This window comes from Bactrocera oleae, chromosome 2, assembly GCF_042242935.1.
Source record: "Bactrocera oleae isolate idBacOlea1 chromosome 2, idBacOlea1, whole genome shotgun sequence".
NCBI classification, from domain to species: domain Eukaryota; kingdom Metazoa; phylum Arthropoda; class Insecta; order Diptera; family Tephritidae; genus Bactrocera; species Bactrocera oleae.
Window position 1 is genome coordinate 61,686,652 of NC_091536.1, and position 72,089 is coordinate 61,758,740.

General features: G+C 33.8%; 2 protein-coding genes across 3 annotated transcripts in view; one reads left to right on the top strand and one right to left on the bottom strand.

Moving 5' to 3' along the window:
* LOC106617322 (alpha-protein kinase 1) overlaps positions 1-7,706 on the top strand; it is a 17,464-nt gene extending 9,758 nt beyond the window's left edge. Inside the window, exons 2-4 of one of the 2 annotated variants that reach the window (XM_014234432.3) lie at positions 997-2,136; positions 2,979-4,098; positions 4,366-7,706. In XM_014234432.3, the coding sequence (XP_014089907.3) occupies positions 997-2,136; positions 2,979-4,098; positions 4,366-4,436 (2,331 nt within the window). In that variant the 3' untranslated portion in view covers positions 4,437-7,706. The remainder of the gene's footprint in view (positions 1-996; positions 2,137-2,978; positions 4,099-4,365) is intronic. The other variant, XM_036368872.2, reaches the window with a different exon arrangement.
* Positions 7,707-10,493: 2,787 nt separating this feature from the next.
* On the bottom strand, positions 10,494-58,507 carry kibra (WW and C2 domain containing protein kibra). The gene is made up of 9 exons (XM_036368869.2): positions 55,674-58,507; positions 16,595-16,896; positions 14,802-16,518; positions 14,558-14,738; positions 14,044-14,488; positions 13,639-13,974; positions 13,439-13,559; positions 13,156-13,365; positions 10,494-12,667 (listed from the first exon to the last, which is right to left on the bottom strand). Exons 1-9 carry the CDS (start codon positions 55,886-55,888, stop codon positions 12,226-12,228), a joined length of 3,969 nt encoding a protein of 1,322 aa, XP_036224762.2. The 5' UTR covers positions 55,889-58,507; the 3' UTR covers positions 10,494-12,225.
* Between the last annotated feature and the right edge of the window lie 13,582 nt (positions 58,508-72,089).

Below are 72,089 nucleotides of genomic sequence, written 5' to 3' on the forward strand. Positions count from 1 at the left end.
AAATGAAAACAAAATCCGTACAAGAATTTGATTTTTATCGATCACTTTGTATGGCTGTAGTTCTCCGATATCGACAGTTTCTACAAATGAACCTGTGCAACATTTCAACTGAATATCTCAAAAACTAAGTCTAAATCGACTGAGATGTCACGTGGATCATTTATACACCATTTGATCAAAACTGACTCGGACTGGACCATATAAACTGTGCGCGCAAACCGTATAAATAAAAAATGTTTCGTATATTGACCGACCCAACAACATGAAACGAGTCCACACTAGACTCGTACCAAAAGACCGGAATCTTTTGAAAAACGGCGTTGGGTAGAAAGCTTAAGAGATGGTTGGCAACGTAGATGAGTACCCTTTGTCAAACGCTATAGTACTGGAAGTCGAAATTGTCCAACAATCTAGCAAAAAATCCAAATTCGCTACAGGCACTAAAGGTCATCCATAACAAGGATATGGAAAATCGAACTAAGAGTTGGCATGCTTATATTGACTCAGAAGCCTATTTTGATAATAAATATTTGCTATAATAAATATTTATTTTGAAATTCGCGAACATGTATTTCTTTTTTGTTAGTCCGGGTCAAATTTGATCAAATGGTATATACTCTATAGAGTCTCCGGTGTTTCCTTCTGGGTGTTATAAACTTCGTGGTAAACTTTATATTCAGGGATTAATGAATGAAGTCGGTCTATATATTGCTCTTATTTCCTTTGGCCGAATATAATGTCCTTTCAGTTTTATATTAAAAATAATAAAAATCCGTTTTTAATTTCCCTTGCCACCTTACTCAATGTACTCATATTCACCCACTGGTTTGGATTAATGCCGTACAAATCGACCAGGGCGCGAGATATCTCAATAAATATGTGTAATAATTTTTACTTATCAACGTTCCACTTAAGACTACCTTTCCCTATTTGTTTACCATATTTCAGTTCTGCTTATTCTAATACTAAATAATACTTCACTATATTTCATTTTAGAAAATTTTAACCTGCCTTGTATTGCTCTCCCTAACCACTCTATTCCACATTGCCACATGTGCAGAGGACGAAAACTCGACTGAGACCAATGAAATAATTCCACGGGAAGCAATTGGGAAATTAGATTACTCCGTAAGACAAGCTCTGTTACGTGCCATAGATAAGTTGGAGAGAGAAGCGGCCTATGAAGACTACGATGAAGAAAATGCAGAAGATCAGAATCCCACTGCCGAAGAATCGCCAACGGTACTACATGCCAGCGGTCTCGACTCGAACAGCAGCAGCAGTGTTTCTACCACTACTTCCAAAGATGAAATACTCGAAGAGAGCACCAATAAGGCCGACGTGCATCCAACTGTACAATTTTACACTGCTATTTTCGATGAGAAACATGCACCCGAACAAACATTGGCCTCGTTCATCGATCGATCGCACTTTTGGAAGAAGTTAAACAAAAAGTCTAACACAGACACAGTGGCGATTGACAATAATGACACCGCAGCGCATGCCTCCAGCACATTCGAAAGTAGCCGGCAGAGTACGCGCAGTGTCGGCAATGGCCAGAACTCAAACACGGCCGTGCGTTTAAATGAAATCTCTGGGGAGAATTTGGATGAAGTGAAATTTGAGATACGTAAGACGCACGGGCTTTCAGCGACGACAGCTTCACCCACAACTACAAGTACATCGACTACGACAACAACAACAGCACGTCCACGAACAACACGCCGTCCACGTCCAACCACCACTACTACAACAACTACAACCACACCACGACCCACACATAATGAAGATGGTGAAAATATCGAAGTGGTAGAGAAAGATGATATACGTATACAGGAGGCGCCACTGGTGACGGCATTCACCGTCGATTTGGATGAACGCGGTGCAGCCAAGAATGTTATACCTATTGTAGATCAGCCCAAAATACAGCGACCACTCAATGCTCATCAGTCATTCCCCGCTGGACCCACTATATCTAAGCTAAATGTTCTGTCCACAAATCCGCTATCTAGTGCGCCACAGAGTGAAGCAGTGTACAGTAATGTTGGCCTTGTAGCACCCACACAAGCAACCAACATTATAGCGGCATCGACAACGCCATTTACTAATATTTTGCCAGTGAACAATTTTATAACGGTAAGTATGATAGGGAGTTTGACCCATCGTCTGGTATGTGAGCTGAGCTTAGGAGATGAAAAATTAAAAAGCTTATGAGTAATAATCCACTACGTGGATACTTATTAGCTATTCATGGTGTAAATTTTAGTAGGGGAATAGTTTTTGCTCTCCTTGAATTGTAGTTGGCTTCTTTCGTTAAACTCCCTAGCGATTTAATACTTATGGTTTTGGGTCAGAATATTCTGCAAATTATTGGTAGGGACTTGTTGATGAATGCTTAGAATCTCTAAGTAATGGAATTCGATGTCATGTTTCGCCTTTATACAACAGCGTTTATTTCACGAATGCGGATAATATTTTTTATGTATCAAGCTCTTGCCTTGCTCATCCCACAGTGGTCATCCGCGTCTGTTTCATGATTAGTTATTATAATTCGATGATTGACTCTTATGGTGTGCGACTATATACTATGCCTATTTTCTTGTGTAGCGAAGAGAAGAAAAAAAGGGTAGCCTTGCCGTACTTCCGAATTTGTGTTCAATGGATTGCTGATGTTTCTTCATAGCTTGTATTATACGGTTTAACTTGTGGGAGACACAACTTTCTACTTCATAACTATAAAAGTTCAGTAGCAGAATCAAGAGTTTAATGGAAACCCCACGCTGACTTTACCCTGTGAAGACTTGGCAAGCTCTCTTGAAATACTAAAAAAGCTACATTAATTAGGAGTCTGGCACTGTGCATTGATGCCTAGATAGTCAACTAGTATATAAAATCAAACTATGCGATTCATCTTCCTTTTCAACTTCCTTTATTAATAAGGAACTCATTCATAACTGTTTTAAATATTTTCTTTGTAGCAGCCAACTTCCCAAACCGCCGTCGGCGTTAACGATAATCCCAACCAAGAAGGCGTAAGCAATTATCTAATCGAGCGACAACGACAACTCGAACAACAAATCTATCAGCTCAAACTACAAGCACAGCAACAACAAGACTTAATATTGCGTCAACTGAAGTTGCTGGAGGAGCAAACGAAACTGAACCCGACCGTGCAATCATTACCGGCGACCACTACACAAACTTTTTTACAACCTATACAACAACAACACCAAGCACAATCGCATCCACAATTAACTGCACAGCCAACTCAATCAGTGCCACTCTCGCCACCCACGGTGCAACAACAACAATCGCAAGTAGTCAGCTTCACCATACGACCCTCCGTGGAATTCATACCGAACGCGGTCACCGAAAGTAGCACATCATTTTTCAACACTTTTCCCGTCGATCAACAATTACCATTACGCGAGCGTATTAATAACTTTGCGCACGGCGAGCAGCGCAACAATTACACGCCGAATATTTTACCAGTGACACAACAACAACTGCCCATAAATGACCCGGTACAAAAAATTTTTAAAAATTTGCAAAACTTACAGAGCCAGAAAGGGAATCCTACGCAGTCGCAAGCGGCAAATGCTGCCACCTCGGTGCAAATACAGGCATCAAATCAATTTAAATATGCACCCACCTTTCCGACGGTGCAAACACCGTTAGAGGTGTCGCTGTTCCAGGCGTTGCCGCAACACAATCCCCAGCAATTCCATCAGCAGCAACAGCAACAGCAAGCGCCATTAGTGCCCAGTTTCTTGAGCCAAACGTTGTTGGAACAACAACAACAACAACAGCAGCAGCAACAACAACATCGCTCACGTTTGTTCCGCCAGGAGGCAGGCACATCTAATTTCGGCCAAAAGCAGTCAATTACACAATTTTCCTCGGTCCAATCGGTCATACCGCCGTCAATACAGAGCCAGCAAGAGCAGCAGCAGCAACAACACCAGCAACAGCAAACGCTAGATAATCAGATTTTCTATCGGCAACATTTGGATCCGCAAATTAGCAATCAACTGCAGCAGAATGCACAATTTTACCAACAACAACAACAGCAGCAGCAGCAACTGCAACAACCACCAGGTAAAATCGCAAGAACAGTGAGTAGTAGCACTAGCACCACTTTTAGCACCATTAATAATAGCCGTAGTAATAATATTATCAATAGTAATAGCCTTAGTAGCAGTAACAAAGGTTCCACGCATTCTAATTTTAGCACCTTAAGTAATTCGCTGAGTAGCTTTAACGGCAATAAGCCGCCGCACATTTCTTCAACACATAGCTTAAGTAATAAAGATAAATTCCACTATACAAATTTTGAAGAATTAAAATTAATTGGTAATGTTTTAGCACTAAACCGTGGCATGAACAACTTTGCACCGCCCACGTCACAAAACCTACCCTTCGCTGGACGCTTCTAAGTGTGGCACGTAGCCATAGCCGTACGTGTGTACGATCCACATACACCATCTAGCTAGTAATGCACTGCGCTTTTAACTTGCGACATCAGTCAACCACATGAGGAAGTCTTCTGATGCAATGGAATTCTTGGCGCAGACGTCATATCACCAAGACGACGTTATAACAACTCAATGGCTTCAATAAAAAAGTAAAATGCACCTGTCAAATGGCAGCAAAATTTCAGCACAACTAACAAAATGTTATTAACAAGCAACACGCACTGCAATGAACTTTTGAAACACCTGTAAATAATTCGGTATATCTATGTACGTACTAAAAATATGTTGTTAATTTTTAATGCTTCACAAGTCAAGACAATTTTAATTGAAAACGAGATAATCGAAGAATTTCAAAATATTTAATAGGAATAATACATTAATGTACCATTATTTGATTTGCTTTAGTTGAGTTTTCATGTGAAGCTTCCAATTCTTCTATTTTTAGTTTGGATGCAAACGAATTTTCACACATTACGGGCTTAGTTTAGAACCATGTTCAAAAACCCTAGCATATCCTAACAAACAATTATTTATTCTCAAACCAGTTCTTGTCTCCTTAAGATTTAGCGTACACATTTTTGAAATACTCAACTAATTCTAAAATAGCTGGCTTATGCCATTATAATGATTAATCTCCAAATAGAAGAGCAATATATTTTTAAATACAGAACTAGAGAAACAGACTAAAGAAAATATGTATAGCTCCGCCATTATAAATCTGCATCTATTACTAAATGCTCCACGTTCTTTTTTTATCACTAAGAAACCCCGATTATATACCCTGTAAACATGAGTGTTGTAATCTATGAACTATTTGAACATAATAAAGAGAGTTATTATTTCCGGAATAATTATCGATTATATCTTTGAACCTTTGTATTAACATTGGAGATTAGTTGATCAATTTACACCTGGACCTGCATAAATATATTTTTCTCGATAAACATTTTCTTGAAAATTTCAACCGAACTTTTGACCATGGCTTTAACAAAAATTTTCTCAGTTCCAATTTTATATACATACCTATGATATATTATAGATCAAATGATTGATTTCTTAAATATTTCAATCCAAATAAAGCAAAAACAAGCCTAACAAATTCATTTACCTCGGTTAAATTTTGGCAATTAAAATTATACAATATACTATACTAAATACCATTATTTAGGTAAAAGCTTTGAAAAGTGAAGCAAAATATTATATAATAATTTTTGCACTTTGCAAATCTCCTAAATATTTGAATTCTATCTTTAACATTATGAATTTTTGAATTGAAAAAATTAACGACTGAGGTAGATTTTTAAGAAAATTTTACACTATACCAAAATCTGCGAAGCAAAATATTTTCTTATAAATGATTTAAAATATATGGTATATTTAAAGAAAATCGCTTTTTAGTGTTATTTATATAGGAAACTTTGGATGCTCTCTAACACGTTTTACAGTGAAGCTAAGCTGAAAATCCTACACCTACATACATATAGGTTAATTTTAACCTATGATTCGATGGTAGTTTTGGCAACCTAAATTATATAACTAAAAACTAATAATTTTAAAATCTTCTATTCTGGTTAGTGTTTATTAACTGGCCGTTCGACTACAGAACAAACTGTACCGAAGACAGTTTTCCATGAGTCCAATCAATCAAATTTGTATAGCATGTTGTTCAACAACCGCACCTCCCCAAATAGTTGTTGGTTCTATATGTCTATAGTAGAAAGGAAAAGTATTAAAAATAATAATTATCTCGTGTTTGAATAAATTTAAATAATGTTACAAGATTTATTAATTGCATGTAATATTTTTATGAAATACACTGGAAAATATTAAAAAATGTGGGCATACTTAATATTTGATTAGACACTTATATAAGTAGAGTATCAAGTGAGAAATTAGCTATTTTTTTTGAATTTTTTTTAAACTTATGGTATCGATAATATATAACGTAAACTTGCCAAACTACTACTAAAATATTTTTTTTATATCTCCTAAAGTTAAATTATTAGCATTAAAAAAATATTTTTAGTTTTAAATTTTACGTCATGAAACAAATTTTACTCTTGGTTTCTGCAGTAGTGTTCAAATACTAGTTTCTTCATGCCTTCATTCATACATAATTCCGTATCTAATCAATTTAGTTGGTTTTGAGAGCAAATTAAGTTCCCTTTCCATATCCCAGTTTTATTGCTTTTAAACTTACTTCAGTATCGGTACATATTTTGGAGTAAATCGTCAAATAACACTTATTAAATGTAATATCAGCAGTAAATAATTTCATTATTTTTAAACAATTTTATGTTATTTGTTGTAACCACAGTGTCGATCCTACAAAATTATTGACAAAATTATAGAATATTATCATCATCATTCTTCTTTCTAAACAACTCATGAGGTAAAGTTACTACAAAATGGTTATAGTCAGAGTTCTGAAGATATGGTGTTGTATCTCGAATTCAATTCTGAAATGTCGTTAGTTGTCACTTCAAACTAGTAGCATTTCAAATAATAAATATTGTGTAAATTTTTTATGAATTGGCATTTGCACAGACAGTTGTAGAGTTGAAAAAATTTGCTACCTCTAGTAGCCAATCAATAATAATAACTAAATTTCACATAACAAATACAAATCAACATACAGTTTTATAAATTTTGTAATTATTTTCGAATTTTAAAATTAATTCTAAATCTATTATTCTTTCTTGTTCATTTAAGGTAGTTTTAAGTTTTGTTTGTAAAATATATTTCTGCTTTATAAGTAATCAACATTGTACAATTATGATTGAAACGAAAGGATTAAAAATTGCAAATGCATTTGTTATTGTTTTGTTGAATAATGAGTACGTCAGATAGAACTCTTCGGCTTTGCGTGAAATTTCTCACCCCACGAGCTTTACCTAAGATGTACGCCACGATGAACGCTAACTAAAATTATCGACTCTTGATAGATATAAATTTGTAATTACTTAACTCACGTTATTTAACTTTTATTCAAATGGCACAATTGTTTCAGAGTATAAAAATGAAAACAAAAAAATACATCAGTCAGCTGATGCTCAACGTGCGTTACTGAGAGACGTTGCAAGTTGATCCACTTTAATACTTTAATAGTTGCCAAAATTTTAAATGTCAAAGCAATGTGTAAAGCGTTCCATCTGACATGGTCATAAGAATCATATCAATTTAAACGAGATATGTGTTTATTTTTATAAATAAATTTTTAGATAATAAAAATGCCTTTTATATTCTTCTTTGCTGAACTATTAAATGAAACCGTGAGTACACCAATTATAACAAGAAAGGAAGGGCTAAGTTCGAATGTAACCGAACACTTTATACTCTCGCAAATTCAAATAGTATACTCGTTTGAGATTTCTTTGTGGATTGACTGATATTTTTGGTAGAAGGTCAACTATACGCACTGGGGTCCACATATTTAGTACTTAGGGGCTTGAACAGGTTTGGTTCGATTTAGACAATTTTTGGTCACAAGGTGGCATACTTTATATTCGCATTATTTACGCAAAGTTTACCCCGATATAATCATTGTTGCTTGATATGCATAGTGGAAAGTGAAAGAATCAGATGGAATTGAAAATGGTGTTACATGGGAAGTAAGCGTGGTTGTAGTCCGATTTCGCCCATTTTCGCACTATGACATAGAAACATGAAAAGAACGTTATGCACCGAATTTGGTTGAAATTGGTTAAGCAGATCCCAAGATATGGGTTTTCATCTAAAAGTGGGCGGTGCCACGCCCACTTGCTAATTTTGAACGCGGTTCCTATAAAATCATCTCATACCATCCCAGTAATAAAATTTAATGTCTCTGGCGTGTTTAGTGCTTGGTTTATCGCGATTTATATGGGGAGTGGGCGGGCTTGTCACCCGATTTCATCCATTTTCACACCGTCGATAGAGATGCTAAAAACATTTGTGAACAGTGAATTTGGTTATTATAGCTTTAGCGATTTAGGAGATATGCACATTAAACTTATTAGGGGCGGGACACTTTTAAAAAAAAATTTTAATTGCAGATGCTCCACGCTAATGTTATCCTGTGTACCAAATAACAGTCTTGTATCTTATTGCGGAGCTTAGTTATGGCAATTTATTTGTTTTTGATTAATGGCGTTTTGTGGGCGTGGCAGTGGTCCGATTACGCCTATCTTCAACATGTGTACCAAGTTTCATGAATATATCTCAATTTTTACTCAAGTTACAGCTTGCGCGGACGGACGGACAGACAGTCACCCGGATTTCAACTCGTCTCTTCATCCTGATCATTTATATATACATCCCTATATCTAACTCGATTAGTTTTAGGTGATACAAGCAACCGTTAGGTGAACAAAACTATTATACTCTGTAGCAAGAAGTTGCGAGAGAACAGCTGATAAAATATCACACTCAAAAAACATACCTCGCCGTGTTGTATTTTTCGTATTTCAATTTTGTATGGGAAACAACAACAGTGTTGATATGAAAGTTTCAAAAAAATAAGACAATATGAGGATATGGCACAATATGATACCTTGTAAATACCCTAAGTATCTTGAAGGGCATAAGATTTTATAGAAAATCTACCTCAGTGAAACTTTTTTTAAATTAAAAAATTCGTATATTTGAAAGTTTTGAAAAGTCTTTTACGTGCTATGTCTAAATCTCTAAATTAGGATAATAAATTTTCCTTGAAGGGGTATTTTTTAACCCATAAATTCACTCTAAGTCGATAAAACCAGTCAATTAAAACTCGCCTCATACTTAACTTTTTGGACCAAAGGCATTCATAAATCTATCGACAAAAAAAATTTTCAAGTTTTATGTTAGAGGAGTATATTTACGTGTAAAAACATTTTGGTAACACCATGCAAATAAACGTCAATCATCTCTTATTACACCTCGTTAGACTTTAGCGATCAAATTCATTTCCGACAGACCATTTTTGCATTCATAAACAAAATCACATCGTCGAACTCAGCCAGCTTAAATATATTTTGACAACATTTGGTACCTCTATGGAACGCATGTTGCGCAAGCACTATACAGGTATATATTTTTTTTAACAAAAAGCGTTCCTAATGATCTTACGGACTCGAATCTAGCTTTAGCAAGGCAAATGGTAAACCTTTTGAGACAGCGTTTTTGATAAAAGGGTATAAAAAATTGTCTTCGAAAATTTAGCTTTATGTTAAAAACGAAACAAGCAGCCAAATTTTAATACTTATTGTAAACAAATTTACTAAATTAACGGCTCGAAACTCATCAAAAATTGTATTTCTTTTACTTCTGTTGCTATATTTCTTCTATCCATACTTTTTGTTTAGAAAGCGAGTAAGAAAAATCAAGAAGCTGGTCGCGAATGGTGGCTACTAACACCGCGTAGAACTCAAATTGGCAAGACACCCGTTAAACTACATTCTCTGCATATATTTAGTTTCACGCATAGTTGATGATCTCACACTGCGTTACGCCGGTTTTAACAAATCTTCCAGATTTACCAAACTTTTATGGTAGAGACCATTTCTTGAGTTATATACTTCGGGGAACACGAAGCTTACTAAATAAATTCGAAGTCCAATTCCAGTAATTTTGCAATTTGTGAGGTGGTGAGTCTGTCGATTATGAGCTCGCGCAGCACCCTTTGTACAGAGTTTTTTATTTTATTCAAACCTGATCGAAATTTTATCGGAATCACCGATATCAGACCACCATAGCATATACCTGGCATATAAACTGAACGATCGGAATCAAGTGCTTGTATAAAAACTTTTTCATTTGACGAGATATATTCACGAAATCTGGCATTGGTTATTATCTCATGCAATAATGCAATATCCGCAAAAATTGTTTAGATCGAGTCACTATGCATAAAGCTGCCAAACAAACAGACTGATCAAAGTTCTTGTAAGGAATATTTTGTATTAGTGGCTATCATAGCTTCGATGCAACCGAATTTAACGTTTTTTCATGTTCTTTTTAAGGGTTTCCACTGGCAAAAAAAATTAAACAAAATGCATATTTATTTTAATTTTTTCAATTTCATTTTGGTTTATTGCACAAATACTCGTACAATGTACATTACTAAATTTGTTTATTTTTATTATTTAATTATTTGAGTAATAATTTGTGGGTAGTTAATCTAATAAATGAGAGAGTTTAATAGAATTAGTTAGAATAACAGTTTACGATTAAACTAAATTTAGTTATGAACGTAAAGTGCCATTAGCACTTTACACTATACAAAGCACTCCCATTATATATATTAGTCACATATTTTTTTTCATTTTTTTATTGTTAATATTACTTTTATTGTTTTTTTTTTAGTTTTTCATTCGCTAAATTACAAACATACATACATTTTCACTTAATATATTAACCCACTTTAGATAAAATAGCTTATGAATCAAACAATATACATACATTGGTAAATATTCTTTAAATCGAAACGATTCAACACACAAGCATAAAGTCCACCAAAAATTAAAAAGATAAACATTACACTTAAACTAGATTTACAATTTCACAAGAGTTCAAAACAAATAAACGCAAATTCAAATCAGGCAAAGAGCAAACCAAACACAACAACTCAGCTGAGCAACAAAACACGATTTGGAAATCATTTTATTTTTGACTAACAGAAAGTTGCAATTTTTCAATATCATATATATATATATTATATGCGTTCCAGCCTATTTTATATTCATTTCACTTGCCTTTTCTACACTTATATTTACAGTTATTATATATGCACACTTTTTTTTTAAATATAATCTAAAACTAAAACAACAAAATATTTGCTCCTCAGCTAGATTGCTTGCAAACTCAAATTGTAACTAATTCTGGCAGACTTAACAAGAATAATATGTTTTTCTCTTCCTTGCACAAATTCTAACCTTTTTGCAGTTTTCAAGTAAAAATATTTATATCTAATTATTTAAATAATTTGCCAAATTGTGTATAAATATTTAAATGTATGTAAATCATGTTTTAATATGTAATATTTTTATAGTAACTACTAATAATAATTATGTGGATTGCCATCATTCAATATAAATTACAACAAAACATTATAAAATCGAGCTCAACAAAAACGCAAGCCTTCCAATATATTAAAATATAATAATGTATAAAAAAATTTAATAAATAAGAAATAATGTAAATATTTTAGCAAAAAATCGCATGTGATAAATTTTTCGCTTGTAGAATTTACACGAGCTTCGGCTTAACTATATTACATTTAGTTGTATAATTAGTTACAACTTAGAACGCTACGACAAGTCGCGGCCAATTTTGGTTTTTTGTTTGTGTTTTAGCTATTTTCGCTGGTCTGCAAAAAAATCTATTATATTATAGCTCAGTTACAATTCAATCAATAAATTCTTGGGTGTGTGATAACCCATTCAGGTCCAAATTCAATTTAAAAAAATATTTTATAAAATTTTAGTACCAACGCCAGCGTGCGCGTGCCAGTTGTAGGCCTTTTCGGCGACTTAAAACTATATTCATAATATAATATATATATTTTCTTTTGCTAATATGCAAATACTAAATTTTGTACAGCAAATTACTTTAGTAACTAATTTAAAAAAGCTAAAAGATATCTTTGCCATTTCCGTGACATCCTTTAAACTTTGAAAAAACTACGAGTAAGGCACAATATTTGTTTCTTCTTGTTATGTGTTATCTCTTAGTTAAAAACAAAAAAATATATACACTTACAACCTATACAGTTAAGCAGCGATGTGTGGTTTTAAACTTCCACACCGTAATTGCGATCGACCACATAGTCATAGCGTTCGTCCGTTTTCTCGCCATTGCTGTTCTTATTACTTACGAGCGCCTTTGCAGCTGAGTCACTTGTGCTCGGCGTTGATACGTTCGCGTTGGCTGCGTTCATTTTTGCAGCTGCCTCCGCTGCTGCTGCGGCCGCAGATGCGGTGCTCTTAGCTGCGTTTAATTCCCGACGACTGACTGTGATGCCCAAATGATTCTCACTGAGATTTTTATTTCGATTATTGCTGGCCACAAGCGCTGTATTGATAGCGATCGCGGTTTCGCGTGCCTTATCCTCCTCGTCGTCCTCCTCTTCGTCTTCCTCTTCGATCAGATCGGCATCGGGCAATACGAAGTCAGCGCGATCTGGTAAGTCTGGCACTGGTAGGCCCTTACGTGTAAAGAAGGTCATTTTCTCTCTGCAAAAGGAGGATATGAACTACAATTTAGTACTTTGTTCAAAAAATCGGCTAATTGAGTAATTAAGTTAAGCAATTTAACACCTAATTGTTCTCAATTCAAGAGATAAGTAACTAATTGCACAATTATTAAATAAAGGACAATAAATTGACGAAATAATATCCTAAAAATTATTTTTCTGGTTTCCATAACAGTAATAATTTTTTTATTTAATAAAAAGTTTAAGTAAAAGTTTACTGACTAATACTCTAATTGTTTAAGCTTAATTTAATATATTTGAACACCAAACACACTGGATCAAATTTCGTCTTAATTACCTCAACTAATTGAACTGAATTCTGTTTCCCAATTTAAAAGTATTTTCACTGAAATAATTTTTCCAAAGAGTTTTTCTCTTTTCTTAATTTATTGCATTGTTTACTCGTAAAAAAAGTTATTTACAACGAATATTGAGATTAAAAAATATAACTAGTTTTTTTTCACTCACTTGAACGACAACAAATCGGGTGATCCTTTCGGCACCTTGGTTTTGCGCAGCTTGTGAATTTCTTTGGCAGTTTTCATCAAAAGCTTATGCAATTGCTTCTCCTCAGGGCATTTGGCCGGATCAGCACGCTCGACCAAGCGTTGGAACTCCTCATTCTCAATCGCCCAGGCGGCAATTAAGGGATCGCGATTATCACGGCCCTTCTCCAGACTAAAGCAGTGAAAGAAAAAAAAACACTTTAAGTACACCTTATCATTCTTTAACATCTTTAATTTTTACTTACACTTGCTTTAAGTTCTGTAATTTGGCAATTTGATCATTTAAGAAATCTAATTTGCTATGCTGCGCTTGCAGATCCAGCTCCAAGTCTAAACTGGTCCTCGGTATATGTGTATGACGAAGTTCTGTATTGGAAATATACCGTTAAAAATATTATTAAGTATACCAAATTGCAATTAGAAGAGCTTTCTATGTTCTACTTACTCGTCACTTGCTTCGGCGCTTTGGTGTGGAAGCGCAGCGAACGTCGCTCGACAGCACCGCGATGGAAAGGATGCGGCGTCACGCCGAAATGCATTGCCGAATCCGAATCGGAGCGGTTAAGTCGGCAGATGTAACGATTTTTATTGACTGCCGCTGAGGGTGTGAATGTCTGCGATCGTTTTACGGGCCTATCGTCGGCCATTTGCTGTTGCTGTTGTGCAGCACGCAATTTTTCGGGTGCAAATGCGCACTCGGTGTTAGTCTCTTTGTCCGCATATTCTTGCTTAATCAGATCGATGCAATTGTAGGCCTCCAGCATTTTCTTTGTAAAGTCAGCTAAAGTGCGAGCCAAAATATATATAAGTACAAGTCTTGAGGTTTTATATTACTTTCGCTTCAACTTACCAGCTGTCAGTTCCTTCAACTCATTGTCGTCATCGTCGTCATCATCATCATCCCCTTCATCTTCATCATCTTCGTCGTTTACACTCAGTTGTTCTATTTCTTCGGTGATTTGTGCCTGCATCTCGAAGGGCGGCACTTGATTGCGTGTCAGCGTTGAGGTTTGTGACGAGGTAATTGTTGATTCATCCGATGACTCTTCTTTGGCGACATTTGGTGCATTTGTGGCGACAGAATTGGATGCGGACACATGTGTTGTTGCAGCCGCAGGAGCAGTGGCTGCAGGAGCAACACCAGCAGCGGCTGCGGCAGCGGCAGCGGCGGCCGCGCTCGTTGAAGGCATATCTAGTGGTTCAAATGTTGGCATAAATTTGGAGCTGAGCACGTTGTACCACTTGAGTGTGGAATCGTCGGCGTTGAATTCGGCCATGCTGATCTGTACTGTGCCCTGTATATGGCAAGAATTGGAAAAAATTATTGAGGAACAGATATTTAAGCGAGCTACTTGTTAACTTACGATGATCTCTTCTTTTTGGCCGGTCATGCTGACCACAGTCACCTGTAAACTCTTCGTCTGCAATTTGCTGAGCGTTATGGGCACGGCAAAGGTGTCACTGAAGACAGGTTTCTGGAAGTCCGACATGGCTTTTGTGCGAATCGAAGTAAGCGAGTTGGGCAACAAAGCGGCGCGTAAATAACTGTTATAGTAAAAGAATATGTGTTAAATAATTTTTACCATAATATTTTTAAAGTTAGTTTACACTTGTGAATTGTCCGCGGTCGCAGTCCACAGCGCTGAGAGATTGTTCGCACGTTCCAGCGATACGACTAGTACACCCTTATCCTTCAAATATTTCAGCCCGATCTGCACTTGCGCCAACTCTTTGCGCGGGAAATGTGCGCGCGAAGCTTCAAAAACGCCAGAGTCGCCAGCGACTGATTCATTGCTTACCGCCGCGGATACGGAACGTGTATTCGAAGATGATGACGAACGGCTGAGCATCTCTTGCGGCAGATCCAGCAAAGATGGCTTTTCGGAAATTGGCGACAACGGCGCAGCGGGCAGGTTAAGTGGTGCGGATAAGTTAAGTTTTTGCAGTTTGGCCTCCAATACCATGCAATCCAGCAGCGTTGAGTCCAGGTCTTGTGCATGTGTACGTGCCATTGCAGCAGCCAATGCTGAATTTGGCTCATACAGCGGCGGCAAAGCGGCGCCTGCAGGTGTGTTGGCATAGGTAGGTTCCTCCTTGAGCCGCTGGCTAGTGATCGCTACTTGATCGGTATTGGCATTGTATTTCATAGGCGAGGCGGGTGGTGTTTCCATAGAGAGACTGCTACGCGGAGACAGCGACAACTCTGATGAGGGTTGCTGTTGTAGCTGTGGATGTGCATGCGCAATTGTATGCACTTGTGACTGGTGTTGTTGTTGCTGGTGCTGTTGTTGTATCTGTAACTGCGCCTGTGCGGCTTGCAGTTGTTGCTGTTGGTAGAAACGCTGTGAGCGACGCTGCAAATCGATTACATCAATTTGCGAATCAACCGCGAAGGGATCGATGTAGATGTCGGTAAAGCTGAGCGCGCTCTTGCTGCTCGCCGTCGACAATGAACCCAGACTAGAACCACTGCTAATAGAGAATGTGCTCTCCGATGAGAATGACTTAAGGCGTTCTTCTAGTTTCTTTGTAGATTTGAGCGCTTCCTGCAACTCGCCAACCAACAGTTGCTTTTCTTCGTGGAAACGCAGACGTTTTGCTATGCATTGATTTGTAGCCTCATACGCCTCTTTTAGATCTTCCTCTAGTTTACGGCGTGTTTGCTGTATGACGTGCACCTCCTCGTGTGGACGCGATTCCATTGAAATGCTATTCAAATCGGTCAGTAGTTTCTCCTTTTCCTGTATTAATAAAATGCGATCCTTATCCGACTCCAACTGGCCGGGGTCGATACGTTCCACATGATCCACCAACTGCTGTTGCAGTTTTTTAATGTGCTTACGCCATTCGGAGTATTGCAACTTCGTCTTGGCCATCTCGGCAAAACGTGCTCCACTATTCATATCGCCGGCACCACACAGATCCGTCTGCGATGCAACACATACACGATCAAACGGTGAGGCAGCATTCATCAGCTCAGCATTCTCATCGTTTATCTGTTGCCGACTTAGCTCATTCTTAATCTCTACCAAACTGCGCATTAGCTCTTCGCGCACCTTCTCACCCGACACCAGCGACTTGTGCACCTTCAGCATCTCCTCGCGTATGGCCTGTACTTCCGCGATGTCATAGCAACCATTCTGTCGTGCATTGATCTTCTCGCCCACTGAATACAGCGTATTCATACCACGCTGGGTATGCGTAATATCATGTGTGATGTGCTTCAGTTCCTGCCGCAACAGACGTACACGCTCCCACGATGAGGCGACTTCGGCGCGCAACAAATCAGGATCGTGTCGACTCATTGAGCTCGAAGAGGAACACACTGCAATGAAACAAGTGGTTGTTAGTAAAGGACTTGGTAAATTGGGTTACACTTGTGCAACACTGAAGATACTTACAACTACTTCTGCTGGTCGCCAATTTATTCAGCTGATTATACTCTTCCTGCGCTATCTGCAAACGCTGCTTCTTAATATCATACAGTTCACGCTTGTTTTCCAATTGATCTTGTGCGGCCGACAGGTAATCGCTCAGCATTTGCTCCTGTACGCTCTTCCATTCTTGGCGCGGATCCTCTAGCTGTGTCGATTGTTCTATGTGATTGATATAGTAGCGCCCTATATGTGGATCGTAGGCTTCTTCCCAGCCATGGGGTAGCTCATCGCCGACACAATCTTCGAACGACTGTGGTTTGGTGTAACTGCAAGTAGCGGAAAACGGAAAGACTTCGTAAATACATATGTATGTGTAAAAGGTGAGGTAAATACAAGTAGTGTTGGTTTGTGAATATGTAAATATTTGCCTGCTTTTCTAATCTATGGCCTAGTATCTATAATAATCAGTGACTTCCTGTTCAAAGCGCGCCACAGTGATGAGTGTGCCTTGCTTTGTTGGTCTTCGGAAATACTCTGTCGCTGTGACAAACTCAACGATACCAGTAATCAAACCGCTAAGTGGATGGTTACTTGTGCTCCAGCATGCTCGATTAGCTATTAGGCGGCGGCGTCAGCGTGTTGTAGTTGCGCGTGGGGAAACAAGTTTCCGTTAAACGCTTACCTCATAATCACCCATTCCCACGCTATTTCAAGTACACATAGCTTTATAAAGGAAAGCATACATATAGCTAAGCGGTATTAAATATTGCGGGAAACTGTTCAATCATGCGAATCAGTGCGAGCCACTGGACTAACAAGTGCATATATATACTATACATATATGTATATGTATGTAAGTATATTTCGCTTTTGGCGGTATGGTAACACCTTTGGCATTTTTAATTCAAACAAATAGTTACTTGATAATAAATAGAATATACAAATACTTTCCTCAAGTGCCATACGAGGTTAGTACATATATACATATATAGGGCCATATATGCCTAAGAAAAAAGCTTACATATGTACCTTTATAAATATTTATAAATGTGTGCAGAACTGAAATAAACCAAAATTGACCATAAACATAGGTCCAAATCTAAATCCATCAATGCTTAGCTAAGCATGAAAACCGTCGACGAAAGTAACTTAAAAAGCGTTAGGGCCGCGCATTGGGTAACAAAAGAACAGGCTTATAGTATGACTTCTTAGTTGTCATATATAACAATTATGATTAATAAGTGCAAATATTATATGGTATACCAGAACAGCTTTGCTCACAGTCAGAACTTAATATCAATATATATATGTATATATGCATGGGTAGACAAAAACCAGAGAAATATTACTACTACCTACTGGAGCAAAATTAAATTGTTCAGAACTATATTTATAATTTTTTAATGCATAATTGCGCAAATTCCACATATGACAAATTCAAAGTTTTTTTATTATTTGTTATATATGAGTTGAATTTTAAGAAAAAAATGCGGAACAGAAAGCAGCAACAAGCTTAGAACTATAACTAATAATTGTTTAATTAACAATTTTGTCCTTTGTATAACAAATTGAAATTCTGATTCGTTGATCGCAAAGTTGATGTAGATGGTCATAAGATTTAATGAAAATTTTAAAATATCAGTTTGATGCTAAAAAGAAATTTTAAGGGATTTTTTTATTTTTATTCTACTTTGTTTTAATTGTTTCTTATTTTGTTTTTTATTTCATTTTTAATAATTTTAGCTTTAATATTATTAATTAAATTTTAAAGTTTTAAATTATTTTTCTAATTTATTTATTTAATTTCTTTTTACTATTATTGTCATATTTTTGTATATAATAATTTAAGTTTTTTTATATTGTTTTCTTATATATATTTCTTTTGAGAATAATTGCAATAGGGAAACTTCGCCAGAAATTCCTTCAAATTTATATTTATTTTTATATTATTGTTCTATTTTGTTTTTAATTACTTTTGGTTTTAATTATTAGTTTATTATATTGCTTTAATATTTTAAAATAAATTTTTATTTTTTTTTACTAATACATTTTTTTATTAATTATTTTTGTAATATTTTTATTTTAGAATTTTTTTTATTTCACCTTGTTTTATTTAAATTTTTTTATAAAACTTTTCTTTAATTATTTTTTTTAAGTAAGAAAATAAGTAAACTTGCCAAAAATGCTTTTCACAATTATATTTATTTCTTTATATTTAATAAATTTTTTTATTTTTGCTTTTATTTCTTTTTCAAATTTATGTAATATTTACTTATACCAGGAATAATGATGTTTATGTAAATGTGTATATAACTATACTAAAAAAATAAATGATAAAATTAAAAAACGGATAATCATTAATGCAGTGCAAACAAAGAAATTAAATTTTTTATAAATAAATTGAAGGGAAAAAGTATTTCTTAAGAACACAAATAACTCCACAAAAAATAAATTACAAAATTATAATTTTCGCTCACATATATTTAAATATTTTAGATTGATTTACATATGTCTATGTATGCTTTAACATTTGTTTTATATGTATGTATGTATACGGATGACTATACCTAAATATGTATGTATGCGTATTCTTCTACGAATTTTTGAGCATAACATATATATCGTCAATGAACTAAAACTTGGCAAGCAGCGAAATACATAAAAATGCAAAAATAAATTTGTCAGCATTTTTTTCGTAAGCTTCGATGGAATTATTCTTTACTGCTGCTTACCTGGAACACACAGTCGTGAATATTGCACATTTCAGCAGTTTTCTTTATTTCATTTCATGTAATGATTACTTAATACTTATTTTCTCGAATTAACAAGCAAATATAAAAGTATTCAAAATTGTGCCAATTGATCTGTATAGTTCTAATAATGCCAAGCTATTAGAATTGTTGTAACCAATGGGATATGAATTAACAATTGCTCAGCGCTATTAGAGCAGAGGCATATACACACATACATAACTGAAGTATTTGCACTTAACTCAAGCGCTAATCTCTGCATACCTCAAACTTTTTTTTTTGCCTTTTTCCCGAACACTTAATAACGTCTCAGCGCGATTAATTTAATTGCTTATTTTTATTGCACTTTATGCATTATTGCTTCTTATTCATTATTCACACTTTGGTGATTTATTTCGCTTTTTTTCGCTTGTCATTTTAAGAAATCAGCGCAATTATTTACGTCACAGCATAGCGCTAACCGCAGCCCGTTGGTGGCTGTCATGTATGCGGGCACGTTCGCACATAGCGGTGCTACGGCAATGCGGTTTGTCGTACGGGCGGGTGGTGGCTGGCGCCGGGGTGTCGAAGCGAAGCGCGGTGGCGGCATGAGGAGATGCGCCACTTATTGCGAACACGCTCAAGATTAATTCATTTCACTGTAGCCATAAAGTCTCCGCCGTCAATAGGCCACGACTGCCTGTGTGTGTAAGTGTGCATATCAAGCAACATTTTTGGCTGCTAGTCGCTTTGGCTAGTCAATCACTTGACAACGCGAACAGCGAACTATCAGCAGTTATATTTATTTATACAGGGTTTTCCAATAAGAGTAATATGATTATTTAAAAAAAAAAAACGAACTCTAGTTGTTAAGGAAATTCAAATATTTTTTATTTAATGTGAAGTACAATCGATACTTAACTCTGAATATAACATCATTCAAATGGCCTCCACGACTTCTTTTGGCAGGAACGAATTCGATTAACCCAATTTTCGAAGTCTTTTTCCTTTAAATCAACTCGTATGCCATGAATAACGCGTTCAATATTACCGAATCACAGATCAACGTCTTTCAATTGCGGCCATAAAAAGTTGGTTATCATCGAGCTATATCGCCCTCCATTGATAGTAACCAGCTGCATTTCGAAAGAAGTACGGAAATTACAGATAATGATATATTGAAAATGGCTGAAGCGACACTTAGAAATCATATCGTTCCTATTGGAAAACCCGATATATGTGTGTGTATGTATGTGAGTATATATGGAGGTGTGTATGTAGCGCTTTGTCGCCGCTTTGACTTAGTGCACCATAATGCGCCCCAACGCCACCTCCGTGCCACTTATTCTGTTTGCTTAATTTTTCTAGCGAAAAATTCTCTGAAGCTGTGGCAGCTGTTAGCAATCAAAACTGTATTTGTATACACATTATATTCGTAGCGCATGTTTATCAACGACATTCCTTATTCATCAGACTTCAATAAAAAACATAAACGTATATATGTGTGTGACATGCATTTGTGTATTTTCGTAGTCTAGAAATAGACAAATAAAATTTGCTAGATAAAGCAATTCTGCGAATCGCTTTAAATACCCACATCGCATTCCTTAAGCTTTTATAACTTGTCTGCCTTTGTTGTTGTATTTAGCTATTATTGTTTTGTATTCTGTATTACTTTTTGTTCTCTTCCTTTGCATATATTCAACGTGCGAGATAAACATGCACAAATAGAAAATGTACGAAAGAAAATAAAACCCCAAAAAGTGAAAAAACAAACACAAAAAACAACAAATATTTAATATTTATTAATAATATTAATTGAAGTATATTTTAATATTATTTATATATTGAAGTTCTGAATAGAAACACTCAGAGTCAATTTAACCTGAGGTTAGACCTACGCAGGTTTCCGAAAATTAGAATTGATTTTTCACAGATAAAACGCAAATATTTGACCATCGAACTATCGAACAAATAAGAGTATTGGTAAAAATGTAATAGATTGTCATAACGAAATAGGGGATTTCTTCGACTTTCCAAGCTTTGGAGAGTATCGAATCGAACGCACTATACCAACTATTCAAGTATACTGGCAGCACTTGCACTAATATGTCCTCTGACGTGGAAAAATGTTTGGTTTCGAGTAGAGTTAAATCCTGACAATTTCTGTAAACAATTATATATTATTGTATTTTAAGTCTTAAGTTTTTTTAAGTTAATAAGAAGCATTTTATTATTTTCGTTTTTGACAATAGTTTGTCATTTGAACAATGTAGAATAGTAAAACTGGTCTTAAATATATGAAACAAAACTTGGAATAAAACTTTAATCAAATAATATAGCGTTAGATCTTGTAGATTTACTCACTAACTTTAATTTAATAGATAACACGCTCGTATATAAAAGGTAGCGAATAGAACGACATAAAGCGAATATGCAGTCTCACTGAAATATATATTGAAAAGGGGAAATAAATATCCCTTTTAAGAGTTATCTACACTCTATCTTTTATTCAATGCAACTGGTCGGTGAATGCATTTTTGTAGGTGAAATGTTGGAAAAGAGAGCATAAAGTAAACTGAAGAAACAACGATTTACCGAGTCGATAAAAACTAAGTACGTAAGATTTCTACCATCTAAATATTCCTATTGTATATTCAGTGACAATACTTCTCAATGAATTTTCAATGTGTCACAATCTAAATCTACAAACGCAGTTCAATTGCCTACCTAGAGGCTTGTACGAGGTTCTGCTTGAACAGGCGCAGTAATTTGATATATTTGTAAGATATTTTTATTCTATTCAGATCTGTATATCAAATAAATAGTTAGTTACTTGTGCATCTACATTGTCATGAGCCACACACTCGGCAGCCACCCGCAATCAACGCCGCCACCCTTTACATTGCCAGCTGCGAGAACTATGGGGCTTCTAGTTAGTCCCAAAGACACCTGAGCTCAAGTCGCTTGCACATGCAAGAAATGCTGAGACAAATAACTCAGAATGTATTAAAGCCGTAAACGCATACACACACTAACTGTATGTGTAAACCGCAAACGCCTAAGTTACGCTGGTTGGCTTTTAAAGTTTTTTTTCCGTTTTTCGTTTTATTTGTTGTCACAGAAGTAATACGGCTTCCTTAAGTTGCAATGCAACACTCAAACTTAAATTAATTCTTATTGATTTTCTTCTTCCTCGTTGCTTGTCAACAAGCACTTGTACTCGTATACTTTGTTATGCTTACAATACAGTACTCTAAATAAATTTGTGAATGTGTGCTTGTGTGGGGCATGTTTGCGCAAATTTCACTTGAATGGCAGTTAATTAGTAGTAATCAGTCAAATTGTCAGTAGACTTCTTACAAATTAAAGTGTCACTTCAACGCTTTTTCTTTTTCAACGAGTGAATTTTTTTTCACAAATTGGCTTGGTTGAATTAGTGCAATGGCTCAAAAGTGACTTTTTGTTTTTTTATTGAATTAATTTAGAGCGCATTCAAATGGAAAATTGGGCTATTGAAAGGCAAGAGCCAACGAAGTCACATTTATTTGAAGAGTTACATATGTATATGCTTGTAGAGAGTTCAAGAGATGACACTTACAGTTCGGAGCTAGCCGATCAAATGCCGAAACATGGCATTGCATTTTTAAAACTTTAAAGTTGCTGAAATTTTTGTTTATTGTTTTGTCCTATCATCATATTTCTGGTAAAATTTATCTTAAATTTGATAAATTGTTTTTACAATCTTAGAAATAAGAAAAATATTTGGTTTTGAATGTAAAAAATATTTCTAATAAAAAAGTGTTTTATTATAACACACCTTTTAATTTTATTACCTTAGGGTCTCTGCCAGAAAACACCAATTAGAATAACACAAATTGACCCAAATTATAATATAAACAAAGTACAATTGAAGAAGAGCATATAATAATAAAAATGCATGTTATCTGTAGCGGCAAAGATGTCTGCGTGTGTTTGTAATTAAATCATTTACAAAATATTTGCAAAGAGGGGCAAGAAGAAAAAAAACGAGTCTTTGCAACAAATTCCGCACAAATACAATGGCGGTTATACCACATGTGTGTGTGTATGTTTTTAACAAACAAGACAAAGAGTTTACACTATTATACATTCCATATGCTCGTCATATAATAAATATATGTATTGTATGTATATGAGCATTTATGTATAAGTTAGTTTGAGCCGTTGACATTTACTTGCGCATATGTGTGAGTGTGTGTGTAAGTAGTCTGACGCGCGGTTTGATAGCAGGGATTATTATTGTAAATGGCTTGTTGTTGTTGTTTTTAACTCATATATGGTCGTATTATTCAACTAATGGCGTTGTTGTTGACGTTGAAGAAAGTCATTATTGGTGTTGTTGTAAATTTTAGTTGGCCATTGCCATTTTGACGCCGCTAACAATTTATGCTAATTTGCGGTCATAAATATTTTTTATAAGTCTACGTTGTTTTTAGAATGTGTTTGTATGTGTGTATGTGTGTATGTTCATATGCAAATTTTTAAGTAAGGCGATTTGTAAGCGTTCCTTTGCGTATGGCGACTTAATTAGCTAGGCAATTTCGAATTAAAATAATATATTGAAAAAAAAATGTTTTTGTTGATTAAAGCTGATTTAAGTCAGAAATTATATAAACAATTTTTTTCATATATTAGATTATTAGTTGAGATTATAGCGAAATAGTTTTCAGTAAATTTAATAAAAGATTTCAATCTATATTAATTGATTAATTAGCTATTAATAATTATACTTTAAAATTTAAAATTTTAAATATTAACATTTTATGTTTTACATTTTTTTATAATAAATTCTAAATCTTTTCATTTCATTTTCATAATTTTGTATATGCGGTAAATATTACTTTTTATAACATTTTAGAAGGAATTTGACAGCTGTAGTCGTTTAGATGTGCTCCGACTCCGACTCCGCTAAATTCTGTCTGAATATAGGCAACATATTTGCTATCTCTTCTGTTTACAACTGTTTGGAGACTATACGAAAATTCCGAGATAATTTCCACACGAAACGTATTTAATAATATTAGAGTCAAACATGTTCCGCCATGTGACTATATAAGATTTATCTATGAGCGTTTCGGAAAAAGCTTAGTTTAGTCAATTACAAATTGCTTCAAGTTCATAGTAGACTGTTTGCCAACTGCCTACACCAAGGAGCAATCCGTAACATGTATTGCAAAACTATTTTAAAAAGTGTTTCAAAACCCCATAGGGTGTAAAATATCTTTTAATTCATTATTTACAAATTACGTCGCTAAAGCTTAAAATGTCATCGATAATTTTAATCAAATATTTTGACCAGCTGGAAACCCTCTAATATATTTTATAAGTGTACGTAAACATTTAACAAAATTAAAAAAAATAAACTCTCAATTCATTGCTGCGTGAAGTTGGCGCTGTCAAGCCACAATATCAGTTGTCTATGTTAATAATACCGATAAGCGTAAAACCGCAAGCAAAATACTCAAAAATCTATACGTAGTAAAAACATAAATTAAGGCGAGTTCAGTAAAAAACTTGCAGCCAGCTTTGTCCAGTTCGTATGGTTCGTCGATTGTAATCACGTCTAAAAATATTATGAACGAATATGTCTACATAGTATTCAAAAGCCGTCAGCGCTAAAAAACACGCCACCACGCGGTAAGAAGAAGAAAAATAATATGAAGAAATAAATAATAAAAAGTAAAAAATCACATTGGCACCTAATGCCATTCAGTATACAAATTCCTGAGCGTTATAGTAGCATACATGTGGGGAAGTAGCATACACCTACTGTTGGTATGTGCTGAGTTATGTGCATTAGGGTGCGGCCATTTGAATGCAAATAAATTCGAAATATTTTGAAAAGAAAAATAATATTATTTAAAAGACCTGAGATAGTTGCTGAGTAGAAATATTATTTCTTATAATAATTGAAATAGTTCTTTTATACTCTCGCATTCTGTTGCTACAGAGTATAAAAGTTTTTTTCACCTAACGGTTGTTTGTATTACCTAAAGCTAATTGAGTTAGATAAAGGGTTATATATATATAAATGATCAGGATGAAGAGACGAGTTGAAATCCGGGTGACTGTCTGTCCGTCCGTCTGTGCAAGCTGTAACTTGAGTAAAAATTGATATATCTTTATGAAACTTGGTAGACATGTTTCTTGGTACCGTGAGATGGTTGGTATTGCAGATGGGCTTCATCGGACCACTGCCACCCCCACAAGACACCATTAATCAAAAACAAATAAATTGTTATAACTAAGCTACACAAGACTGTTATTTGGTACACAGGATCACATTAGGGGGTGGCATCAGCACATACATTTTTATTGGGCCCCGCCCCCTAACAGGTTTAATGTCCGTATCTCCTAAACCGCTAAAGCTATATTAACAAAATTCACGGAGAGCAAATAGTTGTAGCACCTCTACCGGCAGTGTCCCCCCGCCCACTCTCCATATAACGGTACTGTTAAAAACTACTAACTGTATGAGATGATTTTATAGGCACCGACTTCAAAACTAGACTGTGGCAGCATCCACATTTAGGTGAAAACCCATATCTAGATCCCAAGATATGGGTTTTCACCACTCCAACCAAATTCGACAAAATAGCATTCTTTTCATATTTCTATATTATAGAGCGAAAATGGGCGAAATCGGATTACAACCACGCCAATTTCCCATATAACACCATTTTAAATTCCATCTGATTCTTTCACTTTCCACTATGCATATCAAGCAACAATGATTATATTGGGGTAAAACTTTGCGTTTAAAGTGTGTGTTAAAATTTTCTAAATCGAACAAAAACTGTTCAAGTCCCTAGGTCATGAATATGTCGACCCCAGTGCCTATAGTGCTTGCGAGAGCATAAAATGTTCGGTTACACCCGAACTTAGAACTTGATTACCTGTTTTTTTTTAAATTGGTAATTTGTTTTGTTTTTTTTTAACAAATGCTAACTTTGATTTTTATGTTCTTGCCTCATTTGTTTTATACTTTCATAAATTTCACCTCAGTCCACCTTTTTATACCATTCTTTTTACGCTCTCTATATAAATATGTTTGTCGACATATTCTTTGCGGTACTTAGCCATATTCGCGATAATATTTGTGAATGTGTGTGTATGTTGCTGTTTATTTATTTGTTTATTTATCTTGATAATGTGTGTGTGTGAGGGTTGATTTTGACCATATTACCAGCAACTTTTTGGAATTCACTTTTTTTTTAATTCATTTCATATTTATTTTATGTGTGTGTAGGAAAGTGTGATTTCATGGAATTATTTGCAGTGGCCTTTGCGCGTGTGCTCATAAAATCAAAGTTTATTTCGACTAAATGCTTTTGGCTGTTGGATATTTTTTCCAGCATTTAAAATTTGTATAAGTAGCAAGGAAAGAAGTAGTAGCAAGGCATTGAACATAATAAAAATGTTTTTTGCGTCAGAAAAATGTTGGAAATGTGAAAAATAATCTTTACTCCAATTGTTCATTAATAAATAAAAGAAACATGGCCTACCATTAGGCGTATATTTAATTATGTGACTGCCTAGTTCATATTTTCTCAAAATCATGTTGAGAAACCAATGAAATCATACTTTATCAGAGGGATAAAATTAAATAGTCCATAGAGTTATATGTGATAAATTGTTTTTTTTTTTTTGTTTTTTTTATTAATATTAAAACAACAAAAAAGTTTATTTTATTTTTGTCAATCAAATTCAGGTCCTCGCACCCAGTCTGCTTATCTAATCATTTACTAATTTCATACAAAAAATACTTGCTAACTCCTTTTGTAAGCAATTTCCGAGCAGTGCAACAATCAGCATATATTTCAGCAATGTTTCTCATTGTTTGAAAAATGTTTGTTCTTATCAGTTATTCAGATAAGCAGCTAAAGTTTAGCTAGAATTTAATAGTAAACATAAAAAAAATCAAGAAAAAACGTTAACTTCGGTTGCACCGAAACTATAATACCTTTCACAAATACAAATGCTCCTTACAAGAACTTTTGCCGGTGAGTTTGTATGATATAGTATTCTGATATGAATAATTTCTGCGGAGAATACATTGTTGTCTTACTTGATTCCGTTCAGTTTATATGGCAGCTAAGTACTATAGTGGTCCGATATCGGCCGTTCCGACAGAAGTGCAGCTTCTTAGTGAGAAAAGGTGAAAATTTTCAAATCGATAGCTGAGGAATTCGCGTATATATAGACGGCCATGTTTAAATCAACTTAGCTCAACATGCTAGTTATTTATTTATACATTTTATAGGTCCTCGGCGTTTCCTTCTGGGTGTTACAAACTTCGTGACAAAGTTAATATACCCTGTTCAGGGTATAAAAAACTAAAACACACCAATTAGTATATTATCATACGCATTAAGTACATATGACCTTTATACAATTGTTTTCTTGATTTTTTCTAAATTTTATTTATTTACTTTATTTTGGGGCAACAAGTGTTTGTAGTAGCTCATCGTGGGGTTTGAAACTCAAGTGCAAGAGAAAACACTTTTTATTTCAATTTCCATGGATATTTTTTCAGTGGAAAAGCGCTTCCGTTAAATTTTATGCTCTTCAAAAAATTCAAATAAGAAACCTTATTTCGACGTGTTCAGCAAAAAATTACAATTGTTTAGCTCATGAAACCTTGACTACTGAGTGCGTAGAAAAAATATTCATTCGAGCGTTGGTTTCAAAAACAAAGAAATAATGTTGGAAAGTATGGCAGCATGGCTGCTGGATTATTAGCCATTGCAGGAACAATTTTTTCTAAATATACTTCCAAAAATGCAAAAATAATACATTTAGTCACTTATAGATTCCGATTCTGTATATGGTATATCTAATTATCTTTAAGTAGAACCACTAGAACCGTGATAAACAGAATAAGCCCTATTTTTAAGATTATTTATCCACAAAAAATCGCATATACATATGGTAAGTAAATTTAATAATAAAATTAAACTCCGCACATGTCTTGAGTAATGTTGTTGCATGCGGTTGTTTTCGAATTAAAGTGCGTAGCCATAATTTATGGAGCGAGATAGTTTACGCATGTAATCTTATCGCATTTTTTACAGCCTTATAGTTTTAACTAAGACTATCTCTGCTATGAAAATGAACAATACAGTACTAAAACTAAAAAAGTAATGAAGCATTTTGATGAGCGCATAGGAAATAGTAAAATTGTTAAATCACGTTCTTTGCCGTATAATTTCTACACTTGCAGACATACATACATAAAGAGTTTAATACAATTGTGCTTGTAACTTTTTTCCTGAAACTACAATTTACGTGTAAATATTGACATTGAATATGACAATTTAAAGGAAAAATCATAAAAAAGCATAGAGGTGGCAACTACACCTAAACACCTATGTAAATGTTTTGTAAAGCTTAGCATTAGAGGCAAACTGGCAAGAATGCGCAGACACAACACTGCCATATGCATAAAGAAAGCTTTGCGTGCATTTGTTTCTCGAAGATCCAGAAATGATGCGCGCACACACGCTCGCACACACACATAGCTCTATTTATGTAAATTATAGCAGCATTTGCTTGGTTCACATACATACATAGGCGCTTATGTAAATCTGTCGAAACGGAAACGCTTCCTCTGCTGGTCTTCGCATAGACCACGGCGTTGTGGTTCTTGAACTTTCTTAAAGACTTTCTTAAAGACTTTTGAAAGCATATTGATATTTCATTGAGCCCATCTTTGCTAGCTTACATGTATGTGTTTTTATACTCTCGCAACTTGTTGCTACAGAGTATAATAGTTTTGTTTACCTAACGGTTGTTTGTATTACCTAAAGCTAATTGAGTTCGATAAAGGGGTATATATATATAAATGACCAGGATGAAGAGACGAGTTGAAATCCAGGTAACTGCGTGTCCGTCCGTCCGTGCAAGCTATAACTTGAGTAAAAATTGATATATCTTTATGAAACCTGGTGGACATGTTTCTTGGTACCGTGAGATGGTTTGTATTGCAGATGGGCGTAATCGGACCACTGCCACGCCCACAAAACGCCATTAATCAAAAACAAATAACTTGCCATAACTAAGCTCCGCAATAAGATACAAGACTGTTATTTGGTACACAGGATCACATTAGGGGGTGGCATCAGCACATACATTTTTATTGGGCGGGGTCTCGCCCCCTAATAGGTTTAATGTCTGTATCTCCTAAACCGCTAAAGCTGTATTAACAAAATTCACGGAGAGCAAATAGTTGTAGCACCTCTATCGGCAGTGTCCCCCCGCCCACTCTCCATATAACGGTACTGTTAAAAACTACTAACTGTATGAGATGATTTTATAGGCACCGACTTCAAAACTAGACTGTGGCAGCATCCACATTTAGGTGAAAACCCATATCTAGATCTCAAGATATGGGTTTTCACCACTCCAACCAAATTCGACAAAATAGCATTCTTTTCATATTTCTATATTATAGAGCGAAAATGGGCGAAATCGGATTACAACCACGCCTATTTCCCATATAACACCATTTTCAATTCCATCTGATTCTTTCACTTTCCACTATGCAAATCAAGCAACAATGATTATATCGGGGTAAAACTTTGCGTGAATAATGCGTTTAAAGTGTGTCTTAAAATTTTCTCAATCGAACCAAAACTGTTCAAGTCCCTAGGTCCACAAAGAAGTCTCAAACGAGTAAACCATTTGACTTTGCTAGATTATAAAATGTTCGGTTACAACCGAACTTAGCCCGTCCTTACTTAATTATTATTGTTTTCGGCATTTCCCGTTGGCGCAGTTCATTGCTTTTCGTCAAATAGAATTTCCGATTTATTGTAATTTTTCTGCGTTGTTTTTACTCGCTCAATTCGTCGAATTTTTGGTTTTATTGTGAATTTATATTTTATTTAATGCCCGGTGACGTTTATGGGCAATGTCATTGAACTGCAGTGCACTATAATATGCGCATTTACATGTATGTGTATATGGACTAAATGCATATGCAAAAAAGCTTTTTACTCGCAAGATAACTGAAGTTTTTTTAATGTCTTCCATTTCTACTAAATTTTTACGGTACAATGTAGGTTACAATTTCGTTTGAGTGCGTGTGTTCGACACTCATTTCGAACTTGCTAATCTTGAAAAAATTATTATTTTTTGAATATTTCATAATGCCTAATATCTTGTATCAATTAAGCTTACTATAGATTATTGCCTAATTTGGTGTTGTAGCTGCTATCAGAGGTGGGTGTTGAAAGTTGAAAACAAAATACTCATAAAATTCGTTTATCTGGCATTTTTTAAGGTTATAAAGGAGCGTTTCTTAGCCTACGTAGTCGTTGTAGTTGTTGATGTATTTCGAAAGTGTTAAATGAAGTTAAATTTTTTCAAACCAAATATGGTTGCACTACAAATGAAAATTTTAAATTGACCAAATATGGACGTAAATATATAGATAAATAGGTACACATTTGCTAATAATAGGTAAATTAATTTTAATACATGTTTGTTGGTTTGCTTTACTGATATGCGCATTCGAGTTTATGATTGTTCCGATTATACATGTTAAAAAAATATTTATTCAAATTCATAATTTTTATTTGAGTTTTACTTTAAAGCTAGTTTTATTAAAAAAATGGCATTGCACATTGTATTAAATTTAAATTTTGTTAATAAAATAATTTTTATTAAAAAATATTACTAGAAAAAAATAAAAATTTTAACTTATATATAATATTTAAACCTACAAATTACGTAAAACACGTTAGTTTTTAGAGTTTCAGTACGCTTTAGGTAAAAACTAATTACAATTTTTATTTGAATTTAATATTTATATTTTATATTATATAGCCTCAAAATTATGCATGATATTTTATTAAAGTTATTAAATATTGTAACTTTTGTGTCAAAGTTGAAACCTATTTTTTGGTGTATGTGGTAAATTACATAATTCTAAATATTTTTATGGATTTTTTTAAATTCTTTGCTAGAATAATTTTTGTTTACCCTTATATTTTAAATAAAATTACTAAACACAATAGTTTTAAATACTTAAAAAACTCTGCAAATTATTTGAAAACAAGTTTAAATCACATAAAATTGTAAAGCTACTTACAATGAAATTCTATTAAAAAAAAAAAATTTATAAAAAACTTATATAAAATTAAACTTTTGCAAAGAATTCAATCTAACCACAAATTTTGAGATAGCCACCTTCAAAATTTCTTCATCCGTCATTTGACGCTTAATTTCCTGAAATAAAACATAATTACGAACATATGTACAAATACTCAACAAAAACAAAGTATGTCGACATTTGGGAACCACGCTTCTTGACATACTGTCAAAAATAATTTGTCTTTGAAAAATTCCACAAATTTCAAGCGCCTAACGTGAACAATCAGCAAATCTATAAAAACAAGCCAAAACACACAAAATAAACAACGTCAATGACAACGTACACACACACACCAGTTTATTATTTTCGTATGCGTATGAACACTTAAAAAGCTATGCTTGAGTATCGCGCTGGGAGTTTGCACATGCACACACATATAGGTATGTATACGCAGCTAATGACCGACATAGCTGTATGATAACGAATAGCTAATAATGAGCTGCCTAATTTACCGACAGTCGGTGTGTCTAACTGACAGTTGTGGTCATGGATCGATGTTTGTCCGGTGGTGCTGGTAGCCAATTCCAATAAAATGACATTTACTGTGAAACCAAAAAATCGCATAATAAAATACATTTTTGTAAATTTCTTCGACATTGTTTCTGTATTTCTTTTAATTTTTTACATTTTCTCTGTATTTTTTTGCATAAAAATGTCTTTAGCTTAACCAAAAACTTTTTCTAACAAAAAACATTCCGCCTGACGAGCGAACACAAAGCGCGCTAATCGGCGCTTTATAAAATGTTTCCATACATACATACGCATATATAAAACACAGCGCAACTATAGGCATGTTCATGCATAACTTCAAAGTTGTCTGTCCATATTTGATTGCGGCCGGCCGAAGCCAGATTCAAACTAGCTGCCGCGTTGTCGGCTGCGTGAGTTTGGTGTCGAAAACAAGTCACAATGGAGACAATAGTCGAAAGGTGTCATTGCTGAAAAATTACTCCAAAGAAATGGAAACAGAAAAACTAAATGAATGCAAACAACAGATAAATGTGGCCGCCAGCAGAGAAGCGTTGGTGTTTTCAAAATTAGCATACAAGTTGACTTTAGCGAGCTGAAAACACACAAATGCTATGCAAAAGCAAGAAAAAAAGTTAAAAACACCAAAACAAAAATATTATTAACAAATAAATATAAGTATGCGTTTGTGTGTGTACTTTGGCGACTGGCAGATGCCGGCACCGCGTGAAGGGAACAAACAAGCAGAATTAGCCAAAAACTTCAATTGACCAGCCGCAACGTTGTTTGTGTTTTTTTGACTAACACAACCAATCAAAAATGGTTAAAAATTACACACACATAGACATACGCACACACAGAAAATTTTAACAGATGGGCATACACATACATAATTAATTACAAAATATAATCAAAGTTCTAAAATGCACAAGAGAGATTCGAGATTGGCTGCAACAACAGCAATTTAGTGACAAGCGCTCACACTCACACACATACGAGTTAAATACGTGGAATGTTGTCTAAACTTGGCAAACAGGAAAAGCGTAGTCAAAGGAAAAAAATGCCGGTTAAATTAAGTAAATGTTGTTTTGGCAGACTGAAGTTTTCGATTGTTATTTGTGCGTTTACTTGAAACTCTTTCATACAACATATGTATTTATATATATACAAGTATATTTCGTTTGATATTTTCAGTCTGTAGTCTGCCTTTGCTAGCTATGCATCTTTTCTATCTAGCAGACCCCTTTATATGCGATGCTTATTTTCTGTTATTAGCTCTCAATATTTTTTTAAGTTTTTTTTTTCGTTTGTTTTGCGCGCGTCGCATTCGCATGCAAAATATGTATGTTTTGCTTCGACGTGATAGCTTGGCTGGAATTGCCTTTTTTGAAGGCGCGAAATTTCAGTGCGTGCATACTTTAAAAATATTTTCACACACTGGCCCAAATATGTATGTAAATATACTACACACATGTCTCATTGGCTACTTAGCCTTGAATAAAATTAAATTCTTCTTTGAGGACGCACTCGTGCAACATTTCAGTAGGCATGTACTTACTTACATAAGTGAATCTACATGCATACATGTGTATGCATATGTGAGTATGATTTTTGTGGGTAAATAATATCTCTGCTGTGTGTAAGGATGCAATTCTAGTGCTTGTGTGATTAATATGCCAAAAATTAAAAAAATTTATATTTGTTTGTATGACTGCTTTCAAACTGTTAATTTAAACAAACCCAAAAAACGGCAGTGAGAAGGCTACGTTATACGGCACTTCACGTTTACATCACGTAAAAATCTAAATTTAAGTACATTGCTGAAAGCTTATTAAGACCTAAAAAAAAACTAAAACTTAAGAAGAAAAAAAATCTGAACTCACGCAAAAACAAACTATTATAATTCAAAATCAAAATTTTTATTTTATATTCTCAAAAAATATATTTTGGCCAAGCTTTGTAGCTAAATTCATGCAATTCAAACACAATATCTTTATTTAAGGACAACCTAAAAGGTCTCATTTGGGAAATTTCAATAGCCCAAAAAATATTTTCATATACAAATTTCATAGTCAAAGAATTTAGTACAAAAAAATCGCAAGGCAAAAATAAATATTTAATAATTTTCACAAAAATTTCTGGTATGTTAATGTGCCATATTTTTTCTTTCGTTTCGTTTTTACTTTTTGTTTTATTTATTTATTTTTTCGCATTCTTATACACTTATAACGTCTACATATGCTTATAGCCAAGCTGTCAAGTATTCGCCGGTGCTGACCCGCTTTGTATTGCTTCGCGATTCGCCCACTTGAAATTCTTTGTACGTTTAAATATTTGCGCAAAAACCAGAAATCACTTCAGCGACATAATAATGATTCTCGTATTAATGATAATATAGAATTTTTTTAATAGCTTTTGCGCTTTTTTTCTACTTTTCGAACACACATAATTATATTTGCTTATATGTGCATACTCCTGGCATGAGCTTTGAGATATACGAAAATATTTCAACAACCGACGTAAGAAACTAAAATAAAATAGCCGTGAACAGCAACAACGACAATAACAACAGCAATTTATGTGTTGAAACGGCAACCATGTGTGCGACTACGACGCGCATTGAAACCTTGCCACATTCCGCGCATTCAACGACAGCAACGATGGCAAGAACAACAATGTACAACAATATAGCGTCACTGAGCAAATCATGTTGTGAAAAATTCAATAAAATTGTCCACCTGTGCGGCTGCTAGTTTACTTAACATGCGCACTAACCAATAAAACAAAAAATAAATAAAATTAAAAAATAAAAGCAAACAAAATTATGAAAAAATCTAACAACCAAAATGTGCGAGAAATTTAAAGATACTATTTTTTTGAAATAACTCACGGAATTTGTTGATTTTAGGAATATAGAAAAAATATTTTTTAAGCAGATGTGCATAGTTTACGCGAACTACAAACGCTTACCATTTAAATTTATACCCTGAACAGGGTATATTAAGTATGCCACGAATTTTGTAACACGCAGAAGGAAACGTCGTAGGCCCTCTAAAATATATATATAAATGATCAGCATGATGAGCTGAGTTGATTTAGCCATGTCCATCTGTCTGTCCGTCCGTCTGTCGTAAGTGGCGACTAAAAGCCAAATGCACTTTGACTGTTATTATACCTTGCCTAGAAATATCAGCATAGTTATGTCAGAAATAGTGCTATAATACTCAGCTTGAACTGATATTATAGACTTTAAATGAGATTCCAAATAAAAAGACATTTGAAGTTCATGCGACAGATGTCACCAGTCATTGAGTAATGGGGAGCTCAACTGGCAGTAGCTTCGGCTACACAGTCTTACCGGAGACTCAACTCTGGTACCACGGGGAGCAGAATGCTCTTGGACTTCGGTCCAATCTGCTCATTGGGTTTGGCCCTTTGGGGAGATTCGTGGTGGCTGTAGTTTAAACCTAAATGCTGGAAGAACTGAATTTTCAGTTCAAAAAAAGAAGTTGCACAAGCAACTGGGTTCCGTACCCGAAAACGGAAGAGGTTTTAGGTCGGCCTCGAATCCTACGAAGATGGTCAGGATGGTAACCAAATAAGTACTTGCAAATAGCTCGTATTATTTGGGGCGCTGATCAACGCATTGTTTTGATACGTTGTGCTATTGAGCACCGTGAGGTAAGGCCGTCGACGGCAGGTACGTAAAACACATCGGACGTTGTCCGTCTGTCCGTCTATACGCGAGTCTAAAGTCCCTCAGTTTTTAGGCTAACAATCTGAAATTTTGCACCTGTGTTTTTCTCACTAAGAAGCTGCTCATTTGTTGGAACGGCCAAACGGCATATAACTGTCATACAAACTGAAAAATCGGAATAAAGTGTTTAAATGGGAAACTCTTGCATTTAACGTGGTATCCTCAAGAATTACGCCATGTCATAGATCGGATGACTATAGCATATAGCTGCCATATTAACTGAACGATCGGAGTACAGTGCTTTCATGGAAAACTTTAAAAATTAGCACATTTACGATGTTTACCAGCAAGGAAAATTAAAGTAGAAATTATATACTTTGTATTTTAATACTGAACTTCAGTTACTATGTTATGAATCATATTTCGTAGCAAAATTAAATTCTTAATTTTTTTATTAATTATCAGTGCTGAAACCTAATCAGTACTGATATACAATAGGTTGATAGGTTTTTCAGCAAATAGGCCGATAACCCTTAATTGTGCGTATAGGTATAAAAACTAGAAATAAAATAAATTGGGTCTGGTCAGGTATGAGGAATTATATTATTCGAAAGTTCTTAAGGAGCATGAAAGCACGCAAAAGCTACTATTAGAAAATAATGTGTGGAATCAATAAAACTGAAATATCCAAAACCTTAAGAGCAGTCATCTTTAACCGTTAGCAGTTGGAAGATGCGGCCTAGAAAATATGTGCCAATACGTCTTAACTTTATAAATTTTTAACTAAAAGGTTTCAACACACCCTTTACTTCTGTGGCAGATGATGAGGTATACTTTTCAGCTGGTGTGCCGCAAACGTAATGCAACTTTTTCAGCATGCATGTTTTTGTTATGTTTTCTGTTCTCAACACATTAAAATTTTCAGCTTTTGGCTGTTGAGCACGAAAAAATCCAAAAAAGCCAAGTTAAAGAGTTAAGAGCCGCCATCATTTTCGAGCCAATATTGCTTATAGTCATTTGTTGTTGTTGTTGGTGTAGCTGTTGTTATTGCTGTTGTGCGCTGGGCTGTCATTAACAAAACAACTGTTGCGACCTTCACATACCAGAGCAGACAGACACGGCTGTTGGCCGTTGATTGTGACTGTTGACGGTTTACGCTTGACGGTTGGCGTTTTAGTGTTGTTGTTTTTTTTTTTTTGTGATTGTCGTTAGTCAGTCAAAGTTGTTGGTGGCGCACACCGCGACCGAGTGAATTCGCTACGATAGCTGAGTAACTGACGCCTCGAGACGCAGATACATATTTGAACATAACTATACATGCTTGTATGTATATCAATATGTCAATATATATAAAAGTAAATATTTTTGTATTTCATATATACGCCTGCTTGTGTTAATAGATGTGTGTGTATTAGCACAAATATTGTATTCCTTATGCATAATATCATTAACTACATAAACATTGTAGATTCGACGTCGTTTAGTAACAGAACTTGTTGATAAGCAACGCGATGATAGCGAACAATGCGATACTATTTATACGTCAAACAAACAACAATGAAACGCGGCAAAACGAATTCAAATCAAATAAAATAAACTACAGTAAGCAATAGCGTGACAATGACGAATAGGCAACCACAACAATGATATTTAGCAACCACGTCAAAACACTATGATTTGAAAATATCAAAAATGTATAGATAACTGTGTAAGTATATATGTATGTACCATATACCTTATATGTCTGTTTATGTGTATGTTCGTACATAATATTGTTTTGTTGTCGTTAGGTGATAACGTTAATAGTTTGTGTTATGTTGGGGTCACATGTATTTTAGCAATAGTTTTGAGAACAGCATTGCACAACGTACATGATTTTCGTAACATACTTAAAAATCAAGATAAAACATTAACTTCGGTTGCACCGAAGCTAGATTGTGCGTCATAAATAAAGAAGTTCTCTCTTTTCTGCATTTGTGAATGGTTATTAATCCAGCTTAATACTCTAAAACAGAAATAAATACGATAATAAAATAAATACACAAACCAGAAGCAATCTGCTTAATATATTTATCACCTGCAATAAATTACATGCTTCATGGCATTACTTAAACTCAAGATGTGAATCTATTTAGCTACTCGAATTGCAAAATTGGTTATTCACCTCGAAAAGTGCGAACATTTTTCAACGCAAATGCATTATTGAACTTGTAAATACGCCCAATTGCAATTAAAAGTCGAATCGTGCAGCAACACAAACAAACTATTACTACTCTACATACACACAAACATAGAAATAGCGCAACTTTAATGCCGCAAACGCAGCCAACATACAAATGAAAATGCATAATTATATATACATATGTGAGTAGGAGACATATATATGTATATATTATACCATACTTATATATTTATAATATAAATGTAAGTATGTTTATTGGCATTACAATAAACACACTAACAAATCAAATCGCGCCACATTTTCCAACGCCAACGTAAGCAATTACAAACGTCAACTGCAGCGCAGCGCAGCAACACCAATAGCAACAACCAAAGCAACATCAGCAATGACTGTGGAATGCGGTTTTGACAAGTTCTACTAAATTGTACAGGCCAACAACTCCTCCTTGCCTGCCGCAACGCAATCCATGTTTGCCTGTACGCACACACATACATATATGCATAGGTATAAGTGCATACGTGCAGCTCGAGTTGTTGCCTAGTATAAATGCAACCGATATATGCAGCCGCATGTACGCACCTTCCGCCAGTTCGAAAGAGGTAAATGAATTGGAAATAGGCAGCGTGCTAGTAGCACGCTCACATACAACTACACATACACACATACAAGTAGAGGCTGCCTGACTACTATATAACTCAATTGGAGGCTGGCCAAATACTAACACTGCCATGTATGTATTTATGTATGTGTGTGATTACTGGTAGCCAGTAATGGGTGCAGCAGCTGCAATAACAACAAACAACCTTTATTTATTGTATAAAAGATAAAAGTATTTGATAGAAAATACATGTACTAAATACAAAAAACAAAATCTAGAAATATTTTCATATGCAGCATTTGGCGTTTGTTGGGCACTGAGCGGCTTTGCTCGCTGTCGAGCGACGTGTGTACGTACATGTACAACGGTATGCACATACATATATGCATCTGCAATGCATAAGTAGGTGTATCGGTATGTTTATAAGGAATGTGAAAATGCAATGCGGCTGACAGGGTGGTGCTGTGCAGTGACTTTTTTATAATTGAAAAGTGGAGATGAAATAGAAATAATTTTAGAGTGTTAAAAAAAATGTTACATATGTACATATGCCTATGTAAAAACTTAACAGAAAAATTACTATTTTCAAACTTTTCCTAAAGGAACTTGATTTTGATTGGTTAGTTTGTATGGCATTTCTTCGGAGAATGCTCTGTTGCTTTGGACATTAATATATGCCAAATTTCGTGAACATTTGTCGTCAAAGGTAAAAGTTTTTCATACAAGCACTTTCCGATCCATCAGTTTGTATAGCAGCTATATGCTATAGTGGTTCGATATCGGCAGTCCCGCCAAATGGGCACTTTTTGGGGGAGAAAAGGACATTTGTAAAATTTCCGATCGATATCTCAAAAACTGAGCGACTACTAGTTTGCGTTTATACAGATAGACAGAAGGACAAACAGACAGACGGTCATAGACTTAGCTCATCATGCTAATCATTTATATACCATACATGTGTATTTTGTTGGATATCTGAGTTTTCTTTCGCGGAGTTACAAAGTCGTGGCAAACTTTATACACTCTGTTTGTATGCCTTATTCTGATTTGAATATTTTTTGGTTTTCATAGCTAAAATTAAGTATACATAATAAGTAATATTTATACAATTACTCGTTCACCACAACCCTAAAAACATGCAATTCCAGCGGGTATTCGCAAAGCCCTCTTGAGCTATAAGTACATATATATATAAATATATATATATATACATATATCGAAGTAGATTCCCCTTGCTTGTTCGCGCAGCGTTTAACGTTTTAACCTTTTTTTCAAACGTGTAGTGCATGCAACAAACTTTTCTTGCAACCTATGCGAGCGCATGCAATGAATATAGAGAAAAGTCCGCAACAATTCTATGACAAAAGACGCCTTCACTTCTCGCGCGCTGTATATGTAACACACATACTTGTATGTATACATACATACACAATGTACCATATGTATGCTGTTTGTGCCAATTGGCATTCTCCATAAAATTGCTGTCGATGCTTTGTTGCAGCATCATTATAAGCAACAACGACTAGCTGCATAGCCACAAAAGTGCAATGAAATGGTTGTGTCGGTTAGCATATGTGTCTGTGTATGCATGTTATGTGACAACAAAGTCAGTAAATGCTGGAAATGCAACCGTGGGCCGACGTATGCACCATCTAAAAAGGGCCGGTGCGATTGTCAAGCGATTGGAACGTTTCGTTTTTTTCTTTGGTATGCGCATTCTTTTATAATTCTAGAATTTTTTCATTTCCGCGTTCGCTTAGCGGCTTATTGATTAATTATGCCCTTTGCGATTTTTTTTATATTTTTGTATAAAAGTTTTCTAGCATAGCTAACATTGTTTTAATTTGTTTTTATGCATTATCCGCTTATTTATTAACTGTACATTTATTTTGTATCATTTATTTTGCTTTGATCGCGTTGCTTTTGTTTTTGTACCATTTTCGCCTCTTTGCTGTGGTGGATCTGCCATCTTTTATTGTTGTAAATGCAGCCACTGCTTATTTCTTACATTTTATTCTGCTTACTGTTGTTGTTGTTGCCATTGCTGCTAGCTAATGCAGCTTTAGTAGCCCATAAACTAGCGCTGAAGCCGGTTTGGCTGCGTTGTTGTCACATTTAGCAGCAGCGACAACAACAATAACACCAGCAACAACAAAAATTAACAATAACAACGCAAAAATAGCATCAGCAAGAGCAACAACAATAACTACAGAAACACCAATAACACCAACAATGCCAGCTACAACATTAGAAGCTGCACTTACAACAACAGACGTTCGCTAGTCGTGGCTGCTGGCAGTTCGATTCTTATTGCCAGCATTTGCTTTTCTGCTTATTTTTTACAGTTGCAATATATTGCATCTCAAGTTCTATGCAACTTGATATCATCGAATTTTGCTTTTAGTTTTTCATTTCAACTTCTTTTTAACTGTTGCGTTGTTGCCTTTGTTGTTTTGTATAATACGATTCTATATCCCGACAGGCATTGCTGTCATAGTTGTCTGACTGGCGCAGCAGCAGCAGTTACTTGCGCACAGTCTATAGGTATTATGTTGTTGTTGTAGTGATTTTTACTCCTAGCCTATCCAATGAGTTCACCGCAAGCTCGTCGCTATAAGCGTGTGGGTTTGCTTAATGCCATTTTGATTGGAGCGAATGGTCGATGCGAGCGTGGCTGTCATGTGGCTGGTGTGCAAACAGGGTATTAGGATGCAAGAAAATTTTTTACTAGTCAAAACTATTACAAAGTGTACATTAAGTGATGTTGGATGTGCGTTGGTAGAAATCTTTCTTTACGTTGAATATAAAAATTTAGATATTGCCTTAAAATCGTTTAAATTTTTAGTTACTTTGGAAACTGAAAATGTTTAAATCTCCAAATGCGAATATAAATTAAAAAAGGAGACATAACTGATTTTCAGTGTGTTCTTACTAGTTCCAAATTAGATGATAATGACTAGACTATATATAAATTAAAATATCGCCAGTAAATTTGTTTTCATGTCATGTGCAACTACTATCAAACTAGTCCTGACCTAGCTAATGACTCGACTACATTTAAATTCAAAACTAGGCACTAAATGAACTTAAAATTCCAATATTACAACATTTACCACGTCTCAACACAAATAATTAAAATTTATGGCGGTTTCGAAATGCTCACAACTTCAAATTGGAAACTGTCATATTTCATTGTCACTTGAGCCTCTTTTAACACTAAAAAATTATTGCTCAGGCATACATTCTTTGGTGAGGGCAAACCACATAACACCAAATACATATGTATGTATGTACGTATATGACAACACAACAACATCAACACCAACAACAACAGTGTAAGCATTATCGCAACGCGTTCAGCTTATGAAAAATAACGCTTGTCTTGAGTATCGATTTATAATAACTCTGCTGTCATACTTTTGGCATTTTTTCCAGCAAACGTGAGCAGAAAATTAAGTTTTCTGTGGCCAAGCAGCAGAAAAACCACCACAACAACAACGACAGCAACAACTGCAAGAACGAAGCGATTTTTTCGCTGGCCGCCGCACTCATGTGGCTATCGTGCATTGTCCACCGTCGAAGTACTCAGCCAAGCACTACTAGAACTTGCATACCACTCACACAAATACACACATACTTACATACTATACTTAGAGCACATACTTAAGTGCAGCATTAATGCTTATAAGCGCTGATAGCAGCATATGTAGAGTGCATTACAAATGCGCATACATACAAACACATTCGCATTGTATGCCATATATGTATGTAGATATGTATGCATGTAATTTATGCGCAAAGCGTTATTTATGCTTATAGTAAACGCATAATCGAGTCGTTCACATTCTCGGCCACGGCTCTCTGCATATGTGCACGTCCGCAAAAGATTTGTAGTCAGTCAAAGCCCGGCTTGACCACACATAGCTAGACAACGCTGTAACCGCGCCTGCGTGCCGCAATCAATTGTTGTACAGCCATAAGCTCCGCTCTGCGATATGGCTGGCAAGATTAGCAGCGAACTGAGTTGGGCGATGAGTTAAACTAGGCGGTGGCTTAAGCTACAAGCAAACAAATTTGTAAATATATATATATAAATATATTATATATATATTTTTTTCAATCACAAATAATAAATATATTTCTCGGAGGGATTTAATTTTTAAAGATTACAAACGGTTTATCTCGATTTCGGGTAAAACTACGGCTCGTATGATATAAAGTTAATGGCAAAGTTATAGGTAATAAAAAGGTTTAAAATCACCATTTTTTTAATCTTTTATACATTTCTTTTAACGAAATTTGGGTTAAACTATCATTTTTATGTAAACACACTCATTGTTTTGATGAAAATTATTTATGTTTTCACCTTATATTGATTTATCGGAGAGTATCCTAATTTTCCATCGAAAATTCTATACATATTTTAAAACAATTAAGATAAAAACACACTAATTAAGTTTTGAAACTATTGATAGTTGAATTTAACCAATTTCAGGTTTAAAAAAACTATACAAGCAAGAACAATTGTGTATATTATTTGTACCGCAACTAGAATACGCTTCACAAGTTTCCATACAAGAACTTGATTGTTTCGGGCAGTAATCCCTGCCAAATTTCGTGAAGATATCTCGTCAAATAGAAAAGTTTCCCATACATTAACTTAATTTTGATCGTTCAGTTTGTATGGCAGCTATATGTTATAGTCGAACGATATTAGAGGTTTCGACAAATGAGCAGCTTCTTGGGGAAAAAAGGACGTGTGCAAAATATCAGATCGATATCTCAAAAACTAAGGGACTGGTGTGATCACATATATTGTAGATAATGGATTAACCAATATTTCCGCCAGAAATAAAAATACGCTTTAACTTAAGTCGAATTAAGCCACTTTAAGGTAATACATAAACATAATTGTAGAGTAAAATTTTCTTTCTTTCTTTCTTTTTTCTTTTTTTGATTTTCTTACTAAATGCCATTTTGTCTCGATATTCTGCTGCAGCTGCATTCCATTGTGGCAACATCATGCCATAAAATGCCAACAACGAAGCCAAAAATACGAAAAAGCAAAATATGAAAAAAAATAATCCATAAGGGGAAACTTAAAAATGCAAAACAAAAGCGGTAGCAAATTGCAGTTGCCGCGCTGTTGCATGCCACCATTGCATTTTCTGTCTTGTTGCTCATACACAGCTCGATGCAATTATAGTTGGTAGCTTGTTGGTTGTATGTGCTGGCTGGCTGTTGCCATCAACGCAGCGCTAACATCAACAGCTGCAATCAAAACACTGAAAAGGCAACTTGCAACACGTTACTTGTTGCAATTTCTTTGTAATGCAAAATGAATGGTGGCTGCCTGACTTGCTGCCACTTTAATTTTCACTCATTCGCTGTGTTTTTTTATATTTTTTATTATGGTATTTGGTTTTTGGCTTTTTCTGCTTTTCGTTTTGCACATTTAGTTTTGAAATATTTTTTAAAATGATTTTTGCATGCGACTTATTGATGTCATTTTCGCTTTGTCTTCCATTCCACAAATTGTGCTGCACCGCGTCACACACAAGTCGACAATTTGTCAAGCGTGCAAATAAATAGAGACCTGCATACGAGTACATACATATATGCATACGTATATACATATATATATTTTTTTGTATACACATATGTATACATGTGCGTGTATACGTGTCGCATTTGCATGTGTCATCTAGCGTGCGGCACACTCATCTGATTGCTGCTTACTGCAGTCTGTGTGTCTGGCAGGTCAGCAAAAGCCTCTTTCACTAGCCTCTCTGCGGTCAGTTAACTTCACCCAATAAAACCGCAATTTATGCATAAGCGCACATTCATATGTGTGTGTGTATATATATGTATGTACATATGCCTATTTATTTGTATAGGCAGCATTCTCACCACAATCGGTAGCAGACATTCTTTTCGATAATTTATTGTCATGTGTTTTCAGAAATATTCTGCTCTGCCGCTAAGGCATCGCATGTTTAAGTGCGTGTGTGTGTGTATGGGCTGACAAAGTCGACTTTACAGCGTCGGGCAGCAGAATTTCAAGAAAAAGTACACATTTGTTTGAAAATTCGTTATTTGATTGCATCCAGCTGCTTAACTTCCGAAATCATTATTTTATAGCCAAAAATCTTAGTGGCTTTTAAGCGGATTTTTTTTTTATTTATTGACTTGCCTTTTATATTCTCGGCACTTATGGTATGCACACGTATACACACATTCTTTGAACAATTAAGTGATAAGGCACCTATAAAGATTACCAAAAAGGCATTTGAATCATTGGACAAGCGGAAATATGGCACAAAGTTCAATGAAAACGGGCTGATAAAAAACTGAAATTCCTTTCAATTTATGGCATTCCAGTGGAACTAACTTTTGTTAATGTTGCTTTTGGTTTATTTTAGAAGCTTTTGGGTTTATCTTTTTGTATACCACTGTACTTTTTCCCATTTATAAAATCAATTATTGCTTGCTTTTTTTTATAAATAACTAAATTCCTTAGCTTATTGTAGCCACAAAGCAAATCCGACGAAATCATTTTAATGTGGGGTATTTTCGGCGCTATAAAGTAGTTGTAGCAGTGTGCGTGTGTAAACAAATAGATTAAATTGTGAAATAGCATTCAATCGAAGGACTGTGTGGCCATTAATAATTATTTAGACTTTAGAGACATATGTATGTGTGTAAAAATTCAGACCAGATTTAGGTAAATAAATAATTTGAATAGATTCTTGGAAATTTGCTGGCTGCTTGTTGAGCTGATATCATAAGATGAAACTTATAGTAGAAAAGATACAGATTTAAAAAAAACACTTTTTGGAGAAATTCAGCTTTTGTAGAAGCTTAGACAAATAACTTTGTATCAAAATTAAAAAATGGGTGTAAAATAATTATTCAACAAATTTGCCCAAAAAAAATTAAATAAATGTATAATATTATTTACCATATATTTTTTTTAATTTAAATGCAAAAGTAATATTTATGCAAAACAAAAATTAAGTTTTTATATAATTTTTTTTTAGTTTTATTTTATATGTACATACATATGTAAGTCCAAAAAAAAAAGTCATGCATCCTCTTAAAAACAATCGTTTTCATTTTTTTATTATAGACAATTTTTTAAAAATAGTTTAATGTTCTATTGGTTTTTTATTATTATATTGTTTGTGTTTTCAAGGTTTTCAAAATAAGTAAGTGTTGTTGCTTAAATTTCAAATAGTTTTTATGTCGCACTAAATAAATAATAAGGTTATGCGGAGAACTTGATTTGATTTCAATTAATTTTAGGACCACATACACAATTGTACACACTTATATCTGTAGAATTATAAACAAATCACACACATTTTTGATATTAAATTTTGTTTTTATGAAAAAAATTAGGAGAGAAAATAATTTGATTTAATTAAGTAGTTTCTATTTTAAGAAATACTATGTAAATAATAAATTGCTATCAAACAAATTTTAACAATAACATTAAAATATATCGTAGTCATTGTTTCTGCATTTCACATTACAGTTTTAATTAACTTTGTACGAATATTATTTGCACCGACTGTCAAACTAGAAAACTATTTATAATGTATGCGTGTAATTTTTCTCCCCACAATTTTTCAAAATCATATACCAAAATATTTGCAAATATCTGAAAATGTTTAAATAATTTGGCACAAATTTTTATGTTCCAAATTAATGAGTGCTCGCATGCCTCCGAAAGAGAGCGCAAGAGAGAAACAACTCAGAGAGGAAAATCTAAACATGTTGAAAAATATAGATTTAAATGGAAAATTACTTATTTTCTGTCAGTCAACTATGACTATGCATATGTGAGCATGCAACAAGTGCTTACAACAAATGCAACGAAGACAAGAGTGCAAACATATCGATATGTGACTATGTGTATGCTTCATTTTGAGTGTTTTTACCTACACTAAGGTAAAAAAATTTCCTAAATAAGCTCTAAGCACTCAATCACAGCTTTGTTTGTTTGTATGTTTGAGTTAAAAGTGCCACGCGCCAGCAAACTTTTAAGTCAAAATACAAACAACAATACAAATGTATTAATGCCCCCGTTTACTATACACATACATATTTATCTACCCGGCTAGTTGACGGAAAATTTTGCGAGACTCAGACTTGCCGATTGCTAGGTGGAGATTTTCGCAACTGAGAAAAATTACGAGTGGCAAGCATATACAAGCGGGTGTACCAGAGTGTGGCAGTTAGACAAGTATACGAAAATGAGAGAGTCTATTAGCATTTTTAATAAGAACATACAATATACAAATTTTTTAAACTATTTCTGCAAAACATAGTAATAAACTTATGAAATCTGCTTAAATAAAATTGAGGTCGTCATTATTCTATAAGTTATATTTAAGAACTCTATAACTATGTACCAGAAAAACTTTCTGTGTGAAAAAAATTATAATAATTTGTCTGTTATTTTCGCGAAATCAAAAATTATACGCAATAAATTGCGCAAAGCGGCTTCATACCCGTTAAGGCAAACATATATATTCTTATAGGCAAATAATAAAATGTCTTCAATCTTAGTAATTTCTTAGAACCGCTTAATTAATTGACTTCGCCTTGAGTAACCGTGGCCGCCTTTTTTCCGCTTAAACCCACAATTAGAACATTTCCTGCTGGGCCTTCCTACTACAGTCGACTAGTCACACGACTGATTCAGCGCATATAAAAGCAGCACATACGTACATACATATATACTTCGATTTACATATAAATTATATATTTGTATTTATATTTTCTTTATGAATGTTTCTTGCTTTGTAATGGAGCGGCAGCAGCCGCAAATGCCACGTATAATAATTTGCAAAGACTTTGCAATGTGGAAATGAAAATGGAAAATTAATTTCATAAATACACACAAATAAATACATACTCGTACATAAACATATGTGAGTTGGTTTGTATTTAAAAAATTGAAGGAATTCACTTAATATTTTATATAAATATATGTATACATATATTTAACAACCAATAAAAGTTTAAATACTTTATCAAAAACTAATACTGTAATAATAGAAGGTACATTTTATTAACTTTTAAGCCCTTGGAAATCAAAAAATGGGAATAATGCGACTTGTGTAAAGAAATATTTTTTATGGTTTTAAACATCAAATTCCTAAAAACTTTTATAAAAATTTTAGGAAAATCCAATTTAAAGCCAAAATAAAATACTCTTTGCAATAAAGTTCTCTTATTAAATAATATCTTTTGTTAAAGGTATGTTTTAGGAGTTTTTAGAAATTATTAATAAATAAAATATAATACATAATATAAAAAGATAAATAGCTATAAAAAGTATATTAAAAAGATTATATATGTACATTCATATTTATGTAGATATATCAGTTTTTTATTTTCGTATATGTTTTATTTTATTTAATTTCATTAATAATAACATAAAAAGGTTTATTTTAAATATATTAAAATGCATCTTGAAATCGTTTTTCAGTTTGGTTTATCAACATAAATATTAAAAATTACATAAAAAGTATAAAAAATATATGTAGAGATATAAAAACAGCAAAAATAAAATTTAACAATTTATAAAAAAAAAATTAAAAAACATCTGTATTTTTAATAAATAACAAAAGTACCCGTACAAATAGAATTAAATTAAAATTCCGACAATATACATTTTTTTAACTATTTATTTACTATAAAAAGAAACAATCGCTTGTAGGGCTAAAAAATAATTTTAAATCGCACATACACTACGCATGATACTATTTTCACAAAGCTTGTTACAATTTTTGCTGGCAGGGTTTTTTTCGCGAACCAGTACAAATTAGTGAAGCAATTATATGCCGAGACTTAGTGATATGCGCCACAAGTGATACTCTACGCCGAATGCACCGTCATATTCTCAGGCATTCGGAAATCATTTCCCACCAAGTATGCACTGACAAAGCCACAAGTGCACATATATCTCTAAAGCTTTCCTGCAGATCTGCTCGATTTTCACATTCTCACATACAGGCTTCTATATTCCTGCAAATAAATCATTTACGTTGCTATGTATGTACATATGTACGCGTGTGTGCGTGAGTAAGTTTAAAATTGTAAATGCAGCAAGATTGCATTGAATTGCCACAGTTGCAATTGTAGACTTACTTGAATGCAAGTTTGTTTAATTGAAGCACTGCAGCTACTCGCTTATTCGCTTTTCTTTGCCTTTTTCGCTAGCTTGCATTTCCTTTTTGGCTCCCTCTTTTTGCTGCTAGCGTTTTATGTGCGCGCATATAAGTACGTATACGTACGTGTACGTGTGTATTACAATTTCAATTGCACTTTAGGTCATTTTGCCTTACACTTTGTGCTATGCTCTATGCTGGCAATGAGGGGCAAAATACAAACAAAGAACAAGCAAGCAACAACAATGACAACCGTGATATGGATAAGAAATGGAGCAGCGATAAAATGGTGGAACAAAGAGTAATAAGAACTTGCCAATATCAACTGTAAGTGCCACGCTTTGCGCTGCTTTGTGTGGCAATCAGCATCGTCGCGGCGGGAGCAATGCATCCGTTCGACGCTGATATGAAACTAGCTACAAATACGCACTTATATTATATTATATATATATATATATTGCAACATTCAAAACATATACGTATATATGTAGGTCTATGTGAAATAATATTCTCATTTTGTTTTGTGGCATGTATTAAAATGCGCGTGAAAGGATACATATATATACGATTAGATAGTTGGTTTGAATAGAATATTTTTTTTTCTTTAATGAATGCTTAAGCGTATGGAAGAAATGAAGTCGTCGATTTCGTTAAAAATATTGTTTTTAATATACATATTGCATTAAATATTTATTTTTATTAATATTTATTTAAATTAAAAAAAAAAAATTTTAATTATTATCCTTTACTATTTATTGAATATTATTATTTTTAAATGACTTTTTTAATGTTACTGTATTTAATTTTATACAATCATTAAAGTTTATTTATTTTTATTGATTCTTATTTTCAAATTTTGGTAATCACTTATTAAATATTTGGACTTTGAAATACTTTAATTTAATTTAATATCTTCCATTTAATTTTTTTTGTTTTATTTTTTGTTATTTTATTATGTTATTATTTTTATGTTTTACATTTTAATTTAATTTAATTTCATTCTAATTCACTTTATTTCATTTTTCGTTAATGGTTTAATGAATTTTATTAATTTAAAAATTACCTTATTTTTACTGCATTTTATTTAAGCATTTTTTAAATTTAATTTGTTTACTTTATTGTTTCGATTTTGTTCTATTTTATATAATTTTATTTTATTGTTGAGTAATGACTGTAAATGAAAGGTAGAAGCAAAAGCATCAACAAATTGCACGTCAGCCAACTGGCGAGACATTAAAGCTATGCAAATACACGAAAGAATTCACGTCAGATTCGGTTGAATATTTTATATGACCTTTTTTACTTTAATAATATTGCATCATAATTTAATTGGGAGGAAGTAAACAGTGACATTTTTGACGTCATTAGTTGTTGTAATGTAATTTGCAAGGAGAAATGTTTTCAAAAATTTTTACAATCATTATATAAATCTAAAATTTTAAAATTTAAATCCATGATTAAGTCATAGTAAAACTAATTTTTGTATATTTTTAATTATTTCTTTTTTTTTATTAGTTTCAAAACTGACTTCTTCTCTGAAAACTACATAAACCACTTGTGTGCGAAAATATTAAAACCAAAAAAATCATTTCAAATTGACTGCGTCAGCGAAAGCTGAGACGTTATCGACGGCAAACTGAAGTAAGTGCTCGATTTAAGGCGAACGCTCACTTCAAATTTTTATTTATATCAACCTTAAGCAAATAAACGAATTCATATGCAAAGCTTTTTTCTTCTGCTAAATATCAACTCAATATGAAATATACGAAGTGAATAAACAAGAAGCTTTATTAAAAATGTTGCGAAAACTAAACTGAAAATAAATACGGAAAATATGCACAGCAGTGTGACAAGTTGAGAAGTAAACAATTGCAAGTTTATATAAATTCGTAAATCAATAAAAATGAAACTTTAAACGCGGCCGTGTACAAAACCCGCCGATCTTCGTTAAACTGATGATGATGACACTCACACGCACTGGCGAACCTGAAGCGCGACAAATGTGCGTTTATATTACAAACCGCTGCACACAAGTTAATATTTGTATATATGTGATTATCTCATATAAGAAAATAAATAAAATAATTCACTCTTTATTAATTTTTTTATAATATTTGTTGAATTTTATTTGTTCGTCAGTGTTATAAATGGTTAAGGAATTTTTATGGCATTTTCGACGATCAATAAAGTCTCGCACAATTGACAAATGTCAATTAGCAACAAGAGCGAACCGCAAAACCGTTATCAACAGTCAGCTAGACGACAATGACCGACACTGCCCACGATTATATACGATTGATTGCCGCACAAGAGCGATAATGCACGAAAAAAGTTAAATTATGCGCTCAACAATTACTTTACTCGTATATGTATGTAATGCGCTGACAATGTAGATGTCTGCATTGTTTGGCTTGTCGTTGCAGCTGGATGTCTAATTTAATGTTATTATTTGCTGATTTTATTGTGTTTTCTGTTTCTGTTGCGCTATCTTCGCTTGAAAACAGTTTAGTTATGCTATGAGTGTCAATTAACACGCTGAAAAACACACTATAATAAATGAAATACGAGAAATCAAAATTTTGGTTGTGAAAATATTTTTTTTTATCAATCCAATAAGCTTTAAAACTAATTTTATTTTTCTCATATTTTTCAAGGGAAATTGATTGTAAATAGAATACGCTACATTATGACAGAAATTAAGACCACAATATTGATGACAGCATTTTAATGCATTTTTATTTATATACAATACAATACATATGTAAGGCCGTTAGTGTGATCGAAAGTGTGTCCGAAGTGTGTTTGAGGTGAGAAAATTAAGAATTACTCACTCGAATGTATAATTAGTGAATAAAACTGAAAGTATGAGCATATCAATTTGCTTTCTCTCGAGTTTCGGGATTAAGCACACCAACATATATTTGTATATGCATTTATTAATATATTTGTACATAGTCATAAATATATACTTTTACTCAAAAGATCTTTCATCAGCTGTTAATGAGTAAGCGCTATATAAGATTTTGTCGTGCTTTTATAGTGTTTCATATTCAGAATATTTCATTTTAAATATTTTTCGGAAATTTTTAAAATAATATACTTTAGTGACTCTGGTTTTTTCTTATTAATCCACATAAAAAACACACATTGAAAATTATTTCTTCAACCTTTGATAAGATACATATGTATATATATATGTGGATCTCAAATTAATATCCAACATCATTGCTCAAAGTTCCTCACATCTTTAAAAAAAATATTTTCTGTTCAAATTAAGAATCTTCATCCCTACTAGGAAAAATGTTTTCTTTCATTTCATTTCAGAGAATTTGACAATAAAAATGATTTCTAAAAGTAATTATTGTTGAAAGATGATTTCTAAAGACGCTTATAAGGTCTGCTTTAATATTGTAAACAAATGTGATTATATTTTTTATAAGAACAAGTATTTCTATAGTAAAAAAATTATCCGCACTGATTCAGAAAAAATATTGTATACTTATAATAATAAGTGTAAAATTTGAAAGCTGCCATGAAAAGTTTTAGTGTCACCTTCCTTGAGAAATAAACTACAGAAATATTTCGTTTAAAACCCTATATAAAACCTGACATTTTCACAAACTTCATCAAAGCAACCATATATTTTAACAAAATAAAAAATATTAATTATCGTAAATTACTACACATTGAAAAATATTTGCGATTATTATGTAGAAATATAAAATAGCTAAGTAAAATAAAAGCAATTTCAACTGACAAAGTTAAACATAATGATGAACGTACTATTTTTATACATTTTCTCAAAATTTGCATCCATTTACATGTAAAATATAATTTTCCAAAATAAATTTATCAAAATTATCCGAATAGAATATTACAATAAATTGCTAAGTTCTTCTAATGTTTTAGGTTCTAACATAAGATCCCTGTTTTAAGCATAAACCCTTCACTTTAAAAATATGTTCCAAGAATTTATTATTTCCAAACGGAGATACAAATTACCTACAAATACTTCTTACTTAATTAACGAACGTATGTCCATGTTTCATCTAAAAAAATTCAATTTCACTCTAATTTTTTCTTTAACCCCCTTTGAACTCGACATCAAAGTGCACTAAAAGCGATGAGCGGAAAAATTCTGAATTCCAAAAACTAAAATTTTCAATGCATGAGTGCACATTCCAATCATTTTACAAGTACGGCTGCTTCCACGAACAACACAACTCATACACAAACACACACATACCCGCAGTGTCCACAGTCCTACCAGAGAGGCGTGAAGAGCGAAGGCAAAAAGCGTTTTCGATTCATTTGCTGAAGAAAAGTCGTAGGCTGGAGCTACTTGACAGACAAGACAGACGAGCGTTTAGGCGGCGAGGCAATATGTGTGCATTTGAGTGACTTTGTGTGTGTAGGTTGTGGAATGTCTACAAACTTATATGGAGTTACAAATTTTCAAACTAATATATTCATATATAATTGTATTTTCTGATGTACACTCATGTGTAAATATGTTTATGTTATATTTAGAGTCATACGTCGGTTTGAAAAAGTGTGTGATTCGAGATCGCATACACGCGCAATTAGTCACACGTATATGTGCGTGCGTGTGTGTGTTTCGAGGGCGATCAGCATGTTGGAAAAGTTGAAATAAATGAAAATGAAATGAAACCAAAACGTAAACGAAAACGAAAACAGAAATAATAAATAAATGAAAAAGGAACCATAACAACAAAAAGCCGACAACTCGCAAGAAGAAGAGAATTAAGCAAAACATTCCAATGCGATGATTAAGAGTCCAAGTATAGTTGAACTCGAATGTGGATTCGTGTGGAGGCATTTACACAAACAACAAGTACAAGCAATTTTAAACAGTTGTTGCAGGCAATGAGCACACGCGTGTGGCGGCCGCCACACAAACACATAGATATTTGTAGATATGTGTGCAGTAGAGCGGCAAACAAGTGGAGAAAAATTTGCAAGAAAATCAAGAAAACTGAAAATTGAAAAACTGTGTGCAAATGTATGCATTTAGCAATAACAACTACTATGATATATACATATGTTGCAGTTGCAAATAAGCTAAGCAGACGCATAGCAACGCTTTAATGTCTTTTATGAAAAATTGTTTTTATTTTACATTTTTGTAAATTTCCTTAAATAAAACTATCAATGCCCCCTATAACACCGTTGCACCCCAACGGTGCTTGCCACACTCACACACAGATGTTCGCTTGAACTCATGAACGCACGCATTTCGCAACAAGCGAACGTATGCAACAAATTTGTACATAAATAACTTTGTATATACATATACACATACACATATATATATGTGTGTGTGTATAGAGCACATACGTGTATGCTCAGGTTAATTATAAACAATTGCGAATATTTATGCCATGTGTTGTTACTTTTAAATTGTGTTTACGCACTGGCTAAAGCAATTTTCTCAGCTGCCAGCATGTAAATATGAAACTATACTACACAAATGTATATATGCACATATGTATGTAAAGTTGCAAGTATGCGCGTGAATTATGAAAATAGTGCGTGTGCTCGCTTTGCTTCCGATTTTCAAATAATAAAAAAAATTAAGATCTTGTACATAACACTTCTGTGTTGAAAGTGCGCACACTGAAAAATGGGAGAGACGGGCTTTTTTCACATGCATATTTGCTGGTACGACATATGTATGTATAGCCAGCCTGATTGCAGAAATTTAAATTGCCTCATAAATACTATATGCAACGAGTATGAGTTGCTTAAACAGATTAATTAATATTATTTATACATATTTTTACACGCACATGAAAAGAAACGATTTTTTTCAAAATTCACTTTGAAATTTTTTAACACTACGTCTACACAACAGTGTTAACTAAAAATATTGCAGGGACTGGAAGTTGACAGGCTGACTTACCTTGGCTACGGGAAATATTGAAGTTGAGTATTATTCATACCATAAAGTTAAAACAAAGTAGTTTTGAGAAGAAAATAAATTCAGATTTTCGATTCAAACTCAATACCTTAAAAAAATAGCGGATCATACTAGTTAAAATGAGCTATTCATTAAATAAAAATATATCTTTCAAACAGCCACTTTATAAAAATTACCATTTTTTTTTTTTGTGATATATTTATTTTTCTGTTATATAAATTTTAAGTTTTCCAAAAAATTCGTCAAATCTAGCTTATTAAGTATAAAAGAGTAATAACCACTTTTGAATTTCTCGAGCAGAGGAGTTTGGATCGAAGATGGTAATTGTTTCAGACTTCAACGATTTTTTATGTTGACATAATGAATGCAAAATGCTCGAATCTGAGGTTTATAATACGAAAGAAGTGCGAGTATGTTAAAAATAACTTGAAGTACAAAATCAATGAAAAAACCTTACAAAAGATCTTCCACGATCAGTGGTTTAATTCTCTAGAACGCAGTCATTAACTGACTAAAATCGAATGCTTATGTCAGAAGCTTTCATAATAAGAGTGGTGGGAAATTCGGTGCGGAGCACTAATTAAGAAGGTTAGGGTACTTCTCCTACTAAAACTAGAATTAGCCTTATTGAACGAACTCTCAGCTAATGTTGGAAATGAGATTAAAAAACTTTGTGTAGACAAAAGAGTATGAAAATTGTGCCGAATAATATACATAAGGCGAAATTTTTAAGATTTTTTGAGAAACCGTAAATATACCAAATATACTTTATGATAAAATTGTTGCAATAAATATTTTAAACAAAAAAAACCCTGCTAAATAAATATATCATATATATATAAAATATATGTATATATATGTGTGTATGTGATTGGTTTCGCAAAATCGCAAATAAACTCGATTATATGTATGTATATATTCAAACACATACAGTATAGGTTTTGTATTTTCTAATGGTTAACTCACAGAGCAAGTGATTTTATGCAACTAAGCATATTCATATGTACATATAGGCATCTATGTATATGGATATATGTATGTATGTATATGTAAATATTAACACATATGGTTGTATATGTTTACTTTTGGTGTCAATTTGGCTACATACCGATCGCGCGGATCCAGCCACGTTGTCTTCTTCGTATTATGATCGATGTAGTAGGTTTTCCCATCGAAATCGGTGGCGATGTCCCAACCATCTGGCAGTGGATACTCGCCATGATGTGTCGTTGTGTGATTGTGCTGCTGATGGTGAATGTGTTGTTGATGTTGTTGTTGTTGAAGATGGTGGTGGTGGTGGTATTGTGGCTGTTGTTTTGGCATAATTTCAATTTGAAATTCCTGCACGTTGTCGACGAGAAAATTTTTATGATTGCCAAGAAAAACGGTGGCACCGGCTGCTGACGCGGTTCTGCGTGCGTTCACCAGTGAGCAGTGGCTGTTGGCGTGTGCAACTGGGCGGCGCAAGGCGTCACTTAAAATATAAACGTGGAAATGTATATGCAACAGCAACAACAATTTATATGTGAACGTTGCACTAATTCATAAATGGCAGCAAAACCAACAAAATACGACGAAGTTAAAAGGCGTTTGTTGCTTTTTATTGTTTTTTTTTTGTTTTTTGCTTGAAAGCAGTTATTTTTGTTGCAAATTTGTCACTAAGCGCGATACTGCTGCTCGTTTTGTTGCTATTGCTAGCTTTTGTAACGAAAATGACTGTCAAATGCAGGCAATTTACGACAGCGCCGTAGACTACCACAACAGCAATTCGCGCGCTAACGTTGATGGCAACGACAGTGATGACGTTGTGAATGCATTTATTGGTGTTGTTGTTTTTGATGTTTGCGATGGGGTTTGGAATTGTGCTGGCGACAACATATTCGCCGCACTAATAATTTCGCTGTTGTCTGTCTTTCTGGTTGCACTGGCTGTTATCTTTTTATCTGTTGCTGGCAGACGATAACGCTCGCGTAAGTATTTGCACGCGGATATAGGGCAGCGCTAGAGACGCGTCTTTCAATTCGGTGAAATGTACAGTATATATGTGAGCGCTTGTATTTGCTGTGGCTTTTTGGGCGTTGCTGCTGCACTACTGCAAGTTGTAATCGCGAGCACTAATCAACTAGCTGAGCGGAGCGGTAAACTTTTTGATGAATGGGCAATTAAGCTGTGGGGCGGCAACAGCGCGCTATATTTTGAATGTGGTGTATCACTTTTTTTTCACAAACTTTCAATTAATTTTCACAATTTTTGCTCTTTTGCTTGCACAATTTTCACTTTATAATGCCTGGCTGGCACTTGATTTGAAATTATTTGGAATTCAGCACAGTTGTTTTCAAACTATTTGAAACAAATTTGTATAAGTGATTTTTTTCACTTTGCACTCCATTCACTTGTGATTGACGGCATTGGATTATTATAACAAATATATAAATATATGTATATGTATATAAATCGTTCACTCAAGACACGCGCGTATCGCTAAATGCCATGTACTCTTGTAAATATGTATGTATATGTACATATGTATGTATGGTAGATATGCAAATTGTGAATGTAACACACCATCCGTTAGATACACAGCGCTACATAATCAAAACAAAACGCATATATATAAATATCTACTGCACACTAGATAAATATATTAATTTATTTAAATACGTGAGTCGCGCACAAAAATTCCTCGCCTTGTACACGACGCGCTCACTCCAAACGCTACTAATCAGAGTAAAGGCGCGTTCGCTCTACTCGCTATAGTGCATGTGTGTATGTACAAGCAGTTCGATGGCGTTGCGGGCGTTAGCGCGCTATCTAGCTATAGCTGACTGGCGGCTAGATAGCTGTATGTAATTTGGCCACGATGGCTGCTCGGTGCTGACTGCTGGCAGCTGATGGTTGTTTGGTGCCAGTAGAGCAAATGTGCATGTATGGTTGTGTGTGTAATAGGCGCGGGCGGTTGAGGCGTTATTTTGGTGGCGCGCTCTGCGCGTTGCTACACTGCGCGCAATATGAAACGCACTCACACACTAACGCAGTCGGTTAGTCAGTTGTTGGTTGCGCTCCACGTTGATCGCGTCGATTTCGCGTCACTTTGCCGCGCTATGTACGCGCTGGTTCAACAAGCGTTGAGCGTCTCTCACTCTCTCATATAAACACACAAACGTAGGCAAGCATGGACACCATACTTTCGTTCTCCCTAACTGCGCGCGCGCGTGCTTAGCGTTTTTGTTTCTTGTACGACGATGTTCACTGTTCACTGTTGGATCGTTTCAAAATTGAATTCGTGTGCTGCTCCAACTTGTCGGCATCTCGTTTACGCGCACGGCCCCCAGGCGTCGGCAGCTAGCGCTATCTCTGTTGCTGCATTCCATTCCATAAAAAATTAATTATTTATTATTTTTTCATTTTAAAAATATGTATGTGTGTGTAGGTATGTATACAATTGTGCACTGATCGGTACGTTTTCTCGTGCTGCTGTATATTTGTTTGAGGGCAAATTCCTGTTGCTCTGGTATTTTTCTTTAACAATTGTATATCATTTATCCTGTGCGTTTCACAAATGATTACAGTTTTTTTGTAATTTTCTAATTAGATTTACTGTTGATTTCTAGATACTATTTTTACTGAGCTTGCACAATATTTATTTCACAATTCACTGTTTTTAGTTAAACATTATTTGCATTTTTCTTTTGTACACAACTTTGTGGTTTCAGTTTTATATTTTACTGCGCTTCACTTGTTAAGTTTCTAAACTAAACTGTATTTATGTTATTTAATTAATTTTCTTCGCATATCTATATCTCCGATGGTGTTGTTGGTGTTAATAGTATATCTTAAAGATAACTATTTTTTGTTGTATCTTAAGTCAGCGAGCACTTTCCGCAACGAAGCTACAATTTTAAAAACGAGTCGCTTATGTTACGAGCTACGAACACGGTATGATCGCATTGATCGTGCCCATTTGCTTTGGAGGCAATTCCGTTGCGTTTAGCTGGAGGAAGGCACTTTGAGTGTGGTAGTGAGTATTTGCACTTGCGGTAGTTGAGAATGAGTGCCCAAATAATCAATTGGCGTTGCCACATTGATTATATACAGTATTAATACTTTTAAAATGGTACAAGTATGACAGGGTCAGTAAGGAAGCTCATTATTAGTGGGTCGCGATATTGAAACGTCAAAGGTTTTCAAGTCCAAAAACGTAGCAAAGATCAGTAATTGGCAATTATGTTCTTATCTTTGGATGTAACCACGATAGGTAAAAATTTTTTATCCTATATACATATATAAATCTTCTGGACATGTGTTTGTAATTGAACTCCTTCTAAACGGCTGGACCGATTCTGATGAAATCAAGATTTGAGAATGGTTTAGATTCACGATTCGTTCAACTAGATAATGTTTTAACAATGAATTTTTTGCAAATTAGAATTCAGAGCAACGCAATCAACGTCTTCGTGCTAGTACATTAAGGTAACCGATTTGTTCAATGAGCTTAATCAGCTTATTTTCAAACGCGTTTTTCTCGACACGATTTGCTGCTGCGATTACTCGCAAACATATGATCCGATCATAATCAACTTTTTCTGCATATTCTGTAAATGGTTCCACATACAATAAGTTACCAGTTTTTTGAACTGATCCAAAATCCAATTTAGGCAGGCCAAAAACAGCCAAAACTTTGGGTAAAATTCAACCCTTTTTTTTGAAACTGACCTTAGGTCATTGTACGGACAATATATTCCAGTGAAATTTTTTTTCTTCAGATTTCATTCACTTAGAAGGCCGGAATCACTGCGACAGTGGAGCGCCGCCGAAGATCGCGTAAAACTCGAAACATATTTAATTTTTTGTTAAAAAATTGCTTGTGTATTCTTAAGTATGTATAAATATAATCTTACGCTAGTTGGTTTTTGTAACTCTCACAAATCTTTCTTTTTATAGGCTGTTACACTAGGTGTGCCTCTTAAGTACGATTACTCCCAAAACTTAGCTCGGGCTTAGTAAAAGGATGGAATGGTATATTTAAGTATCACTATATTCCAATTTTTAATAGTATAAACGTTATACTGAATTTAACGGACTCTATATTTTTTTGACAATTTTCAATTACTCTAAAATGGGATCAAGGTCTGTTGAGTATGTTTTTCATTCGAAGACGATTTTGGCCGTGTTCATGGGAGTCGAAATATCATTACCGTCTCTTTACTAAAAACTGAAAATGAACTCAAGACCATCTTCCCTACATAATGAAAGTTTTCAACGCTGTACAGTACCTAGCTATTCAGACAACGTATCTATGTACATCTCAGTTCATGTGGCAACATTTTCAAGTACTCTCTTGAGACTCCCTTTAAATACTAACTCTAACAAAAATATAGCAATTGCATAGTCTAGCACGAAAGAGCACGCTTTTTTTAACCTTTAACTCAATAGATAAACAAATTATACACATATAAGAATTTGTATTTATATGTGTAAATTTTTTATTTGTACCCTCTTCTCACAGCGTTTGCAAAATTTTCTATAAATATTTTAGATATTCAATGCTCTTCGCAAGTAAACTTATACAACAGAACCGAAATACTATTTCTACCCACAAGAATAAAGTTATATATTGTCATTTTTAATATAGCTATTATATTATATATAAAAATAAAGGGCAGCAAATAGAATATTTAAATTAGCCCATTTCAGTCACTGAATAACGATAATACAATCAATTCATTTAATCATTTTAGCATTCCAATCTTGTTGCACATTGAGGCCACGTGGTGGCGCCATTGTAGAAAGACTGTCGAGTGGTGCTGAGAAGAGCGTATGAGCGAAAACCAGCCAAGAGAATGAGAGAGTACTGTAGCTAGTTGTAAAAACAAAAACTATCTATGAGATACTTTTTATTGGCCTGACCGGGAGTATCTATGTACATATATGTATGTATGGAGAAATTGCGTGACCTGTAGGAATTACTTCGGCAGCTACATGCACTACAGTAAAGTGCAGATAATATGTATTGTAGTAAATAATGGGTATCTCTTTGTGGCTGTAAAGTCTGATATTCAAGTAAGCCATTGGGTAACAGAGGAGGTGATGTAAATAAGTTTAGTTTGCTAAAACAGAAGAAATCTTCTGTAAAACAATTATGAGTTAAATGAAAACATGTGTATAGTTGAAAGCAATAAAATTAAATTCTTCGCTTAATTGATACGGATTAAAGTTACTTAGTCGAGGAAAAAAGAAAATATACACTTCTTCTTAGATCGCAAAATTAATCAATCAAACTTAGTCAATATAAAACGACAAATAAACCGTTTAACAAGGAATAGAAAATAATATAAATGTGTAGCTATCGATTCGCCATTTTTCTAATCGCTTTTGAACGCTGCTCTCTGGTAAAAAAAGTTTATATACTTGTATATGAGTGGTAAGAAAATTAGCGAGTTAAATTTGTTACAAGAGAGTATGCGGATATTTATCACATTAAAGTGTTATAACTGGTTTCTTCGATGTTTACCTTATAGATTTTAGAAACGTTTTGCTTTAATGTATGGCTAAAATGACAAATGCTAGACTTTGTATATGTGGAATCGCAACTATCGGCCGAGGGTTTCTTGACTTTGTCTCGGAAGTTGCACATATAAAACAAGAGCACAGAGTGGTTCGGAGATGAATAAATAGAGTGCGGGATTTTCGTGCTGATGGTGTCAAAATAAGCCTTCTTAAAGTCTAGGTTCGTCGTCAGAAATCTACCCTAGCTATCTAGGTGGGCAAGAACTCGCAAAAAATAGAATTTTGTATGGATAAATTAAGGTTTTTAAAATTCTAAATGCCGTTGTGATAAGGATTGCTTCACCAAAGAGAATGGCCCTACGCCCATTGCGGTCAATTTAATATTTATTTTTATTATAAAACAACCTTATCCAGTTTTAATTCAATATTTTTCGTTTATTTATTTTCTGAGCTGCCAAAAGACTCAGTACTTCCAACTAATGATTTAGTGCGAATATTTTATTATAAATCCGTTTGAGCAGCTAACATAATGTGCTCGATTAGCTACCCTCCAATGCTTAATGAATCAAAGACAGCTTATTTTGCTTACTGCACTCCATCAGCCCCGCAACACAGAGTAGTCGATTTCCTGCAAGCCACCTTGGCTCAAGAGTATCGCCTGAGTACACCTACACACATACATACATACACATATTCACGCACACATATACGAATTAAATGTCTATGCTTATGTAGTACACACGTATATTCGACTCAAATAAAGCGGTAGGTATGTGGTAACAGCGCCTGAGTGGCGAATCGCTGCAGATCGCGCATTCACTACGATCACTTACTAAGCAACTAAATATGTATTTTAAAACTGTCGAAAAGCGTTGCGGGCGTAGGACGCAGGTGTGCGCCCCGAATGAGCGACCAACGACTCCTCTGAATGACGTTGACTATTGCTGTCGCTACTGTCGTTTGCGCTGTACTACATAGCTGTAATGTTTTTGTACGAATTCTTGTTGTTGGCTTTGTATGCATGAACATGTATATGTATGTGTGTGTTTATGTTTGCGTGCCCGTGCGGCCACATTCCAATCGCCAACAACAAAATGCACTGGCTTTGCACTGAGCAGTGTTTATAATGTGTTCGTGTATGTGTGCATGTGTGCATGTTTTTAGATTATTTTTTATGTGTGTGAATGTTTGTTGGTGTATCTGTTGAAATTATTTTTACTCGTGGTGTTTTTGTGTTTATTTCTCGTTAACTTTTTGTCTTTATTTGTTGGCGGTTTGTGCGTATGTCCAGCCATGTATATGTGTAGCGGCAGTTGTTTGTATGTATGTATGTGTGTGTGTGTGAGCGCTCATTTATTTAATACACCTCTTGTTGGTCGACTTAATCAGGCAATATTCTTATTTAACTCGCACTCAAGCTCTGCGTTGTAGCTGCCAGCGCATATACATATGTATATAAGTATGTAAGCCTGTAAAATACACATACATATACATATGTACATGTGTAAATGAATGCCGTAGCGCGCTGTCAGGCAGCCAGCAGTATACAGAAGCGTAAAGTATCTTTGTAAACAAAACAATCAACATTTTATCTGACATTTATGTGGCCCCGCATTCCTTAGTTGAATTGCTTTGCTTTTTTGCTTCTGCTGCTACTTCTTCTTCTTCATCGTCGCTGCTGTCTTTGACTGGTCTTGCTGTTTTTATTGTTGCTGTTACGGTTTTTTTTTTCAATTTTGCTGAATTACTGTTGTTATTGTTGCTCTTACTATTGTTGCTGTTGTTGGAACTTCGTATTTTTGCTGCTGTTGCTCGCTCATATTGATTCGAAATTTATACGTAATATGCGGCATTTTGGCGTGCAAGCAGCGCAGTTCCACTGCCACCACCATTCCGCCGCAGCACCGTGTTCACTCGTTCGCGGTCTGACTGGTTGGCTGACCGGACAGCATTTGGCAAATACGAACAAAGCAGCGGTTTTGTATGCAATTCTATATAAGATATGTTGCAGTTGAAACCCGAGTAAAGTCAACTGCACATTTACAACACATGTGCGCACACAGAAACATATATACATATAATTGAATGTATGTGCGCTCGAAGATATTTGCCTACTCAGTGTCAAATTTGCGCCGGAAGAAGTCAACGCAGTCAATGCATTTAATGCGGTTCACTCTAAGACGAACTTGCGCACGCACACACATACACATGCAGTTATATATTGTATATGTGTATTAAAAACTAGCAAATTAATATCTGTATATTTGTTGGTGTAAGAGTACATGCGTATGAAAGTATGACTCTAGCGAAAAGGGAGGCTAATAACCCCAAGACATGCAGTAAATGCATTAATCCACATACATATAATTATATACATATGTATATTTATGCATGCATTTATATGTGCATTCCTAATTACTAACGTCTGTATGTAAGCATGTATGCTTAAATGAGTACTTCTATGTTCTTAAGTAATATATCTAGTGACGTTGTGTTAATCACCCCTCTGAGGTTACTCGGTAACCTCTACGTTAGCGGGCCAACGGTAAGGTTTAAAGCCTATTACGTAAATGCACATAAAATATGGATATGTACAAATATATACATATATCTAAATAGATTTTTTTTTATTTTCTTAAATACTTAAATTTAACAATTGGAAATAAAACCTACAGGTAATTTTGGGGGCTATGGTGTATCTAACTTTATAGAGCACCTAGTATACCTAAATTCGTAAATTTAAATTTCAATTAGGGCATTTTACTATTTTTATTGCTCTCCAATTTTGTTCCAGAAATGTTCACTCTCATATAGTAGCTACTAACAACAACCGAAGAATATGCGTCTCTTTTAAATCTGAGAAAAAACTATATGTTGCATACAAGTTGGCGCAATTATATAAAATCAAGGCCAACAAGTAATAACTTCAGCTGCTTCCTTAGGGAATACCTATGTATATGCCACAATTATAAATAAATAATACCACTTATAGTCGGGTTCCAGTTTTTAAAACTCATCTTAAAAGTAGATAGTTTTGTCAATATTACGATTGTTTCTTTATTATTTTTGATTATATCCTTCTTCAAACTAAGGATTATCTTAAATTTTCAATTATAGTTAAATTGAATTCGGGGCATAACTTTCCGTCATTTGCATTGGCACCGCAATCAAAGTAATAAAAAAATTGGTATAGCCCATACGATATTATTTTATTTAAACGCACGGAAGAGTGTCCCTTATACATTTTTGGGTAAACTGTAAAACAAATATGACTTCTGCTTTGACACACAAAACTCGATATTTTAAAGTTTAAATTCAATTTCAAAGTTCCAAATGGGCCAAATACTTACTTCAATACCCAAAAATTAAAAACAAAAAAATCGAAAGACATTTATTGGTAAAACTGAGAATATGCCCCTGCGTTTCTCTATTTAGTGTGAAAATTATTCTTTTCACAACATTTGAGTTAGTTTCGAACTTGTATTTTCACATTGAAGAGTAACTTGTCATTTGAGCCAGTCACAATGGTAAACTCGTCGAAAGTGATTTATAGATAGCGGTTTACAACTTGAACGAAGTATCAGTATACTCTATTGTATCAATTTAACTCGCTAACTTTATTGTTGCCTTCACTTGAATATTTTATAACTATTATCATAAGACAGTGAAGCACAGTTCCAGTAATTTGGTTTCTTGTATATCGGGGTTATTGCAGAAGTCATTAAAAATTAGGATATTTTAAGATATCGGTTCCATTGTCCTTAATTAATCTCCTTCAAAACATTTTTGACCCGCAAATATTTTCAAATAAGTGATATGAAATGTCGAAAGATAAATAATCTGAATACTGTATATTGGTGTTAAATTTTTAACTCAAAATTTGAGACATCACCATCGCCTTTAAAATTATTAAAGGTATGCACGTATATATTTAAAGTATGTTAGGTCTCTTGATATTGAAAAGTGCTACCAACTTCTACGCAGCACTATTCCCCTCTTTTTATTTAAAAGTTTTTTTAAGCCAGTCACTAACATAAATTAGTGGATTATATTCATGTAATTTGAAAAAAACTGTTTTACAGGAATAATATATTTTTTAATTCCATTAAAATTTCGGTTCTGGCTGAAATTCTGAATATGTCATAATTCATAAATGAATTTCGAATTCTGTTTTTCATTTTTTTAATATTTTTAATTTTTTCAACAACTTTAAGAGTAAATACTCGTATATATAATAAATATGTAATTATTCTGATATCAATATTAATTTTTTCAAGCCACCTTTTTATTGATTGCCGCAAAAATATCTGCTTTTAGCAGAATAATTCTAATCACCGCTTTCATTCGTAAGGAAACTTTAAAATTATGGATTCATCCATATCAAGCATTTTTACGGCTTCACTGCACTTGTTAATAACACAAAACTTATTGAATTAGGCACGATTTCATTATTAAAACATCTCAAATATTTCTCACATGATTTATTAATTATTTATCAATATTTCGTAAATAAATTATTTCTAAGTTACGGACTATCGTTTCTTTAAACAAAACATCTATTAACGCGACACTTAACTGGTTTTGATATTTTCAAAGACTAAATATAACTGTAAGTTGGGCAAAAACTTGGACGCAAATTTGTTGAAAGTTCAACATGCAACACTGGCAGTTATTGCAGTTGCGCACTGGCTGTGATGTGACCATATTGAAATAAGAGAGTTGTTTGGCAATTACGACAATTATAACTGTAAATTGCTTTTACTATAATCAAAAGCAGAAAAACTTAATTTTTCTCAATGCTTATATTAAAAATATGTTCTTTATTCTACCTTTAATAAAACACTGAAAATTACATTTGTATTTTAATTTATGCTATTTTTTGGTGTGTTTCTGCAATAAGTGGTGTTTCTTTGCGACATCTGGCGTGCTGTAGATTAAGTGGTGCTGTAAATACACAGTCTTAGTAGCACTGTAGTTTTCAAGCCAAATCTATGAAGTACGAGTTGATAAAAAAAATATTCTATAATTTGTGATTATTTATTGATATATCACTTAATTTTCCTTAATGATCACTTTACGTGATTTATAGTAAATCGTCCATACATTTTCATTAAATTTTAATTCAATATTCTTTTAATGTCATTTATTGTAATTATAAATAGTAATCGTTACATATAAACACATAACAATTATTGGATAGCACAGTGGTTAGGCTGGTAAATACTTTCAGTAGAGATGTCATTATACAGTTTTAATTAAAAATCTAGAAAAAAATTTTAAATATATTATATAATATATTTTAATATTTGACCAAATCGTATGACAATATTTAAAAGTGTTAATAAAGCAAATATTCACATATTTGTTATTCAACATTATTTAGGATGAAATATAGATTAATTTAGAGAGGTAACCAGTTATCAATATTGGATATTCATCATAGCGCAATATCTTATCGTGAGTATAAAGCTATTATATATACTATCCATTCAAAGAATATTTTTATGAAGACCAGATCAATAGTAAGTGTATTATGTTTAAATATTAGTTTCAGACATTAAATATTCTTCTCCGACGGCGCTAAAAAACGGTCCTCCACTGCTGCAGAGTTTCCGTCCTTCTCCGTGGATGAAAGCTAAAACACAAAACTTTCGTCGAACTAGAAGATATTCTCCGTACAAATCAAACCTGATCAAAAACTAAAAATCAAAAATTGACAAAGTGGCGGCGTTTTTAAAAAAGGTAAATTTTACTCCACATTTTATTCTTTTTGATCAGATCAAACAACCGATAGGCCATTGTATGTAGAATTATATACAGAACAGGCAGACAAATATTTCACTAAAGCGAATTCGAAAAGGGCAGTTTCGAGAAAAACGCGTTTAAAAATTAACTGGCGGGCCGGCCTGAACTGAGCGGCTAACCTTTAAATGGCTGTAACTAAAAAACTATTTGATATGTCGATTAGAAACTTTTGTATGTTATTTTTTCAAAATTTCACTTAATGAACAGATTTTTCTCAAGGTCAAGAGGTTATAAGGGCGAAAACTACATGTGATATGACATAAAGAAATAAATGTTTAATATGTAATTTTTATAAGTTTATATATATATTTTTTCATATATCTTGTAAAATTAATAAAGGCAGTCTTCGGAAATTGCTGAAGAAAATGGAATATTTCTGTTAATCGTCCATAAATATTTCCAGAAATAAAAATTTTTAAAGCTTATTCGGAAAATATTTTCTTTCAATCACTTGACTTGTATGTTGACAAGTGAGACAAAAATAACAAATAAAGTCTTTTGGATTGTTTGTTATGATAACCTTGCTGAACATCATATAGGCTATCAGCACAACACCAAAAACTATAGGTATGTACTGAAAATTATATATGGGTATTTTTCAGCAAATACGTCTATATTCTACTCTATTCTTATACTTTTAAAAGACTAGTTCTGATTTGGAAGTTTTCAAAAGAATTGATATTCAATCCGCACTTGTAATAGTCTTATATACTTATACATACATTAAAGCAAGTTCAACTGCGAACTGTGTGTGAGCTTTATCGTTTATCTTCCCTGAACAGCATAACTTAACTGAACACTAAGGCTATTGATATTAAAACTACACCCGACTAAAGAACCACTAACAAATGTTCAGAATATTTACGCTTAAACGTTCAAACTGAAAGAAAAAATATAAAAGAATATGTGAGCGAAAGTTTTGCAAAACTTAAACTTTTCTAATTTTTTTTTTATTTAAACACCACTTTATTCTTGAAATCTGTTACTTAAATCGGCTACTCGTGGTAGTCAAGCTGCTGTAACGAAGATGCATTTGCACTGTTTGAAGAGATGCAAAGGGCTTGTGAATGGCATTTGCTTAGAAGGAAATAAAGTTTAAATAAAAAATAAAAAAATGAAAAATTTTCAATCAAGAAATTTGAATAACTTTCAAAGTGAATGTTTTCACAATAATCGCAACGTAATCGAATATTTACAGCTTTTGATGTCGTGTCGAATTGCATTTTCTGTTTGCCCACTTAGTTAACGGCTATTGTTGCTGTAACACTTTCAAAATGCAACTAAAAGTTCGCCTGAGAGCACCTTCATACTCCATTAGCCATTTGTCAGCTTCTTCAAGTGCCCTTCAAAATCATGACTGTTATTCTTAGTTGTTTCGCAGAAGCGTTTGCTCAAGAGCCGCATAATTACCCAAGCACTCCAGCAATAGTAACAACACTACAACAACAAATGGCACTTGTACATACATACTTAGATAGCATTCATAGGTTTGTGCGACAGCAGAATAAAGTGAAAACTTTTACGGCCTTTACGCAGTCGAAACTTTTGTGAAAATTTTATTAAAAATTCACGGCAAAGCGTTGAAATGTTGAATTGTGTTAAGAACAAACTTAGTGAGCGTAACACACATGCGAAACTCAGTATGGTTTGCCACACTTTTCCCTCTACATAGGTAAATGGTATTGAATGAAGTGGCTTAGCAGATGGTATATAGTAAGCGTTTTAAGTATTCGCAGTATGCACCTTACAACAACCCAGCAGATTTTTAAATGAAAATCCGTCACACATTCGCTAACTCGTAAACTCTTTAATTGTCATTACACTGGTAAACACTATGTTTGTCACCAAACTTTGTGTTGATTTTCCTTATGTTGGTGTACTCTCATTAACAATATATATTAATTTGGTTTCAATCACGTCCATATTTATTTTTGATACGGGTCTCTTTCTAAATAACTTCCTTTATACGAGTGCATAACTATTGCATTCGACCAACTTACATCATGTATACGTTTGCTACATCGTAAACATGCCACGAAACTGTTCTATCGACCCCGACAGTTTTTCTTATGTGTTTGTATATCACGATAAATCCTGGGTTACACATATACTTGTATGTTGTGTAACGTATGCTACACCAATGATTTGAAACGAACCAAAGGATCTGTAGGTGATTCTTATTTTTGGTTGACTCAATCAAAAGGCATTTCAACCAAGTCCAAACACAATATGCAGTATCCAAACTTGTCATCGGCCAACAGATCCATCATACTGCAGTCAGCACGATGAAGTATCTGAAGATACTGACACAAGTTATGAACCGCCAATTTCAAGAGAACCGCACTTATTGACACAAAGTCCCAAAAAAAATTTAAATGGAATATTTGTAGATCTACAAATACGGTAACTGATAAAGGAAATCTCGTTTGAAGATGTTTACTTATGAGGTGAGAGGTTCCATCTTAAAGAAGAAGCGCTAACAAGGGAAATGAAATTCAGGAATGCTAGCAGATTATTGTTGAAGACTTAAAAAAGACCTTCCAGAAGTTAAAAAGTCACGAAAATCATAAGTGTTTTATCTTTATCAAGCAATTATTTCTTAAAATGTTGCTGATGTTTTTAAGAAAATATATATGTTGTTCTTACAAGAAACCCTTATGTGCCATTCACACTGGTCCTAGTACATTCAAAATTTTATATGAGTTGTCATCTGACAAAAAAGAGTTAACTGTTAATTAATTAATTTTGTTAACCCGTGTATTTCGCTATCGGAGCTCTTACTGGGAAAAGCTTCGTGAAGAACTATAGCGCAGTTAATTTTGGTTCATTTGGTTCAGGTTAATTAAAGGATGAAGGTTATGGTGAGAAAGCATGTATTTTCACTAAAAATTAAGTTGTATTCCAATGATTGTGGAAAGAGATTTGATGTATGTATGTATAAGTTTTCATATACCATGTTTAAAGGCACACCCAGAGTGAAACTTGGAAAAAAAATTATTTTGGTTATACATTTAAAAAAACCATACTAAAACTTTTAATTAATATTTAAAATTATTTTGGAGTTACAGGTTTATAGAGTGTATAATATAAGTTCAGTTCACTCAGCTCTATCAGTTTCAGTTTTTCTTGATTTTAGATTGATCACCATCTAATTTTTTCTAGATATTCTTACATAGTTTTCTATATAATGACCTACCTAATCGGAATCGAATGATCATCGAAAATGAACAAAATTTTGGATAAAATAAAAAACGCAGCCATTTTGTCAGTTTTCGATTTTGTTTTCTACCGTTGAAAGACACTGAAATTGAAGGAATATAGACCTAACCTTCAAAAGATAGTTGCACAGCTTGTGGACAAGTGGTTCATGAAATATAGTTACAAGTAAAACTGTTGCGAAAGAATTCATCAGTCATTATTTGACAAAGTTGTGAATGACTTACGAATAAATTGGTTATTAAGTTATATAATATTATAGGTCATGGAATTCATTAGTTTTATATTTATATTTTACTTCCCGTCAGCAAAAGTTAGATTAAAATCATGCTCAAGTAAGATATATCTGACTTAAAATTAACCGAAGCGGTTGAGTTGATGTGCAAAACGTCAACCAGAAGATCGCAATTGATGATATTAGGGATATGATATTAATCATGTTCAGCGCTAAACCATTAATATAAAAAGTTTTGTTAGAATAACGGCTATTTTTATATGTTGCATAATATTGTATAATTTCAAATATTTTCGGCATTAAACTCAAGTGTAACCAATATTATACGTTCAGTTAATTTTGCTAAGATATATTACATATTGACGGATATATACGGTACAATGTCGACCGATATGAGAGATAGGGGTAGTAGTGAACCGCTTTTATCTAAAAAAAGATGATCTCTGAGTTTCATTAACCCTGTAGCCGTTTTTTTAAGTAAAGTTTTATATCGGTAAATGATCAATGTTCAAAACGGCTTAAGGTATAAAAAAATGTGAGTATGAATATGTATATTACACGAAAGAGTTGTTTTATTTTTTTTCAATTGTTTCAAAATATGATTTTAAAGTAAAATTAATAATTAATATGAACATAAAATATTTTAATGACATGAATTGACCATAGTTTAGAAACGAGAAAATATTGGCTTTTTGTATGAAAATTCAAAAAAAATTTTATTAGGTGTCAAACACAAATTTACATTACGTTTGAGTATCCGAATTTTTACAATGTTTGTATCGTTTTCTTCCTGATTTATTGAACATGCCGCGAATATGCCCAGTTTTGTCAAATTTGATATCTTCTGATGGTCTGATACATTTTTTTTCCAGATTTGGCGAGAACGGGTTAGTGGTCTTTCTACCTTTTTTGGAAGCATGTAGGTGGAAAGACTATGCGCAATTTTCTCACGGGAATCTGGCTTTTTCTTGTTGTTTGGGTTATTCTTCAAAATAGGCATAACTCCAACGTATATCGATGTAAGCCGAACTCCTCGGTTATTCTTCCATAGAACAGTTGCTATCTCTACTCCATATGCTGCGCCAACGAAATCAATGGCATATCTTCTACTAGCTTCTTTATACTCTTTGTCTTTTTCATGAGGTAACTTGGAGTTTGGAATGTTTTTAGCGTTGGCTGACGGCCCAATAGCTGTTATCGGCAGCTCGAATAAATATTTGAAATCTACACGCATATGCAAAGGTATCGCAAAATATAAATAATTTTATTCCCTACTTGCGGGGTTTATTCGGCATATATTGTCGTAGATGGTGAATTATCTGTGTAGCACACATTTCTTCATCAACACAGAACCTCGTTGTTTTCCGTATTAAGTCAAATCTTTGGTTGAAAAATCAGATACAGTCCTGACGCGATATAAAGGGTCATAACCTTCATATATGTCAAAAGCATTTTTGGTCCAATAAAATACCATATTTGGGTACCGATAAAGTGACAATAGAATTCCTAAAAACATGTGCATGTTTGATTCTGAAACTGAAAAATTGGAATTGATATTTTATTGACACGCGAAACGGTTTGTTTCCGAAACCATAAGAATAACTATTTCATTTGATAAAAAGATATTTCAAACATTGGAATGGCGTATCTAAATGTTTAATGGACTGTGGCAAGAGACAATTTTCTCGAAATACAACCTCATTAACATGCAGTTGTAATGACTTTTTTCATAAAATCTGCTGAAATTCTTTTACCAGCAAG

Excerpts from the sequence above, each read along its gene's own strand:
- kibra (XM_036368869.2), bottom strand. The coding sequence starts at position 55,888 with ATGCCAAAACAACAGCCACAATACCACCACCACCACCATCTTCAACAA. Across the intron at positions 14,489-14,557 it reads GCCAAAAAGAAGAGATCATC|GGCACAGTACAGATCAGCAT; the intron begins GTAAGTTAACAA and ends TGCCATATACAG. Across the intron at positions 12,668-13,155 it reads CCCGATTTGTTGTCGTTCAA|AGAGAAAATGACCTTCTTTA; the intron begins GTGAGTGAAAAA and ends CTCCTTTTGCAG.